This window comes from Lepidochelys olivacea (assembly GCF_965140295.1).
Source record: "Lepidochelys olivacea isolate rLepOli2 genome assembly, chromosome: 20".
In the NCBI taxonomy this organism is placed as follows: Eukaryota; Metazoa; Chordata; order Testudines; family Cheloniidae; genus Lepidochelys; species Lepidochelys olivacea.
In genome coordinates this window covers 10,582,059-10,652,383 of record NC_140430.1, presented here as the reverse complement: position 1 = coordinate 10,652,383, position 70,325 = coordinate 10,582,059, and the positions used below count along the sequence as shown (strand labels likewise).

The following is a 70,325-nucleotide window of genomic DNA, read 5'->3' as shown; positions in this document are numbered from 1 at the left end:
CAGCTGTCTCTAAGGCATGGGCCATGCCCCTTGTGTGCTCCTTTCTCCCCAGTATCACACTTGTGACAGAGTGCTCCCAAGCAGGGCACAGCTGGGCACCTGGGAACAGAGCTGAGCCTCCCCTGAGCACAGCCAAGGTCACTGACTCTCAGGAGAACTGGTGGCTTTCTTAAAGTCCCAGCTCCTGGAGTCATGTGAATTTGTGAGAATTCCAGTTTTTGCTTAGCCAATGAAGTCAGTGTCTAGTGCTCATGGCTGGGGAGCACAGTCCAGCAGCTCCATGGAGGGATAAATAAAGAACCCAAACTGATCAGTTTTGTAATCCCATGATTTTGGGGGCCTCACTTCTGAGCTCTGAAGCTGGTGACGCTTCATAGATGGTGGGCTCTGTGTGCCTATTAGCTCCAAAGTACGCCAGCAACAACCAGCACAGAGATGTCCCCTGAAGTAGCTGCCACTGTTAATGAGGGGAGCTGCAAGGCTTATCTGAGCCACTGGGTGGGAAAGGGTGGGTTGTGGGGTGGGATGCTGGGTGGGGCAGGGCAGGCTGGAGAGAGTGAGGTGGAAAGTGGGGAAGATTGACTGGGCGGGGGGAGGGAAGGCTGGCTGAGGGTGGCAGGGAAGGCTTGTGGGGAAGGGGGTGGGGCGGTGGCAGCAGCAGGTGCTGGAAGGAGGGTGGCAGGCACTGGGTGGGAAGTTGAGGGGGTGTTGGTTGCGGGAGGCTGGGTTGGGGGAAGCAGGTGCTGGGTGGGAAAAATTGGGGGGCTGGGACATGGGGGGCATGGGCGGTGGGCTAGAAGGGGCAAAGGCTAGGCTGGGATTGGCAGATGCTGGGCAGGGAAGGCTGGGCTGGTGGGGTGGGGAAGGCCACGGGCACTTTGCTTGGCCTTTCCACACAGCATCTGTCTGTCCAGCCCTCTTATCAGGGCGTGGCCTCGCTTGCTGATCAGTCTTCAGAGGCTGCTGCTGCAGTGCAAAGGCAATCCAGAGCTGGATTAACCTGACTGCTTCTGCGCCATGCCTCAGTGGGCACCCTGCACGAGAGCTGGCAGAGGGACCCTTGCGTCCTGAGCAAAGCTCCCTGCCAAGGGGTTCTCCCAGGCAGCCTTTCCTTCTGTGCCAGAGCTTTGGGGTGAGAGGAGATGGCTGCCCTGGCAGGAATCTGGGGCCCATTGATCCAACACCCTTTGTCCCTTGGGTGGCTGTTAACAGCATCCCGGGCTCGTCTGTGAGCCTGTGTGGGATAGAGGGCGGCTGCTCTTCATTGATCCCTCGTTATCTGTAGCCTCTCCCTGGCCGATAAGGGGGCTACAGGGTGAGGGCAGGGCGGGGCCTGAAGCCTGAGCTTTGGCAACCTGCCACCGACTGCCATGCCGGTGTTACGGTAACACCAGGACTCTGATTTGAACTCTGCTTCATGCTGTCACCTTGGGCCTGGAGCTTCGCCACCTGGCGTTCGCCTGAAGGGGGCGAGTGGTTTTCTTCTAATGGTTGAGCCAGCTCAGCAGCCTGTAACTAGACTCCTAATAGAATCAAAATTATAGTGGAAAGAGGAGGAAGTGCAATTAGCATGTAAAGCCCTCACAAGAGGGGGGGGGGGGGCATGCCACCAAATATTAATACCCATCCCCAGCCTCTCTCCCTTCACAGCGTTTTGGAACCCATGTCCCTTGCCTTGTGAGTGCTACTTAGTTGATGGCGAGTCCCTCCATCATAACAAAAGGCCAAGTACAGTTCCCCTGTCCTTGATTCCCATAATCAGGGTAATAACAATTTATTCTTCCTGCCCCAAATAACAGAGGCAATGGGGATCCCACAGCAGCCAAAGTGACCATTTGGGCAGCTATAGCCTCATTCTAGGCGGGGTGGGTGTGCCTATGCAAATGAGATTGGCCCCTGAAGTTCTTTTCCACAACTTGCCACACCTCACCACCAGATGTCAGGGTGGAGCTCATCCCGATTCTGCTTACAAGAGGAAAGTGATCAGGAACAGTCAGCATGGATTCACCAAGCGCAAGTCATGCCTGGCTAATCTAATTGCTTTCTATGATGAGATAACTGGCTCTGTGGATGAGGGGAAAGCAGTGGATGTGTTATTCCTTGACTTTAGCAAAGCTTTTGACATGGTCTCCCACAATATTCTTGCCAGCAAGTTAAAGAAGTATGGGCTGGATGAACGGACTATAAGGTGGATAGAAAGCTGGCTAGACTGTCGGGCTCAATGGGTGGTGATCAATGGCTCCATGTCTAGTTGGCAGCCAGTATCAAGTGGAGTGCCCCAAGGGTCGGTCTTGGGTCCGGTTTTGTTCAGTATCTTAATTAATGATCTGGAGGATGGCGTGGATTGTACCCTCAGCAAGTTTGCAGATGACACTAAACTGGGAGGAGAAGTAGATAGGTTGGAGGGTAGGGATAGGATAAAGAGGGACCTAGACAAGTTGGAGGATTGTGCCAAAAGAAATCTGATGAGGTTCAACAAGGACAAGTGCAGAGTCCTGCACTTCGGAGGGAAGAATCCCATGCACCGCTGCAGACTAGGGACAGAAAGGCTCGGCCGCAGTTCTGCAGAAAAGGACCTAGGGGTTACAGTGGACGAGAAGCTGGATATGAGTCAACAGTGTGCCCTTGCTGCCAAGAAGGCCAATGGCATTTTGGGATGTATAAGTAGGGGCATTGCCAGCAGATCGAGGGACGTGATCGTTCCCCTCTACTCGACATTGGTGAGGCCTCATCTGGACTACTGTGTCCAGTTTTGGGCCCCACACTACAAGAAGGATGTGAAAAAATTAGAAAACGTCCAGCGGAGGGCAACAAGAATGATTAGGGGACTGGAACACGTGACTTATGAGGAGAGGCTGAGGGAACTGGGATTGTTTAGTCTGTGAAGGGAAGAAGGAGGGGGGGATTTGATAGCTGCTTTCAACTACCTGAAAGGGGGTTCCAAAGAGGATGGCTCTAGACTGTTCTCAGTGGTAGCTGATGACAGAACAAGGAGTAATGGTCTCCAGTTGCAGTGGGGGAGGTTTAGGTTGGATATTAAGAAAAACTTTTTCACTAGGAGGGTGGTGAAGCCCTGGAATGGGTTACCTAGGGAGGTGGTGGAATCTCCTTCCTTAGAGGTTTTTAAGGTCAGACTTGACAAAGCCCTGGCTGGGATGATTTAATTGGGGATTGGTCCTGCTTTGAGCAGGGGGTTGGACTAAATGACCTCCTGAGGTCCCTTCCAACCCCGATATTCTATGATAAGTCTCTGCCTGCGCTAGAGCTTCAGTCTTTGCAGTTAATGTAACCCTTCTGAAACAGGAGGGAAGTTACTCAATGTTCCAGCTGAGGCCACGTCTATATTGGGAGCATTTTGCCAGTACAGGTAAACTAGTGTGGACATAGAAGAGCACTACTGTCCCCCACTGAATGAAGAACCTTTACCCTTAGAAAAGAGCAAGAATACAAAGAGGACGAACCCACTGCTCAGGCTTGCTCTGCATGGCTTTTCTATCACTGTAGCGATGTTGGCTAGGGGTGTGATTCCTAACCAATACCATCATACCAGTACCATCATCTTAACTCCTGGAGGCAGTTATACCAGTATAAGTGTGCTTATACCTGTACAACTAATATACACTAGCACTGGAGAGCTTAAAATAAGATACTAGACTGAGAGGACAAAAGAAAGGAGCAGATTCTCCTCTTAAATATACAGCATTCTCGCCCAGGATAGAAGACTGCGAAGAGGGACTTGCAGACAGATGTACACTGAATAGAGTTATTAGCAAGATGAAAAAAGATGGCTTAGCAGCTCTCCTGCTCTGATTGCAAAGTAAAGAATTAACTGCAACATCAGATCACTTCTGCTTTGGCCAGCCAGAAGGCATCCATATAACACTGGCTGCATTTGCTCCAGGGCCTGAAGTGGGAAGTAAATAGTCTGGTCCCATGAGTAAACTGTTGGAAGAGAATAGGATCCCATCACTGAGCTAGGTATTCTGAAGAACCTGTTTCACCTTTCTTCAGGGTAAATGCACTGATCTGAAGGGCATGACTAAATATGAACTGGATGCTTTTACTAAGTGGTAAATGGATGAGCGATATAAATATGAAATAAAGACGGCTTCTTCCAGCCTAATAGCAAGTGAAGGCATCCTTCTAGCAAAAGGCAGCACAGCATACCGAGCTCATCATGCATAAGCATTTCCAAAAATATGATTTCCCAAGTGCATTAGAGACCTTAACATCCCATCCTACCTTCAGAGTAACAGCCATGTTAGTCTGTATTCGCAAAAAGAAAAGGAGGACTTGTGGCACCTTAGAGATTAACCAATTTATTTGAGCATAAGCTTCCGTGAGCTACAGCTCACTTCATCGGATGCATCCTACCTTCCTGCACTTTATCAGATGATAGGGAAACCAACAGGCCCTGATTCGATGATACTTATCATAGGGACATTGTCTTAACCTCTCTGGATCCAAAGCATCAACTGGAAGAGAAGGAATAAAAAGACAAAAGAAAACATTCTGTAAAACAAGATCTAAGTTCATCATCAACACAATTAACAAGAGTGGAAGCATACTAGGTACTGGAGCTGCCCTCTAACGGGGTTAAGCCATCAATTTTTAATAGCCGAGATAAAAATGCTAAACTGCTAAGTTGGCACTCATTGTGTGTACCCAACCAAATTCACTTCGGATTTTGGGTGAGTGGAATATTCCAATTAAAAATGAGGAAAGCGCAATCAGTAGTGCAGAGTGGCCGGTACATATTAATGACTATACTTATGCAGAACAGTGAGCTGGAAATAAACATTACTATAAAAACCCTTGAAGCTACCAAATTAACTAGTTGTACAGCAGTGACATGCTAAGGATTGGCAGAAGCACGGCATTCTGAAGTAAATCCTTTTGCATTTACCTTCATACTCCAAGGCCATCTCTGTTGGATTTAGAAAAACATCAAACTAAAACAAACATGTCTGGAGTTAAGGATGCAATTTGCACTACAGTGCACTTGGCCCTGTAAAGTGCAGAGGTTGGCAGGTGCTTAAGAGCCCAAGACTCTCTGAACATAGTGAGGGCCTAAGTCACAGGCACTTTTTGAAAATGTTTCCTCCTAGTCCATACTATGACCCAGAGACAGGCACGAGTCACCTTAATCACTTAACAGTTACACAGAAGGGACAAGGTAGGGGAGGACCAACTTCTGATGGTGAGACACACAAGCTTTCAAGCATACATAGACCTCTTCTTCAGGATTCAGTTTGTGTCTGTGCAGCAGTTTTCTTGCCATCACAAATGTGTCTCCCCTCACACCTTCCATGCTATTTATCCGCGTTTGTATCAATGTACAGAGGGCATGCAGAGAAGGAACATGGGCCAATGGACTGTGGGAGGTTTTCTAGATAGCTGGAAGTAAGGAGGACGGGCCAGATTGATTACATAAATCAGTATTTTTCAACCTTTTTGGTACCAGGGACCAGCTTAGAATCATTGAATATCAGGGTTGGAAGGGACCTCAGGAGGTCATCTAGTCCAACCCCCTGCTCAGAGCAAGACCAACACCAACTAAATCATCCAAGCCAAGGCTCTGTCAAGCCGGGCCTTAAAAACCTCTAAGGATGGAGTTTCCACCATCTCCCTAGGGAACCCATTCCAGTGTTTCACCACCCTCCTAGTGAAATAGTGTTTCCTAATATCCAACCTAGACCTCCCCCATTGCAACTTGAGACCATTGCTTCTTGTTCTGTCATCTGCCAACACTTTGAACAGCCTAGCTCCATCCTCTTTGGAACCCCCTTTCAGGTAGTTAAAGGCTGCTATCAGATTCCCCCTCTGGCAATGCTGGCAATGCTCCTACTAATACAGCCCAATATACCATTGGCCTTCTTGGCAACAAGGGTACACTGCTGACTCATATCCAGCTTCTCATCCACTGTCATCCCCAGGTCCTTTTCTGCAGAACTGCTGCTTAGCCAGTCGGTCCCCTGTCTGTAGCAGTGCATGGGATTTCCTTCCTTCCTTCCTTAGTGCAGAACTCTGCACTTGTCCTTGTTGAACCTTATCAGATTTCTCTTGGCCCAATCCTCCAATTTGTCTAGGTCACTCTGGACCCTTCCCTACCCTCCAGTGTATCTACTTCTCCCCCCAGTTTAGTGTCACCTGCAAACTTGCTGAGGGTGCAATTAATCCCATCATCCAGATCACTAATAAAGATGTTGAACAAAACCAGCCCCAGGATTGACCCCTGGGGCACTCTTCTTCATACCAGCTGCCAACTAGACTTGGAGCCATTGGTCACTACCCGTTGAGCCCAACAATCTAGCCAGCTTTCTATCCACCTTATAGTCCATTCGTCCAATCCATACTACTTTAACTTGCTGGCAAGAATACTGTGGGAGACCGTACCAAAAGCTTTGCTAAAGTCAAGATATATCACATGCACTGCTTTCCCCATATCCACAGAGCCAGTTATCTCATCCTGGAAGGCAATCAGGCTGGTCAGGCATGACTTGCCCTTGGTGAATCCAAAACTTGCAGCCTTTCTAAACAGTGTCGGGGAGATCTGAGGGACAGGCCATTGAGAAAGACTGACATAGGTACTTAGGACAAATGGCTACTTGTGACGAAGTGGAAAGTGTCTTAGTGTTTGTATGAATACTGTGCACGCCTCAGTTTTCCCATTGTGTTGCACAAGTATCTAGGTGGTGGGATAAGGGTGTGTGACCTTTGCAGATACCCCGAGAGGGAAGGTGCAAGTGCCTTCTAGCTCCCTGGGCCCAGACAATAGATATATCTTGGCAACTGATTGCCGGGGCCCATCCTCTGCAAGAGCCAGTGGGAGGAATTGGAGAACAAAGAGAGGTGGAGGCCAGGTGACCGGTTTGCTTGGGGAACAGCATACAGGATGGAGGAGGGGCAACTGGGTGTGACTGAAGGTGGGCTGCTGGAAGCTGGTCAGACTCCTGGTTTGGGACTCAGGAGGAGAACCCGTGGCTCTGGGTCTCCTCAAAATGAACTTTGCTGTAACTTCCTGCTTTCTGTGCTAACAAGATTCTGCTCTATGCTGTGTTCCAGACAACTAATAAACCCTTCTGTTTTACACCGCTGGCTGAGAGTCACTCCTGACTGCTGAAGTCGGGGGTGCATGGTCCCTTTGGAGGGCGTGTAAGGTTTCCCCAGGTGTCCTATTCAGGTGGCTCACTGCAGGGAGCTTATGGCGTGAGACAGGGATGCTGAATGCTCCGAGGTCAGACCAAGGAGGAGCTGAAGCCCAGGAGCTTGTCCTAGTGAGAGTGTGCCCCGAGGGGTAGTCACACTGCAAGAGGGTCCTGGTCCAGGGGCTAGTCTTCACCAGACTCACTGCAGCTGCGCTAATGTAGGGCAGTAGTGTAAACGCACTATGAAGACCAGACAGCGCTTTCCTGTCAGCATAATTACTCCACCTCAGCGAAAGGTGGAAGCATGACAGAATGAGTGTGTGTCCCACTGACTTAGCGCCAGTGCGGACAGCTCAGTGGGGTGGCTTTTTCATGTCCGTGACTGACATAAGTTACATCAACTTAAGCGGAAGCGTAGACAAGCCCTGAACTTCATTCACTGGTTCCAGAGCACCAAGCCCGTGCATCCATGAACTACTAAGGGGGGAAAAAGTCCCCAATGCCTCAAACCAACACCATACACCTGGCTATGCCTCTGGAGAGGGCAGCACCCTTACCTGACCATGGTACTAATTAGGGCTGTCGATTAATCACAGTTAACTCACGCCATTAACTCAAAAAAAAATTATTAAAAAAATGAATCGCACAGTTACATTTCAATTGGTATTCTATTGTGTATTACACATTTTCGGATGTTTTCTACATTTTCAAATATATTGATTTCAGTTACAACACAGAATACAAAAGGTACAGTGCTCACTCTATTCTATTTATTGCAAATATTTGCACTGTAAAAATGATAAACAAAAGAAATCGTATTTTTCAATTCACCTCATACAAGTACTGAAGTGCAATTTCTTTATCGTGAAAGTGCAACTTACAAATGTAGATTTTTTTGTTACATAACTGCACCCAAAAACAAACCAATGTAAAACTTTAGACCTTACAAGTCTACTCACTCCTACTTCTTGTTCAGTCAATCACTGAGAGAAACATGTCTGTTGACATTTACGGGAGATATGCTGCCCACTTCTTATTCACAATGTCTTCTGAAAGTGAGAACAGGCATTTGTATGGCACTTTTGTAGCCAGCATTGCAAGGTATTTACATGCCAGAGATGCTGAACATTCGTATGCCCCTTCATGCCTCGGCCACCGTTCCAGAGGACGTGCTTCCATGCGGATGACACTTGTTAAAAATATAATGTGTGTGACTGAACTCCTTGGGGGAGAGCGGTGCGCCCCCTGCGCTGTTTCACCGCACGCCGCCACAGATTTCCTGGTATAGCAGTCGCGGATGATGACCCAGCACAGGTTGCTCATTTTAAGAACACTTGCCCTGCAGATCTGACCAAACGCAAAGAAGGTACCAATCTGAGATTTCTAAAGATAGCTCCAGTACTCGACTCAAGGTTTAAGAATCTGAAGTGCCTTCCAAAATCTGAGAGGGTCGAGGTGTGGAGCATGCTTTCAGAAGTCTGAAAAGAGCAATACTCCAATGTGGAAACTACAGATCCAAGCCACCAAAAGAGAAAATCAACCTTCTGCTGGTGGCATCTAACTCAGATGATGAAAGTGAACATGTGTTAGGCCACACTGCTTTGGATTGTTATTGAGCAGAACTCATCATCAGCATGGACACATTCTCTCCTGCAAATGTAAACAAACTTGTTTGTCTTAGCAATTGGCTGAGCAAGAAGTAAGACTGAGTGTACTTGTAGGCTCTAAAGTTTTACATCGTTTTGTTTGAGAATGCAATTTTTTTGTACATAATTCTACATTTGATAGTTCTACTTTCGTGATAAAGAGATTGCACTATATTACTTGTATTAGGTGAAGTGAAAAACACTATTTCTTTTGTCTTTTTGTACAGTATAAATATTTGTCATAAAAAAGAAATATAAGTGAGCACTGTACACTTTGTATTCTGTGTTGTAAATGAAATAAATATATTTGAAAATGTAGAAAACATCCACAAATATTTAAATGGTATTCTATTATTTTTAAGTGCGTGATTACATTTTTTAATTGCTTGACAGCCCTAGTACTAACAGGATATTAATCATGTTGCGTCTGTAGCAAAACGCATTTTGGAGCCAGCCACTGGTAATAAAGTCAGTTATGAATTATGGCAAGGACAGGGCCTTAATAAGAACAGTCACTTCACTGGGATGATCCCCAGGAAACTGATTTAGGCTCTGGCTGCACAAGACATGACTGTAGCTTTGTAACCAGTTTGTACCGCACACAGCAAATTTGATCTGCTAGTTGGATCATCCATTTCTCCAGACCACAGACATGCTGCAGCTGGGGGACATAGTCCACTAGGTCAATGTGGGAACCCACAAACCATGATGCACACACTGTGGAGGACTGCAAAATGGCAACTTCCTGGAGGTCTTCATGCCTTGAACATGACTGATAAGAAGGCTGCGGCTTGGCCGGATTGCATACACTAAATAAATAAAACAAACCACACACAGCTGAGTTACGCCCCCACTCCAGCCTTCCTGGCTCACAAAGGTTGGGGCATGATGTAGAGTATCTGCACCCAATACACTGCCTAGAAGCATTTGTCTCAGTACACCCAGTCCCCAACCCAACATATTACCCAGCCAGTCTCACACCCACCTTGCAAAACCTAGGTATTGTTTCTTGCTGTGATATTGACCCACATCATCCTTTATTGCCTCTAACGTTTGTGTGGTTTTGAATTGCAAGACCACCACTGCACCTGGTTTTGGGTCCCAGAATGAAAGAAGTTGTGAACTGCTGCTCTAATACACAGAAGCATATATTCACCAAACTTAATGCCTATAGCGGAAAGTTACTCCACTCCCTCCTTTAACCAAGTTTAAGATACTTTCATACTTTCAAAGATCTAAGCGGTCTCTCACTGTATCTTTGCAGGAACCATGAATAGAAACAGAGAATTGTAGGACTGGAAGGGACCTCGAGAGGTCATCTAGTCCAGTTCTCTGCATGAATATTAGAAGCCAGCAAAGAAACACTTACCATAGTTGCCTTCTAAATCCAGTTTACTGATGCTGAAAGAACTGAAGGTTTGTTGGAGGACCCTTTGAGCCAGTTTCTGAGTGTCACTCTCCTCCTAAAAATATCAACCCTACAGACGAAAAATGAGGAGATTCGCAGATTTCTAAGGCCCGAAGAGACAATTATGATAATCTAGGAGTGGTTTTTAACCTGTCACCTGCAGACCTCTGGGGGTCCACAGACTATGTCTAGGATTTCCAAAGGGGTCCTGCACCTCCATTCAAAAATTTTTAGGAATCCTCAAATGAAGAAAAATTGAAAACTACTGATCTAGGCTGATCTTCTGTAGAACACAAGGCATAGGACTGCCATGAATTAATTCCCATTTGATCTAGAGCAGATCTTTTTGAAATCAAAATTGGATGTCTTTCTAAAATTTGATGGAGAACCTACAACAGTTGGTAATTTTTCCAGTGGTTAGTTATCCTCACTGTTAAAAATAAACCTGATTTCCATTCTGCATTTTTCTAGCTTCAACTTCCAGGCACTGGAAATAACATTAAAGTCATTTCAATTTATCCATCACAGCTATTAAGTGTCAAAGATCAACTGCACTACAGCAAGTGGTAGACTTTACAGCTACGCTGTGCAGGCATAGGATACAAGCTTATTCTTGGGGGCCCACGTATAATGTAGGGTACCGGGAAACATGTACTTGTGGCACCTTAGAGACTAACCAATTTATTTGAGCATAAGCAGAATTAATATCATATTGCCTCTATATAAATCCACACTACATTCATATCTTGAATACTGTGTGCAGATGTGGTCGCCCCATCTCAAAAAGATATATTGGAAATGGAAAAGATACAGAAAGGGGCAACAAAAATTATTACGGGTATGGAACAGCTTCCTTATAAGAAGAGAGAAGACTGGGACTTTTCAGCTTGGAAAAGAGATGACTAAGGGGGTGAAAGTAAATACGGAAGTGTTATTTCTGCTTCTCATAACACAAGAACTAGAGGTCATCAAACAAAATTAATAGGCAACAGGTTTAAAACAAACAAAAGGAAGTATTTCTTCACACAATGCACAGTCAACCTGTGGAACTCCTTGCCAGAGGAAGTTGTGAAAGCCAAGACTATAACAGGGTTTAAAAAAGAACTAGATAAGTTCATGAATTAGTCAGGATGAGCAGGGATGCAAACCAAGCTCTGAAGTGTACCTAGCCTCTGTTTGCCAGAAGCTGGGAATGGGCCAACACTAGGTAAGGAGGAATTCTAGGCTACCCTGAGCTGTATGGTTCTGACACTATCTGACCCCCCTGCTGGATCCCAAGGCCATAGAGCCCTTCAGCCAAATGGATGGTATTGAGATGGGGGACGATGACCTGTTCAAACAGGCTTAGCTGCTGAAGTTTGAACTGACCCCCGAGGCGAACAGGAAACGATTCCGGGGTGTACGCAAGACCCCAGGTGTCACTTACAAGGAGGTCACCAATCTGCTGGGGGAATATCTCCGTAGGTGGGGGAAGGGCACAGGGGCCACTACCGCAGAGGAGGTGTGTAACCTGGTGGGGTTGGGGCAGCTGTATGACATCTGCCCTCCAGACCTTAAGATGTGGTTAGTGGACCGGAAGCCTAAAGATCTGGGCAGTGCAGGGGCACTAGTGGATGAGTTTGTGAACAGCAGATAGGGGTCAGGAGGGAGATCCACATCAGGGACTCAGAAGGGGAGTCACACAGAAACCTCCCCAGGGTGGGACTCCAGGAAGCCCAACTCACAGGTGCCCCTGAAGGCCGGGGCAGGCCGACCCCCCATGGGACTTGAGGGACCTGAAATGTAATTACTGTGGCCAAAAAGGACACAAGGTGGCTCAATGCCTGAAGATGGAGGAAATGGCAACCAAGCAGAACCCGCGGGGTGTCAACTGGGCGGAAGCCCACCGAGAGAGGGCACCGCGGGTCCAGGGGGACGCAGTCGATAAGGCTATGCTGGGGTCGGGGATCACACTGAAGCATGAGGGTAGGGCTTGACAGTGCTGGGCCAGAGCCTCTGTCCCAAGGTGGGGAAACTGAGGCACCGCCAACCAGGGCTGTCCCCTCAAACCCAGCAGCCGAATTCCAGATGGAGCTGCAGGAGGATCACTCCTTAGAGAAGCGGAGGGCCCTTGCTGGCCACAATGGTGCAGGACCCCAGGGGGAGGACTGCCGGGAGAGATTCCTGTGGGAGAAGGGATTCCTGTCCCGGGAATGGGCTGGTTCAGGGCCAACTGAACCTTGGAAAGCCAGGAGGCAATTGGTGGTCCTCCCCCAGAGGTACCACCACAGACTGTTGTACTTGGCCCACAATATTCCCCTTTCAGGGCATCTGGCGCACCAGGCAGAGGCTGCTGCAGAACTTTCAGTGGCCCGGGGCCTTTGACGCCGTCCAACAGAATTGCAGGGCCTGGGACTCCTGCCAGAGGGTGGGGAAGGCCCAGGAGAAGTGTAAAGCAGCTCTGAGACCTCTGCCCATCGTAGAGGAGCCTTTCCAGAGGGTGGCCATGGACATAGTGGGGCCCCTCAGCAGGGCAGCCCGGTCGGGGAAGAAATACATTCTGGTGGGGGTAGATTTCTCTCTGCGCTACCCCGAGGCAGTGGCCATGTCCTCTATGGAGGCAGACACCGTGGCAGACGCGCTGCTCACCATTTTCAGCAGAGTGGGTTCCCCCAGGAGGTCCTTACAGACCAGAGGTCCAACTTCATGTCAACCCTGCTCCAGTGCTTGTGGGAGAAGTGTGGGGTCTGACACACCTGGGCCTCGGCGTCGGCGTCAGTCCAACAGGCTGGGGGAGAGGTTCAATGGGACTCTAAAGATGAGGCTGAAAACCTTTATGGACCAGCACCCACAGGACTGGGAGAAGTATTTACCCCACCTCCTGCTCACATACAGGGAAGTGCCCCAGGAATCCACAGGGTTTTCCCCTTTCGGAAATAGGAGGAGGGTGAGGGGACCCCTCGACTTGATGAGGGACGAGTGCGGGGGGAAGGCCTCCCCCGATGGAGTATGTTCTGACCTGTCTGGAAAAGCTCGCGGAGCTCATGGGCTTGGCCAGGGGAAACCTAGCCAGGGCACAGGGGAAGCAGAAGGTCTGGTACAACCGCTCAGCACGTGCCTGCTTCTAGGCTACCAGGGACCAGGGGATGCTTCTCATCCCCATGAGGAAGCACAAGCTGCAAGATGCCTGGGACGGCCCCTTCAAGGTCATCAGACAGGTAAATGAAGTGAAATATGTCGTGGAACTGTCCAACCGGGCACACCGCCACTGGGTGCACCATGTCAACATGATGAAGCCACACTGGGCCAGGGAGAAGTTGGGGCTGGCTGGGTGTGGGCAGTGGGAGGAGAAGGGAGAGGATCCCCTGGTGGGACTCCTCCCTGAGGTGGGGGCTGACCCCTCGCTGGAATCAATTCTCCTCTCAGACCAGCTAACCCCTGCCCAGCAGGCAGAGATCAGAGAGGTGCTGCCTTCACACCGGCAGCTGTTCTCCAGCCGGCCCGGGCTCACTATCCTGGCTGTTCACCAGGTGGAAACAGGAGCCAATCTTTCCATCAGGTGTTCCCCATTCAGGGTCACTAGGAAAACAGCCCAGGACCTGGAGAGAGAGGTTGGAGACATGCTGGCTTTAGGGGTGATCCAGCCGTCCTCCAGGCCCTGGGCCTCTCCCATGGTGCTGGTTCCCAAGAAGGACGGGTCGATCCGGTTCTGTGTGGATATGGGAAGTTCAGTGCCATCACCATGTCCAATGCCTACCACCGATAAAATCCTAGACAAGTTGGGGGGGGTGCTGATTTGACGAAGTGGGACTGTTCTTAATGTTTCCTCTGAATAGTGTGGGGGTGCCTCAATTTCCCCTTTGCAGTTCTTAAGTATCTAGGTGGTGGGAGAAGGGTGTCTGATCACTGCAGAGCCCTAGAGGGCAGGTGTGTGCAGGAGTCTGGACACAGAGAATGGCCGACACCCTGTTTCCTGGCCACTGAGGGCCTGGGCCCTTCCCCCCTGCAAGGTGAGAGCTAAAGGGTTGGAGAACAAGGGAATCAGGTGACCTCCTGGCCCGGGAAAGGAACAAAGCCCAGAGGAGGAGGGGCTGGAGAGAGTTTCAGTATGGGGCTGGCTGGGACATGGAGTGAAGGGCAGACGTGGTTGTCTGGCTCACTGCCCCCCAAAATGGACCCAGCTGAGGAGTCCTGTTCTCTGCACCTACCAGCTCTGTTTTAGACCATGTTCCTGTCGTTTAATAAACCTCTGTTTTACTGGCTGGCTGAGAGTCACATCTGACTGCGAAGTTGGGGTGCAGGACCCTCTGGCTTCCCCAGGAGCCCTGCCAGAGCAGACTCGCTGTGGGAAGCGCACGGAGGGGCAGAGGATGCTGAATGCTCTGAGGTCAGACCCAGGAAGCTGTGTGAGCTGTGTGTCCTGCAGACAGTCTGCTCACAGACAGGAGACTTCCCCAGAGTCCTGACTGGCTTCATGGGGAGCAGTTCCAGAGCATCGCCTGTGGACTCCATGACAGCTATCAAATCCCCCCTCCCTCTTCTCTTCTGCAGACAAAATAACCACAGTTCCCTCAGCCTCTCCCCATAAGTCACGTGCCCCAGCTCCCTACTCATTTTCATTGCCCTCCGCTGGACTCTCTCCAATTTGTCCGCATCCTTTCTGTAGTGGGGGCCCAAAACTGGACGCAATACTCCAGATGAGGCCCTCACCAGTGCTGAATAGAGGGGAATAATCACTTCCCTCGATCTATGGGCAATGCTCCTACTAATGCAGCCCAATATGCTGTTAGCCTTTTTGGCAACACGGGCACACTGCTGACTCACCTCCAGCTTCTCATCTGCTGTAACCCCAGGTCCTTTTCTGCACGTCCTTTTCACCAGTTCCTGATCCACCTTTCAATTCTCAGATTAAAGCCCATCTTCTCCAATTGAACTAATAATTTCCCAATTGTATCAAATGCCTCACTGACATCCAGGTAGATTAGATCATTGGTTCTCAAACTGGGGGTCACCACCCGCTTAAGTGGGGGGGTCACGAGCCCTGACCCCAGCGTGCGGCTGTAAGTTGCGAGCCCCGACCCCTGCACCAGGCTGGCAGCCCTGACCCCTGTGTGGAGCTGTGGGGCTACAAGCCCCAACCCGGGCACACGGCTGTGGGTCCCGACCCCTGTGCTAGGCTGTGAGCCCTGACCCCAACCCCTGGGCCGGGCTGTGAGCCCCGACCCCAACAGGGAATCGTGGTTGCGAGCCCCGACTCCAACCCCCACACAGGGCTGCAAGCCCAGACCCCAACCCTGGCCAGGAGCGGGGCTGTGATCCCTGAGTCCGACTGCCACATGGGGTTGCAAGTGCTGACCCCAACCAGGAGTGGGGCTGTGAGCCCTGAGCTGGGGCCTCCAGGACGCTGTGAGCCCCACCCCTGTAATGGGGTTTCAGGCGCAGCCCGGCCATGCTGAGGGTTATCAGCCGGGAGCACACACAGGGTTGTCAGCCCCGAGCCCCGCCACCCGCTGTGTTTTAGTCTTAATTTAAAAGCAGTGAGTAAAGGTAAATTCATTTTAAGCAATAGGGTTTAAATTTAGTATTTAACATAGTGTTAAATATCAGAAATGTGTTTTTAATTTTTAAGGGGGGGTCGCACTCAGAGGTTTGGTGTTCGAAAGGGGTCACCAATACAAAAAGTTTGAGAACCACTGGATTAGATCTACTGCATTTCCTTTGTGTAAAACCTCAGTTATCTTCACAGAGAAACAGATCAGGTTGGCCTGGCAGGACCTACCGATTGTAAAACCAGGTGGTATTTTATCCCAGTTACCGTTCACCTCTTTGTCCTTCATTACTTTCTCACTCAAAATTTGTCCCAAGACCCTGCAGACAGTTGAGGTCAAATTAAAAGGCCTGTAGATACCTGGACCACGTTTTTTTCCATTTCTTAAAAATAGGAAGTATATTAGCAATTCTCCACTCCCCCGCCCCGAGTTTACAGAGCCATCAGAAATCCTTGCTATTGGGCTTGCAATTCCATGTGCCAGTCCCCTTACTCTGCATGGATGGAGCTTATGGGGTGCTAGGGGCTGCAGTGAGTGGGGTGGGAGGACCCAGTAGGGGGCACTTGCCCCTTCTAGTCTGTGCCGGCCCCAGCATAGTGCTCAATTTGTGCTATTTTGGGGGTTGTAAATCTAAGTTTCTGAGCGCTTGTCACTAAGGAGCCCATGTGCAGTGCAGCCTGGTCATAGAATCATAGAATATCAGGATTGGAAGCGACCTCAGGAGGTCATCTAGTCCAACCCCCTGCTCAAAGCAGGGCCAATCCCCAATTTTTGCCCCAGATCCCTAAATGGCCCCCTCAAGGATTGAACTCACAACCCTGGGTTTAGCAGGCCAATGCTCAAACCACTGAGCTATCCCTCCCCCAAGGCTCCCTGGCCCAGCTCCCCACGCTCTGTGCAGTGCAGTGCAACTAGGTGTGGGATTCTTCACTTGCCCTAATCTACTGTGCTGTGTGGCTGTTAAAGAGCTGCTCCGTCCCACCCCAGAGGTGGCTGCATCTCAGTGCTGGGCAAAGGATCCCTGTATAAATAGCCCCTGCACCCCACCCCAGAGGTGGCTACATCTCAACCCCAGGGATGAACTGAGTGACTGGAATACAAGTGACTCTAGTCCTGGGAGTGACCAGGGCTGCTGGGCCTCTTGCCAGGGAGCTGGGCAAGGCCTCACCAGAGATTGGGGCCCTGGGGTGGTGCAAGGCCGGGGCCGAGATTCTTCTGGCCGTGGGAGCCCAGTGACTCAGTCAGTGCCCCGCTCCCAGCCAGTCCTCCCCATTCACCGAGCCCTTTGTGCCAGCCATGTCGCTCTGAGTCGCACTAGGTGCCACTCGATAGGTCACCTACAATCACACGGTTTCTTTTCGGTGCCTCGACTGGGCAGCGGGTAAGGAGCGGTGGATAACGGATTCTCCAGGCCAGGACTACAGACCTGCTCCCCCGCTGTGACAGGGATGCCCCACTGGTCCCATCTCTGCCCCAAGAGCCTCCCCCCGCAGTCCCTGCCAGAGAAGGGATTGCCCCACTGCCAGTGCCCAGCAGGCCTATGTGTGACATGAGTTTGGGGGTCTCAACTCCGTCCCTAGGGGGATGGGTCCATGCTCTGACGGGCATTAGTTGACAGCCAAGGACTGGCCAAGAGTGCCCTCCCCGCCTTCTCAGGCAGGGCAAGGGGTGGAGTACAGAGTGATCTGCTGTGGGGCCCAGGCCCTCAGTCTCTGGGGCTGGCAGCACTGCCCCAGCGATGAACCTCCCCCAGGGGCAGGGAGCAGCTGCCGGGTCCAAAGCATCCCAGCAAACACTGGCCATTCGGCACCAGCCAGGGGAAGGTCTCGCACCCAGGCCATTCTGGATCAGAAGCGTGTGTGGGGAGATGGGAGCTGAACACGGACCCCTCTCCAAACTCCCAGCAGCCCCCAGAGCCTCATCCCTGTGATCCCTCTAATGCCATGGGCACAAGGACCCTCAGCCAGCATCCCCATAGGGCCCAACAGTGGGGAACCCAGCCCCTTACCTGGCTGGCACCTCCCATGGCCTCGACGCTGGCCCCAGTTCAGCCCAGTTCCCCCACTCTGCAGGGCACTGGAGAAGCCTCCACTGGCAGCTTTGCCGCTGGCGCTCTGTGGCAGCTCCTGCCGAGGCCCCAGGGCCCAGGCCGGGCAGCGCTGCCCTCCCAGGGGGCTCGTTAGCCAGGGCCATGCAGAAGCCTGGGACCCAAAAGCCAACCATGGCTCCCCAGCCGGGAGCGGGTTTCCTTGACACCTGGGTTCCCCAGGGGGCCAGATCCTAAAGAGCAGGAGGGGAAGATGCAGAAAGAGGAGAGCTGTGCACGGGGCCATGGAGCGGGGGGAAGGGACAGAGAGACGTTTAAACCAGAGGGGCGGAGGGCGCGCCCCATCTTCCTCAGAGCCCTGGGCTGGCCTGTGCCCCCTGGCCCCAGGGGTGGGGGCTGGAAAGTGACTTGCCTTGCCCCAGAGTGCCAAGGCCACTGGCTGTACCGGAGAGGCAGTACGGCTGCAGGAAACGCCCCCCCCCCCGCCCTCGAGCCGGGCTCCGTGGGTCCAGGATTCAGGCCTGGGGAGCTTTGGGCCTTGTGGAGGGGACTCCAGCACTGGGGAAAGGGCCAGCTCGACTGCCCCAGAGCCCAAGGCTTGCGTCACACCCCCATCTCCCACGCCAACGGCCCTGCCCTGAAGGGACCCATCTAGGGGCAGAACGGAGCTCAGGCTCTGTAGCCCCAGCGTGCCGGTCCCACAGCCGGCAGGCAACGCGGGTGCTGTCCCAAGAGGAACTGGACTGAGCCCCTCTCCACAGCCACCCCCACTGTCAGACACTGCTCCCCGGGGACAGATTCGAACCCGTGCCCCAGAGAGGAGAGACGCCCCCTACCCCGCCAGCCCAGAATATTATTATTCATCTTACATAGCACTGTCCAGCAAAACACTTCCCAAAGGAGGTCAGTGTCATCATCCCCACTGTACACATGGGGAAACTGAGGCAGAGGGCAGGGAAGAGATTTGCCCAAGGTCACCCAGTGGCAGAGCCAGACATCGACCCCACCAGTCCGCTGCATCCCAGTTCAGTGCTTTATCACTAGGCCACACTGCCTCCCTTGACTCTGTGGCCATAGCTCAGGAACGGCTTTCCCTCCACGCACTGCCAGGGGGAGCCATGAGATGTTTAGTATTGTCTGTCCCAAGTGTGGGGAGGCACGAGCCACCCCGGGTCCCACACAGGTGCCTCTGTCCAGATGGCAAGAAGGCCGAGCGGGCCCATCAGCTTTGGTGCCCCTCTTGCGCCCCAACACTCAGAAGTCACTAGTCAGGCCTCAAAATCATGAGATTTGCTTTAAAAATCACAAGATTTTAATATTTGTTTGCATTCTGGCATGGCTGTGTTTGGGAGGAGCGAGGTCTGGGGCTTCTCCGCCACGCCGAGGGTGGGCACTTTATCGAACGAAAGTGAAGTTTCTTCGTTACTGATCCCATTCCAACTCACCCACCCACCCACTGCTGGGCTCACCATGCAGTGATGGGCGTTGGCAACGCTGGCCATTTAAGGGTTAAAGTGTGACAGGGCGTTGGTCTACCTTGGCACTAGAAGGGCAGCAGGAAGAGCAGCAGCCCCACAATTGAGCTGCCTTGGAAATTTGGGGGGGTGCATGGAACCCTTATGTTTTCACCCCTTGCAAAAAATTTTCAAAAGCCCAAAATGAGCGTGTGTGTGTACGTGTGTGGGTTTTTTCATCCCCTCCCATCCACTTTCCAGTGGCAAATGAGAAAAGGACAAAGGGTAGAGAAATGGGGGAGGGAGGGATAATTTTTCGAAGGCTTTTTTTAAATTGCTCATCAAAAACCTGAAATGTTTAGAAAGAAGCAAATTTTTTCCACAACACTGTCAAGAAAAAGGTCAATTTACCAACAAAAAAGCTCAGGCTTTAGTTTAAAGAGGAGCAAAAGAAGCAGGGCTGAAATAGGTACAGAATATAATGAAAGGAGGGGGGTGCTCCCATTTGCCCCCCGCTTCACCTGCCCCAGTGTTGCAAGAGCAATGGGACGCTCTGTGAAAGCAAATGTCAAGGGAAGTTACATAATTAGCCAGGAGAACTCACTGCCACTATATGACACTGACATTGCGAGCCTGGCAGGATTCAGACAAGGATGGTGGGGGGTGGGGGAGCAATGGTGTCAGGACAGAATTTAGAAAACAGGGCACAAGACCATTGCTGACTGTCAGGATGAGGGGGATATGCCCCCCTTTTCCCCCTCCCCCGACTGGTTATGTCATCATTAGCCACTAGGAGGGGGTTCTTGCACCTTCCTCTGAACTAGCTGGAGTGGCTGGCCCCATTGATCTAATTTGGGGAAGGAGGCAGCAGGGAGAGGGCGGGGTACTGGGCTAGATGGGTCCTGTGATGCTAGCAGACCAGGTGCCAGCTCATGCCCAGGCCCTTAGGCCTCACTGAACACTGACAAATGCGGAGCTTGACCCAGCCTGTGTGTTAGCCGTGTGACAACAGCTGCTGATCAGCGTGTGTGGAGTGTTTCGACTTGTGGAATTGCTTGCAGGATTGATCTCTCCCATAACCTCTGTAGCCCGTGGTATAAAGTTAGAATGAACGTTTGCATCATAAACCTCTGTAACTGCTCCACACCACTGAGTTTGCAAGGCAGCTTATGTCCACCTAACACTGCGTCTACACTAAAATTTGGCTCCCGCTGATGTAACTCACCTGCTTTGCCGACTTAATCACGCCACTTCCCCCAGCCAGCGTAGTTAGGTCAATGCAGTGTCAGTGTACATACTGCGTTGCTCACATCGACTGTCCCGCAATGCCCCACACTGACAGTATAATCGATACCACACACCACAGACACAAGGAGCCAGGTGTACACACACACAAGTGCTGTAACTACTGTGGCGGCTGCACGCAGGGCGATTTGATTTTGTAGTGTAGCCATGGCCTGTGTAACTCCCCCAACAGGGGAGAAGCATGAATTAGTGTAAAGTGTTGGGCCTGCCCATCGAAACCAAAAGAGCCATTGCGAAACATCTTACTGATTGCCTCTGTTGTTAGATATTTCACTGCGTGTGTGTGTTCTCCCTGTGTGCTGCCCCAGCTCTGCGCAGACAGCCAGCACAGCAGACCTTGAGTGAACCGCCCAATGACCACAGGATCCGTTAAGGGACGAAGGCACCCCGCCAGGTTTATTGTTGACAAGGCATGGTAATAGCACCTGGAAGACTCTACGAGGATACTAAGACATGTATGCCTGTGACAACGGATGCAGCTCAGTGAATGGCGGGACTTTCCCTTTCCCCCTTGGCTGGACTAATACATTCTCTCAGAGATACCCTGATACAAACAAGCTGCCTCTGACTTAGATACTGCCCTCTGACCTGACTAGTTATTGTCCACTTTTTTGTACATGTTGGTTTGATTAAAACATTTTTATTTATTAAGTTGCTATTTGACCTTATCTTTTAGGAGGGCTCAGTGTGTTCCAGTTATCCTTGGGGAATGTTTTTGCGCCATTCTTTATATTGTGGTTTTCGTACCAAGCTTCTGGAATGGGTTTGTCTGAGTCCTTTGTGCCAAGCACGGTCCAGGACTGCACGTTTCTACATGATCAGCGCTGGGCTCACCAGACCCTGGAAATGTGCCAGCGGGCAGGGACTGACGTTCGCTCACAGCCTGACTTTTGTTTTCTATTAGCAAAGTTTGCCCATACTTTAGCTTAGGCCTTGTACCAGGCCTTTAATACAAGGGCTCCTATTTTAGGCTGTCTTCCTACTGCAGCCCCCACGCCCTTGAAGGGGAACCAGGTGCTGACACTCGTTCCATCAGTTTGAGCTCTGGGAACAAGGAATAAAATGCCTGGCCAGAAGGAGCTGTAGCACTGCCGAGCTTGGCACCTGGGGAGGGCAAGATTTCGAAGCGTAAGCAAGGGATCCCCAAGCAGCTCAGCTGGGGTTATCCCGGAAAGAGAAACAGATCTTGGAGGTGACAGCAGCTTCTATTGCCTTTTGGAACCTAACCCTGGGCCTGTCTATCACTGAGGCCGGCTTGCTAGACCGGGGTGCCTCAGGGGACTGTCTGCGGCTGTTGCAGGGCTGGAGGAATTCACAGCCAGTACCTGGTTGCTGTAAGCTCTTTTGAGAACACCCAGCCAGTTTCGGGGCTGCCCTGAGGTTGGCACCCATGTTGTGAGCTGCTCCACAGCACATGAACTTAGGGTGACCAGATGTCCCAATTTTATAGGCACAGTCCCGATATTTGGATCTTTTTCTTATATAGGCTCCTATTACCTCCCACCCCGTTCCAATTTTTCACACTTGCTGTCTGGTCACCCTAATTCCACTGGGCAGAGCCAGCGTAGCAGGGAGAGGGGATACTGGGCTGGATGGGCCCTGTAGGAATCAGCCAGGCTGAGTTTCCTGCAGGGCAGAGGGAGGTGAGTGGGCCTCGTTAGATGCAGCCTGGGGGGGCTGGCTGTGGTGAGGGGGGTCTCGGGCTTTGGGGGGGTTCTCTCCAACAGGCTGTCTCTGTAACTGATGCTGATCACACTACGCTGCCCCCTTCTTAAAGCCCAGCCCAGCAGCTGGAGTCCACCCAGTAATTAGGAAATGAGATTTAATTTCAGGCAATGAAATGCCATGAAAGTGGCGGGTGAGCCAGCTTTGGGCTGTGCGGTAAGATGATAAGCAGCATCACACGGGCTGGTTGCATAATTGTGAACTTGGCTCAGGCCGGTTGCCTTCCCTGCCTCCCGCCCAGCCCCGGAGGTTGGGGGCCGATTCTGGGGAGGGCTGGGGGACGAGATACTGAGTCCCTGCCCAGGAGAAGGGGTGTGCGCTGGGCATCATTCTGGGATCGCTCAGCCCCCAGCATGGCCAGGGGGCACTGGGCTGCAGTCCACACCCACAAGGGATGGGCAGGTTGGGGGCAGGGCTGGCTCAGCCTGGGTTTGGTGAACTCCGATCTGTAGACAATATTTGCTCTAGGGCCCAGTGGATGCACCAGTGCTGCCTACAGGGGGCACTGCCACTGCATGGGGGTATCACCCACCCGCACCTCCTGCCTCCCACTGCCCCACCCCAAATCACCCCCTGGCCCCCCGACCCATGCAGTGTATGCAGCTTGCAGTTACTGTAAACCTCTCCCCCTCCCTGCTACCCCCACTGCCTCCCCCCAGCCCTGCTGTAAGCCCCCCAGTCATCCCGCTCTGCCCCAAACACTCTCCCTCCAGCAGGGTCTGCATGCAGGTCTCTGCAGGCTGAGCCTGTCTGCCGGACCCACCCTCCTGCCTAGCACCGACCAGGACCATGGCCGGCTGTCTCATGCCTGCACCCCCCTCATGCTTCTGGGGGCAGGCTGAGGGGTACAGCGTGTGTGGCTGGGGTCCCCCTTGCTCAAGGTGCAGGCTGGGGGTGCACACAGAGCCCCGGTGGCAGCCCAGCTGTAAGGGCAGCCATAGGGGGAGCTGGCGAGCCCACAGTTGGGCAGGTGTCTCTGCTGGAGCGTTTTCATTCCAGGCCCCCAATCTGCCACCCACCTGCCTGGCAGCTGCGCAGCAATTATCCAAATGGCTGTTAATTGGAGCTGACAATTCCCCACGGGTATCAGGGGTGGAAAGCTCCGCAGCTGAGCAGATTGGGGCTGGGCCCGAGCAGCAGATCCGAGGTGCCAGGGTCTCTCACCCCGTCCACAGCAGGCACGCAGGGCTGGCAGGGCTCGTTTGCCCAGCAGGGAGACAGGAGCTGGCCCAGGGGGAGGGGAAACGGGGCCTGCTGGGCTCTACGGGACTGACCTGTGCCGGGGCATGTTCCCAGCAGGCTGCGTCTGCCATTATTAGCAGGAGTATGAGGGGAGAGAAGGATGGGCAGAGCAGGGGGGGCTGGGAGGCAGGACTCCTGGGTTCTGTGCTGAGCTCTGGGAGGGGAGCAGGGTCCAAGGGTTAGATCAGTGGCTGGGAGGCAGGACTCCTGGGTTCCATGCGAGTCACTCCTGCTCTTGGTGCCCTTTATTGAGGTTTCATGTCATTTTTCTCTCTCTGCCTGTCTCCTACCCAGGGGATCCCCTACCTGGGCTGGGAAGCAGTCGCCTGCCCTCCCCACCCTTTCCGTGAACCAGCCAGGGGCACTGGGCTTGAAGGGGTGCTAGCCTGACATGGCCAAGGCTAGGCCCAGCTGATCACAAACAGGGCATGCCCAGCCAGGCCATCCCTGCGCCAAACCTGGCTCAGCCCAGGTCCCAACCCCTGGCTGCATGGCCAAGTCAGTGCCCTCCAGACCCCCGCTTCCTCCCTCCCTCTCACACAACTGCCTGCAATAGCCGTGCTGCTCTCCCCCCCACTGGCCTGGCTGGGACCCTGCAGGTCAGGGCGGGAGGGGTCACAGGCAACCAGAGCAGTGACTCTGCGCATCACGAAAATCTCCCAGGACCTGGGTAAGGCGGGTTTGGTCCTTAGCACAGCACAGCTCCCAGGCTTGGAGCCTCCCTCCCACCTCATGGGGTGCACGACCATGTGCGGCTGGCTGAGTGCCCCCTGGGCACCAAGGGAGCAGGGGATGGGCTGGGAGAGGGCAGTAGGGGCCACACCTGCGAGCAGGATGAGAGGAGATGTTAGACAACCCCCAACCCTCATGAGTGATGGGTCTGATCCCCCACTACGGTCACGCCTGGTCTAGGCCCTGATCCCCCATACTCCTCCGGGTCCTGGGGCAGGTCCTTGACCTGGCACTGGTCGCTCACTGTTTCCAGCTGGTGGGGGGTGGGGTTGCTGATGGCGCTAACCCCCATGCCCAGTGACTACAGAGGCAGGACGAGGCTCCGAGCTGAGCCAGGGGAGCAGGGTGCAGGAAGGGTAGGAGAATGGGGCTCTTTCACAGCCCCTCCTTGTCTCCTTTCTCCCTCCAATGAGGGGGGGGGTTGGGGACACTGCCACTGCACCCCCAGCTGTTGGCACAGACTAGAGGGTGCCAGAGGGGAGGCCTGGCTTGGCCTGTGGGACAAGCCTACAGCAGCTGCTCACACAATAGGGGCAGCGGGACATGGGGCACGGCTGGGTGAGCCAGCACTGCACCAGCAGGGGGCAACCACAGGCCAGAGCAGAGCCCCAGGCCCTGGTCCAAACACTCCAGCCACTGCCCCACCCTCCTCCCGGCGGCCGGGAGGGGAGGGAGGAGGCAGGGGTGGCCAGGTGACTCAGAGCCAGGGACCTGCAGCAGGGCTGGAGGGGGAGCTGGGGAGATCCCACTCTCTGGCGCCCTGGGCCCACAGCCACCCACCCCACCCCGTCCGTGAACAGCAGCAGAGACCTCGGCCAGCCTTTGGCAATGCACTTCATTGGCCCAGGCACATGCCCAGCAGGGCAGTAGCCGGGGGCGGGGGCAGGGCCAGCACTGACTTTGTGATAATGGGAGGGGGGGGGGCGGGCCTCAGAGCTGCGAACAAACTCACTCTCCCCCTGCGCCCCCCACCCCCCCGGAGGACACTCCCGGTAAAGGAGGTCACTGCCTTTATCTGGGATCACTCCTGCCAGCGCTTGGCCCAGCACAGACCTGCTGGCAGGCAAGAGGGAGAGGATCTCTAGGGCCCGTGGGATTCAGGGGGTGAGGCTTGGCTCAGGGCTTGATCAGACCCAAGGGGGCTGGAGCTGGCTGCCTCAGATGGAGCTGGGGCTCCAGGTGCCCAGGAAAAGGCAGTGGGGAGGTGTCTGCCTCTGGGCAGGGGCATTTGATCCAGGCCCATCAGGTGGCGAGCCCGCTCTGCCCTGCTGCTAGGGTGACCAGACAGCAAGTGTGAAAAACTGGGACAAGGGGTGGGGGGTAATAAGAGCCTAGATAAGAAAGCTCCGAATATCAGGACTGTCCCTATAAAATCGGGACATCTGGTCACCCTACCTGCCGCTGACCAACCCTGGACACGCCTCCTACGCAGTCCTGGCTCCACCCCCACTTACTTGGGCACTTTGACTGCAACTCCTGCTAGGACCCCTCCCCCCTTCGGGAGCCGAGGTCCTCACTGGCCAAGAGGCCAGGATGCCAGGCTGTGATGGGAGGGGTGCAGGGAGCCAGGGCTGGGCCAGCACCCCAAGGCAGTGAATGGGGATGATAGGGGGGCAGAAGGGGGATTCTCTTTAACCCTTTGCAGACTGGACAGACACAGCCTGGGGCTCAGTGGCTGGATCACATCCCCCCCAAAGCCAGATGCTGGTAGCAGCCTCTGCATGCCCCACATCACTGGCAGAAGGGTGACAGGAGGGGGAGGGGGAGGTGCTGTGCTTTGGGTCAGAGGCAGGGGAGGTAGGAATGGCTGAAGCTGTAGATAATGGAGCCTGACTCTTCCCCTATCCCATCGGGGGGAGGGTAGCCATAGGGCACAGAGGGCGACAACCATAGACGCTGTGTCAGAGGGAGGGAGCCTGGCCTGACCCTGCCCTAACAGCCAAGCAGCCTGGGGGGCCCGTCCCCTCTCCCGTCCCTCCCCCAAGAACCGACACCGCTGCCAGGAGTAGGGGGGGGAAGTGCCTTGTTAAGAAGAGCAGGTTGAGCTGGGGAAAGCGATCTGTGGGGGGGCAGAGTCTCTGGGGGGAGGGGGCTCCTTCTAGGCCTCCCCAGGTGCCTCATGGTCGAGGGCTTGGACATCATCCAGGAAGCACTTGGGAGTCAGGATGTGACTGGAACCTGGGGGAGAGAGAGGTGGTTGGCAGCAGTGGGCACAGTGGGGCGGGCATGAGGCTAACAACACCATCTCCCCCATCCTTGCAGCTGGACCCTGCTCTAGTGCGGGGTGAGGCTGTCTCCTACCCCCCCATGGCCTGGCACTGCACCCCTAGTCCCGCTGTACCCTGCACGGCCAGGCAAGAATCCACGCGCTGACAGGGTTCCTCATCCTTGGGTCTTAGAGGGGTGTGTGCAGGGAGTGAGCCATATCCCTAGCGGTGTTACTGGGGGTGTCTGACTGGGCCCCCACACAAGGTCCCTGGGCAAGGAGAGACCTGGGGAGCCCAAGACCAGGAGATGAGGTGGCTAGATACAGGCCATGTGGGGCTGCTGGCAGTTGGGGAAAGCGCATCTGTTCCCATGCCCCTGGGTGCGGGAGGACAGAGGTCCCTGTGGGTGCTGGGCGTGCAGTTATAGGGTCTCCCCCTTCCAGGGGTTCCCGACTGTCCCTGACCTGGGCATTCCAGTCACCCTTCCCCCCAGGACTTGCCCCACTCACCGATCACCACCTCCCACTTGCCCTCGGTGGCCCGGGTCACTTCATAGGCGCAGCGCATCTCAGACATGGACACCCCACCCAGCACGTAGATGATGAGGCGTGGACCGGTCCGGTACTCAGCTGCTGGCTTGTTCTTGTGCCAATGCCCGAAGCGGGCGCTGGGGGGAGAGAGGGGCTGTGTGGATACCAGGGGCTTGCTGAGGGGATGCCAGGCGGAGGCGCAGGGCCTACCCCCCAGCCTCCTCCAGGCCCTGCCCAAGGGCGTGGGACAGGAGTCCCAAAGCAGGCAAGAGGAAGTAGGGGAGGGTGGTGTCTAGAGCTCAGCCAGTCCCTTTCCTCCATCCTGGGCCCTGGTGTGTTGAGGGACTGCTGGGGTGTGGGGGACATGGTAAGAGGGGTCCAGAGCTCCAGCTATTGGTCACCCCCCACCTCAGAGAGAGCAGGGTCCTCTCCACACACTCCCAGGCACAGAGGCTATAAGCCAGGAGGGGCGGGGGTGTCAGGGCTCTGCCCCCCACAGCCCAGCCAGGCTCAGCCTTACCTGACAGCAGCCTGGGAGCTGGTGGTCGGGACAGGGTCTGACACGAAGGGCCACAGCTTCTTGTCCAGTTTGTCCTCAATGATGTCCTGGCGGGGAGTTGAGGGAGGACAGATCAGCAGGGGCCAAGCAGCAGGAACCTCGGACCTGGTGGCCAAGCCAGGCCCCACTGGTGGGGAGGAGCTGGGAAGGCTCCTTACTGAATGATTGACAGTCCCTGGGGGGAGCAGCTTGGGGCCACCTTTCCAGGGTGGGGCATGGGGAGCCAGCAAAGAGCACGCTGACTCCTCCAGTGATGCCCCCCAACTCCCCACATCCCCCTCAGCTGCTCAGTGCCCTGCTGTGAACTCCTCACCCATCCACCGTTATGGGGAGGGCAGAGACCTCCTACAGCCGGATCCAGGGCCCCACACTTGGGTGGGGGGGAAGCAGGGGGTTGCCCTCAGTGCCCCTTCCCTGCTGCGGGCAGATCCAGGCTCTGCCTCTTGCTCCATGAGGTGTGTCCCAGGCACGCAGGGGGCCCAAGCAATGATACATCCTAATGCCACATAATAGGGGCGTTTACATTAGTCCGCTGCATTGACTTGTACAGGGAAGCTTAAGGCCTGCCAAGCTGCGGCTGGCGCAGAGGGGGGCACCCCTGATTGGATTAGGCATGGGACTGAGGTTACCACAACTACCTGTCCCAAAATCCCACAGAAGGAACCATCACAATGCTGGAACAGGGGCCTGGGAGCCTCCCACCTCTGATCTGCCAGGACAGGAGCTCGGGCAGGGGGGTTAATTCTTGGTCTGGAGGAGCCCCAAGCCAGTAGGTTGAAGGCAACTAAGTGTGCCCCCCACCCCCTTGAGGAGTGCCCCACAGGACAGGGTGATGAGGGGCTCAGCCCCCAGCAAAGGTGGGGGGAAGGAGTGACTATGTCACCTCTCACAAGCTAAGCAGGTTTGGGCCCAGGCAGTGCTTGGATAGGAGACCTCTAAGGAAAAGCCACTGGGTGCTGGGGGGTGCGAGTGAGTCGGCAGAGGGTGCTCTATGACCCCAGTGTGGCGCTAGGGGGTGCTGTACTGCAGGGAGTGAGTTGGGGGGGGGGGTCTGCAGGGGGCGTGACCAGTACTGTGCTGCAGGAGTTCATCCTTTAGATGAACGTCACACAGCTGCTCCTCACTGGAGGTTAGACCAAGGACCCTGCCAGCCATTCAGATTCCAGTGCCAGTCACGACAGTGTGCTGCCTGGATCCCCTGCACTTCCAGCCCCACACACTGATCATCTCCTGCCCTAGACTCTCATGCAGCGCTGCTGGGCCGTTGTTAATAGCTGCCTGCCACTCCTTAGGAAGAATTCAGCCCCGGTGAGGGACCGCTGTATAAACCGCCCGTGCCCCACCCCAGAGGTGGCAGCATCTCAGCACCGGGTAAGACAACTCCCCTGCACTCGTGTCTATGGTTGAAGACCCCTAAGGACAGCAGCAGGAGAGGACTCACTGATGAGCCCCTCTCATGGCTAGAGCCCTGCACAGATACAAAAAAGTGTGGATGTGCATCAGCCTGCGATCCACAAGCCGCCTTTTACCTGTATCCGCATCCACACCGGCAGCAGCTAGCGAGGGTGGGGAAGGGGTCTTGCAGGGAAGAGGCAGTGTGGAGGGGGCAGGGTCTCTAGGAGAAGGGGCAGCTTGGAGGGGGCGGAGTCTCGAGAAGGGGCAGTGTGGGGGCGGGATCTTGAGGAGAAGGGGCAGTGTGGAGGGGTGGGGGCTGGGGGGGAAGGGGTTTCTCATCACGTGCCGCTCCTGGGGGGTCACGAGTGTACACGGCAGCAGCAGAGCATGTTGCATCACAGTGGGGTGGAGGGGTGGGGTGCCGGGGCCTCACCCTCTCCAATCCCAAATCCTGCTGCTCAGGAGCTGGTGGGGACACTGGTGCTGCTCGAGCTGCTGGACAGGAAGCCGCGCGGTGGGGCGAGTGGGTGCCGGACAGCCCCAACTCCGACGTGTTGCCTAGCCACTGGCTGTGGGCCGGCGGCCCCGAGTGCCCTGCGTCCCCCGGGCTGCCTGAGCCAGATGCCGCGGGCCAGGCGCTGCTGGGGAGTACAGCCCTGCACGGTTGTATCTGCAGCCGATCCACTATCCGCAGAAATGGGGCACGGATATGCAGGGCTCTACATATGATTGACCCCAAACCGACCCCTCCCCCTTGGGCCCAGCCTGCCGGTTGCAACCCCACCCCCAAGGCCAGGAAGCAGATGGCCCGGTACCTCCATGATGTCCTTGAGCATGGGGGTCCAGCGGGAGAGCTGGTAGGTGGATTCCAGCCGCACCTTCCTCTCCGGTCGCAGCTGCCCGCTCTGGGGGAGGAAGGGAGAGGGGGTGAGAGGCAGCAGGGAGGAGGTGCGGGGTGGGAACGGGGGCAGACAGGGAGAGCGCGGCCTACCTGAGTCGCTCCAGCCGGGCTGGCAGGGGAGAGGCAGAGAAAAGAACAGAATGGATCACTGAGCGAGAGAGAGAGAGAGAGAGACAGACAGACAGACACAGACAGAAAAACAGACAGAGGAGTGAAGAGAGACTGACGGGAGAACAGAGCTGCTTCCCCCCATTTGCCACATGGCCACCCCACACAGTGGTCACCAGCTCCAGCTCCCTGGCGATCTGAGGTCCTGATCCCCAGAGTCCTCTGCAGGGGCAAAAGAAGTCACCCCAGATGGGGAGTAACTCGGGGGTCACCCTCATATGGGGAGGGCGTCACCCCACTGTATAGGGACAGAGGCCACCTCTGTGCTGGGAGTAGGTCACTGCCATAGGGGGGCACCTCCAGGATGGCCTGGGCTCCCCTGTGCAGCACAGATCTGCCCCCTGGCATGAGTACAGCTGCTGGCCCCAGTCCCTTACCCCAGGCGTGAGAGAAATGCCCAGGAGCTGTATGTTGTGGATGATGTCTCTCTGCTGCTGGATGTTGGCATGCTGGATCAGCTTGGTGAGGTTCTCCTCGCTCACACCTGCACGGGGACAGACAGGTCAGCCCTAGCACCCCTGGGACGCACCCACAGCCCAGGCACACGAGTCCGTGGCCCCAGGAGTCCTAGTTCCCCGATCAGATCCTGAGATCCTGCTCTTCCCACCCCTCTCACAGCTGGGGGTAAACCCAGGAGTCCTGGCTCCCAGCACCATCCGCGCTAACCCACTGGACCCCACGCAGTTAATGATCGAATTTTGGTTCTTGCTGCTCTTCCCTCCACAGGTTCCCTCGGGCGCTGGCGGAGGGGTCTCTCTAACTCCCCCTGACAGTGCAGTGGGCTCTCCCTCCTGCGGCCAGTCAGGTGCAACACGCTCCCTCCCCCTCCTGCCCCCCCAAACCATTTACTGCTGCTTAGTGCAGACGGGGAGGCCTGGCAACTCCACAGCACCCCCTGGCCAGGAAACTGGGCAGCCGGGCAGCCAGAGGAGCCACATGAGGGCACACTGGCCTGAGCAATGGGCCCAGGGGCAGTGCCTGAGCAGGGTTACAGGAAGGGCCTCGGAGCAGGGCCCTGCCCCACCGAGCCAGCATGGGGCAGGAACGGATGGGGGAAGAGGGACTGTGCCAAGTGTCAGGGAGGTTCCCCAGGCCCTGGTGAGCTGGGGGAAGGGGCTGGATGCAGCAAGAAGCAGGGAGCTGGTACAGGGATGACACAAGGGGCGGGCAGGGGACTGGTCGCAGGACGCTCAGAGACAGAACATGGTATCTGAGCAGCCTGCAGGAGGAGAGAGATGTCCCTCCTCCCTGCAGAGAATGGGCCGGGGGGCTGCTCCGGGTGTGTTTCTCCATCCCCCCTCCCCGCAGAGAACAGGCTGGGGGGCCGCTCTGGGTGTGTGTCTCCATTTCCCCTCCCTGCAGAGAACGGGCTTGGAGGAGCATGGAGGGCGGACACTGCTCGGAAGGCAGCAGCAGGGAGCAAAGGCCGCCAGGTCTGAGCCCAGGGGGCAGTGCGGAGCGTGGGCACAGCGCACTGGCAGGCTCGCAGGCACCAAGAGGTGGGCAGAGGGGAGACAGGGCCGTAGAGTCAAGCTGGACACAGGCCCTGGGAAGTGGCTGGCCGGGAGGTGCCCTATATGGCTGGGGGACGTGCCAGTCTGAGCATTGCTATTCCCCCCCAGCCCCACAGGCCTGGGCCCTGCCTCCAGGAGCACCCCCCTGCAGCAGCAGGCCCCCCAGTGCTCCCCCTGCAGGCCTGTGGCGTTACCATTCTTCAGGAAGATGTAGAGCAGGATGATGCGGATCTTGTCGTAGGCCTGCACGCTGGGGTCCAGCAGGACGGGCACGATGATCTTCATGGGGTCCTTAATCTTCTCCCCGTCCACGTCCGTTCCCATGGCCAGGTCCTATGGGGGGAGAGGGCGCACACACAAGGCCCAGGTCAGGCCACTCTGCTTCCTCCCGCCCCCGCAGCAGGATGGGAGCAACGGGCCCCCAGGGAGTAACCCGAGCCGCATGTCCCCCTTCTGCACCCCCGGTGCTGCATGGGGGGGCTGACCCTGGCTCCATCGAGCCTGCGGGTCTGAGACCCCTCTCTCCAAGCTGAGTCCATGAGCCAGACTCTGCCCCCCAGCCAGGCTCTGCCCACAGACCCACCTGCTCCACGCTGCACAGCTTCTCCACCGTCCCTTTGAAGTGCCGCATGCAGTGCTCAGCCAGGTTCAGGTGCGTGGAGTACTGTGGGGAGAGACCAGGGCATGGGGGGAGTTTACTGCATCACCGACTGGTCCAGAGCACCCACACCCCCCCAGTCCCCAAGGAGAACCCCTCAGCTAGAGGAGCAACCCCAATAGGCTGTATAAGCAGAGTATATAGGGATTGTTTTGCCCAGCACTGACGTGCAGCCACATCTGGGGTGGGGTGGAGTGGGGCAGCTGGAGGGACAAGTCAGCAGCTGTCATCAGGCAGTAAGGCAGTCCCATCACTGGGGCAGGGCTCCTGCCTAGACCTGCACAGAGCCCCCCAGAGTGCCCTGCCCCCCAGGAGAGTCCCTACTGTCCCTCACCAGCCCCACAGAACACCCTGCACCCCCATCAGCCCCACTGAATGCCCTGCCCCCGCCCACTAAAAGCCCCAGCCCCGTTACCTTGTTCAGCTCCTTCTGATACTGGGGCATCTTCTTCAGGATCTGGGACAGGTCCTTGATGTTGGCCTGGAGGGAGGTGGTGGTGAGATCCTGGCCCCTCCCAGTGCACGGAGCTCCCTGCAGGGCAGAGGCCTCACCTGGGGACAGCCGCAGCAGCCCAGCCACGTGTGCCAGGGCGGGTCACTCAGGCCACATGTGGCTGCAGCTTGGGTTAGACCTGCCCTTCCCAGGCCAGCTGGAACGAGATGGGAGCCCTGCAACCCGAGCGCCCCTCAAGGTGCAAAGTGACAGCGGGCTGGGGAGATGCCAACGTTGGCTCCCTGCAGCTCGCCCTGCGCGGACCCGATCCTGCTGTCTGACCCTGCCCCATGGGCCTCTGCCTTCCCCCACTGTGGGGAGCTCCAGAGCTCTGGCTGGGGGGCAGGGGGCTCCACATACACCTCTTAGCCCTTTACAGGCAAACCCCCCCCACCAACCCCTCCTGGGGCAGCAGGGCAGCCTCCCCTCCCCATCAGTGGCAGTGGGATGGGTCCCCCCCTCCCTCCTGCCTGAACTCCCCAATCGCTCCCCCCAGCCTCCTCCGCACCTTGTCCGTGGTCAGCCTCTTGCTCTCACAGAAGGTGCGCAGCAGCTCCGTCACCTTCCTGCAGCAGGGAGAGGGGTCAGGCCAGAGCCAGGCACTGCCTTGGAGGTAGGGGGTACCCTGTCCTATGCTACAGGGGATGGAGCCCCCTCCCCACGGGCACCAGGGTTCTCTGCCTCGAGAGCCTCAGATGGGGCATGGGGTGGTGCCTCTTCCCAAGTTATAGAATCATAGAATATCAGGGTTGGAAGGGACCCCAGAAGGTCATCTAGTCCAACCCCCTGCTCGAAGCAGGACCAATTCCCAGTTAAATCATCCCAGCCAGGGCTTTGTCAAGCCTGACCTTAAAAACCTCTAAGGAAGGAGATTATCCCAAGGCAGACAGTTCAGTGCACCTCTGGGGGCTCCCGGCGCCCTGCTGGGGGGGGCCTGGGGGCAGTGGCAGCCCCAGCAGGTCTGTGAGGGACTCACTCAAGGGGGCTGTGAGGTGCATGGGGAGACCCCGGGATCAGGGGAAGACAGCGTCCAGGGGGATCCCCGAGAGGAGATGTGGACAGTGGCTCTGGAAGGGAGCACCCAGGGGTCCTTTGGGCAGAGGGGCTGAGTCCAGGGGCTCTCAGCAGCCAGAGAGGAGTATGTCTGAGGGACAAGCTCCAGCACTGGGTGGGAGGGGGAGGGGGAGTCCTGGCACTGAGCAGGAGAGGGGTGTGTTGCGGGGGGGTGTCCCTGCACGGGGTGAGAGAGGAGTGTATCCAAGGGGGAGTGGTGTGTCCGAGGGAGCCCCAGGGTGGGGAGGGGTGTGTCTGAAGGGGAGGACAGGGAAGTCCCAGCACTGGAAAAGAGGGGGAGGGGTGTAGCAACGGGGTAGAGGGTCCTGGCACTGAGTAGGAGAGGTGTGTCCAAGGGGGGAGGTCCTGGCAGCGGGTGGGGAGGGCTGTGCCAAAGTGGGGATAGAAGGTCCCACCAGTGGGCAGGGAGGGGAGAGGTGTGCCGAAAGGGGGGAGGGTGCGTAGCGGGTCCCGGCACTAGGCAGGGCATGGAGGGGCATGTCCAAAGGTCCCGGCCCTGGGTGGGGGACAGAGGGGTGTGTCCATGGGCAGTGCCGAGCGCGCTCACTTGGAGACGTCAGCGATGTGCATGTGGCGTAGCTGCACCCAGAGTTCGTCGTCTTCGTCCAGCAGCGCCACTTTCTCCCGCGAGTCGCTGATGCCCGTCGTCTCGTACCTGCAGGGGGAAGATGGGGTCAGGCTGCGGCACCCCTCCCCCCAGTGTGGGGGCTGCGGAGCAGTGCGGGTGCCTGGGCCACATCCCCCCCAGCCCGCCTGAGGAGGGGTGCGGGGCGCCCCCTGCTGGCAGCCAGGCCCTACTTGTAGGTGTCTTTCTCGATGCTGAGCAGGTCGTAGGCCATGGCCTGGTAGGTGAGCTCGTGCAGCAGCGGGGACACCAGGTCGAAGCTTCGGTCCACGATCAGCAGCTGAGAACGGGCTTTGTCGGGGCCCTGGGGCAAAGGAGAGAGAAACCCGTCACCCCCTGCTCTGGCGGAGGGTTCCTGGCCTGGCTTACACGGCACAATCCAATGGGCCCTGGTGGCTTGAAACATTACCACCTGCCCTCTCTGTGGCCAGCCCCCAACCCCGGGGGAAGCCAAGAGACACCCCCCAAGCTAGCTGGGACGTGCCCTGGGGTCCTGCCCTGACTGGTGGGGAGAGCTCCCCACCCAGCTGCGCTGCAACGCCCCCTTGTGCAAATAGCAATGCCCCCCTCCCCCAAGCACACTCTCTGCTCGTGCCTCTCCACCAACGGGAGCATGCCCCTTACAAGGCAGCCCCCTCACTGCCCCCTATGCTGCATGGGTGCATGGGGACGGTGGGGGGGGGGGGGGGAACTACACCAGAAGAGCCTGGCTAGTCTATCATGAACCAACACCAGGCCCAGAGACTCTTTGATACAAGGTCCCAGAGGGGGACGACAGGACATTATCCCTATGCCCCACCTTGCATCTGAGCTGGGACCCCATATGAAGCTCTAGCTCCCCAGTCCCAGCCTGTGTGGCCCCCCAGCATCCAGTGGGACAGAGACCACTCAAATGGACAGCATCTCAGACCCACAACATGGGGGGGCTGGCCCAGCCCCCGCTTCCTGCCTGATCAGCATGCACTGCCCTCTTTGCGCAGCAGGTGGCGATAGGAGACCAGCCCTGCGCTCTCATGGCAGACGGCTCTGAAACCGGCTCCAGCAGCCCCAGTGGAACCCAAGCCCACCCAGGAGCACCTCGGCAAGGGGGGGGCTGCGTCTGCTCTTCGCTGGGTAGCACAGACAGTCGGGGGTGGGTGGGTGGGGTGGGGACGTACAGCCCCTGATGCTACCCCAACTGTCCCACCTCAGTACGTGGCCCGATTTTCAGCCACGCTCGGGAGCAGAACGTCGGACCGGCCACCACCCACCCGTCTGGCAGGTCTCCACAGCCTCTGGGTAAATGGCTTGAGGCTGACGGGGGAGCGCCTCTCTTGGAGGAGTATCTGGCCCCCACCACTGTAGCACTATCATTGCTGCATCCTGCCCCCCCATGCACATGGGGCTGGACAGGGCTGTCACCCCATTGCAGAGGGGGACGGAGGCCCAGAGGGGCTGGGTGACTCACCCAAGGTCACACAGGGAGTCTGTGGCAGAGCAGGGACATGAACCCAGAGCTGGCGCCATCATTCCTCCCCGGCCCTACCCAGCCTGGATGGGTTGCTATGCCCAGCCCCCACCCCCACCCTTCTGGGACTGCAGGCTGGGTGGCTTTGGAGACCTGACTGCTAGAAGCCATGCTACAAGAGACCCTGGGGTTCTTTCTGCGCCAGCTGGCAAGGCAGGGGCACATTGGACTGGCCAGCCGGGATTGTGCTGCATGGAGCCAGCATTGCATTGAGAGCAGGGGCTTGAGTCAGCACTCCCAGCCCTGCAGTGGGCGTGCTGTCTGGATTCTATTGAAGGGGGCTGGGCAGACAGGACTCCTGGCTCCTATTCCTGCCTCTGCCACCTACTCCTGGCACGCTGCTCCATGCCTCAGTTTCCCCCCTGTAACATGGGGATAGTGCTTACACCTGTGACAGGGAGGCTTGGCAAGAGCCTCAGGAATATCCCTGGGGGGACTCACGGGAGTAACAGCAGCAGGGTGTGCACAGAGCAGGACTTTGATCTTTGCTAATCGCAGGTGGGGAGGGCAGACGGGGGCTGGAGGCTGGAGCTCCAGTGGTTAACAAGCATGCTGTCAATCCCTTCCCTGTGTAGATGGTTTGGGCAGCCAGGTGTGTGCCAGGCTCCACTCAAAACTACAGCAGCTGCACTGCTTCAGTGGCTATGCCTTTCCCATACCCCCGAGCCACGCAGTTGCACGGACCCAATTCCTCATGTAGACCAGGCCTCGGCCTGATCTTGGTCAGTTCTCAGGCGAGAGCTCCCAGCTTCCCCCACTTATCCCCCAGCTCAAACCTTCCCAACCCTGTGTTCTCGAGCTGGGGGCCCTGCTCCAATTCCCTGCTGGGAGCATCCAGCCAGGAGCCATTGGAGCCGCCACGGTCTTTCTGGCCCCCAGGCTGATGTGGGTTGGAATCTCTTCATTTCACCAAGACAGGGAGGTGACACACCCCACCCCCGGCATGACTCTTACCTTCCCCTCCACCCCTGCCAGAGAAGCCATGAAATATATAGAGAAATGGAGGCACGCATCAGATTCATAAAAGATATTACAAACATTCCCAGTTGGTCACAGGTGCACAGTCTCCCAGCAGCTCGGCAAAAGCTCGAGGCAAGAGCAGAGGCAACAGGATGGAGAGATCTGGGCAAGCCTTGGATTTTACATCACTTTGCTTCTCCTAGGGGGGCAGGAGCTACTGTGTTTCCCATGTGAGAATCCAGGGAAGGGCGTGTTTGCAGCTCCCTTCTGCTGGGGGTGGGACAGGGATGGCAGGAGCTGGGGGAAGCCTAAGGTGAGGGCTGACTATGGCTAAGGCTTGGGAGAGCTGGGTTCTATTTTTGCTCTGACAGACTCCCTGTGTGCCTCAGTTTCCCCATCTGTAACACAGGCCAACCTGCCTCCCCTGGGAGGCTGAATTCATGGTGATGGGTGTAGGAGCACACACAGACAGGAGTGTCCAGGTGTGGAAGAAGCCCTGTGTGCAAAGCTTAGTTCTGTGATTGAACTGCCCTGTTTATAAACAAAGAGACTGTGCTGGGCACACACTTCCCTGTTTGGTGCCTCAGTTTCCCCATCTGTACCGAGAGGATAATGACACTGGCCTTTGTAGAGCACTTTGAGATGTGCTCATGGCCAGCATTAGAGAAGGGCTGGGGCCGTTAGTCCAGCCACACAGGGAATGCTATTGTTCTGCCAGCCCCTCAGGATCTCCAACGGAGGTCTAGATCCCCACCCTTCCCCCTGCCAGGATCTCCAAGGACGTTCTAAATCACTCCTCCTTCCTTCTACTTCTCATGCGCTCCCCCCACCCCCAGGGGTGTGGCCGGCACAGCTTGCTCACCTCGCCCATGCTGGGGTTGTCTGCCTTGAATGCGTTGAGTTTGGCCAGCACAGCGTGTGCCAGGTGGAAGTTATCTTCATGGCCCCTGCAGCAAAGACCAACCCTAAGGGTGAGAAACAGCCTCTCCTGCAGGGGCACCTGCACTTCCATTAAGGGATGACCAGGTACCCCCTCCCTCTGGGCACACACACTTCCAATAGGGTATAGCTAGGTACCTCCCCATGGCACACTCACTTCCTATAGGGGATAGCTAGGTACCCCTTCTCACTTTCTGTAGGGGATGGCCAGGTAACCCCTCCCCTTGGGCACACTCACCTCCTGTAGCAGATGGCCAGGTACCCTTCCCTCCCCCTGGGCACACTCACTTCCTGTAGCGGATGGCTGGATACTCCTTCAGGGTTTCACACAATGTGGCAATCTGCTCTGCCAGCATCTCCATCTGCTTGTTCTTGTCCAAGGAGCGGAAGGGGCTGAAGCAGTTGTGGAAGGTCTGGGGCCCGTCCAGGGAGTACACCTGCAGGTTTGGGGGTGAGGCAGAGATCAGACCCTGGCACCTTGCGTTCCCCCCACACTCCAGCTAACTTACCCCATAACCTCCAGGGCCTGGGGTGCCAGGGAGGGACCATGGGCAGCGAAAAGCAGCCTTCACCCCAGATATGCTCTTCCTGGCCTGACTGCCCTCGAATGATGGCACAGCTCTGACCCTCCTCCCCATGGCACTAGCCCTGCCAGGCATGCCATCCCCCATAGTAGTGCCCTTCACTTGCTCAGTGGTCAAGACTGGGCTGGTGCCACCTGCTGGCAGCCAGGCCAGCTGTGCCTCACACCACGCCCTTAAGATGGGCAATTGACCAGGCCAGCCTGGCGGAGCCGTAGCAAGCCCCCAGTGAGGGAAAGATCCTTTTGCCAGTGCCACTCCTGTTGTAGTAGAGGGATAGCGGCCCAGAGATTCATGCACCAGCCTGGGATGAAGATGCCCCAGTTTCAGGTCCTTACGTGGCTGCAGACTCCCGGGTGCCCTCAGGGGTGTGTCTCTGCCCTGGAGAAGTCAATGTTGTGGAAGGGGGCTTGGCCACACTTCTAGTCTGGCGAAAGCCCCAGCATAGCCACGGGCAAACCCGGCATCAAGGCACGTCTGCCGCTGTCGCTTATTTCACTAGCCGAACAGAACGAGCCACTGGGGCAAATGTGCTTGGACACCAATAAAACAGTATCGGCCCACAAAGGGTTTGCTGGCGCAACGGGACGGGTGAGCCAGCAAAGCCTCCTGACGGACACTCAGCTTATACCAGCCAAAGCTTCTCTTGGCACAGCTGGCACTGGTACCCCAGATGAAATCAGCTAGAGTGGCGAAAGGACTGCTTTGCCAGCGTAACGGCATCTACCCGGGGCTCTGCCAGCATCAGTTGCAGGGGGGATTTTTTCTCTCATGTCCCCGTAACAAACCCATACCAACAAAGCTTTTGTGTGTAGACCAGGCTCATGTCTCTCTGTGCCTCAGTTTCCCCATCAATGCAATGGGGCTGACAACACAGCCCTGCCCCTCAGGAGCGTGAGGGGGGAAATCCACTGATGACACAAGGAGGGGATGGGGTGGTTGGGCAAAGGGCAGGCGTGTGGAGTATCGGCCTGTGTCTTGCAGGCCTGGTATAAACCATCAGTAAGAGCTGGTAAAGCCAAAGAGGCAGGACCCTCCTCCCCCATACATCTACCATCCCCACCAGGTGCAAGCCAGCGATTCCATGTCTCACAGGGTGTGAGCAGCCAGCTAGTCCCTGCTGCCCTGTGCTGGCGTCAAAACCGGGGCCCTAGAAGGGAAAGGTCCCCCCCCCCGCCCCGGAGCCACGTGGAACACTAAGGATGGGGTGTTGTACGTCACCATCCACCCCGGTGGCCTGCTCCTCCAAAACCCAGCCACCCCTCACCTGGCTCTCGTAGGGCAGGAAGGCCATGTTGATCTCCTTGAGGGTTTTGATGGCCTTGATGATCCGTGACTTGCTCAGCTCGTTGAACAGAGGCTCAGGACAGGCTGCGAGTGACAGGCACAGGGCTCAGTACCCCCGGCACAGCGCCAGCCCCCACGGACGGGGCCAGACCAGGCACAGCAGGGGCAGTAGTGCTGCACACCTGTGGGGAACCTGGGCAAGCCAGCAGGGCCACACAGGAGTCAACGATGAGTCCAGCCCCCCCGAACCAGAGTCATGCTGGGTTCTTGCCTTCTGCAGCATCAGCAGCGAGGGGGAGCCACAATCTCTCCGACACAGCCCCTCCTGTCTCACACCCTGTCCTCAGCGCCCCCGCAGGGCTGAGTAACTGGAGTCTACAACTCAGGATGATGCACAAGGAGGAACGAGGACTTGGGATCCCCCTGCCGCTGTAATGGGGAGAAGCAGATCTGACCCTGACACACTGGGTATTCTGGTGCTGTCCCATCCCCGCACCCGAGTTGGGACTGATGGAGCAATGCATGCTGGGAATGGTAGCCAGAGGCCGCCTTTCTGGGCGCACGCTGCAGGTGTCTGTGAGCCGTGCTGGCTGGAGGCAGGCCCGTGGGGGAGAAGTGGGGGAAGGAATAGGTGGGGTCGTTCGGTCTGGCCTGCTGGGGCTGCAACCCCCTGCAGGAGGGCAGAGCGAAATCAGGGGGCTGCACACTGGCCTGCCGGCAGAGAGACACCCCCACCCCCAGGCGCCAGTGAACCGCTGGCCAGGCTCCCAGCTTGGGGATCCCCCGACCCCTGATACTCACTGTCGATGAAGAAGACGTGAGCTGCCTTGTAGGTGAAGGTGGGGGTGCCCTGGAAGTCACCGATCAGAGCCTGCACCGACTGCAAAGGGGGAAGAGGGGGGATGTCAGCATCAGTCGAGGCCCCTCCCTGCTGCCCGAAGGTCCCATCCCATCCCCAGCACCTGGGGACTCAGGACCCAGCACGATGCCATCGGGAGGTGGGCTGGTTTTCACCCCCCTGGCTCTGGGCTCCCTCCCTGCCTGGAGCAGGGCATGTGCCCATGTGCCCGGGACATCCTTAGGGCCCAGTCATATCTCTCGCTGCCACAGAAGTGTCCGTGCCCGGCCACAGATGGGGCCTGGCATTGCCTTGCTGCTGAACTAAGTGGGCTCTGAGCAGTGCCCAGGGAACAGCCGGCCGAGCAGCAATCCCAGGCAGCTGCCATCAGGGCCCCCTCCCTCCCCTGGCGCCATGCTGGGCACCTGCAGCTTCGCCACGCCAGCTAGCTTGGCAGGGTATTTGGAACCTGTTTAGACCCCTCGACCAGCCATTGTGACAGGTGAGAACCTGGCTGCCCTGTCCCAAGCCCCAGGCCCCAGCTCGCAGTCCTCTCCTACAGCACTCCCTCCGCGGGCAGCCCCTGCGGGTTCTGGGCTTCACCCTGCTCTGCCAGCGCCCCCTGCCCCTGGTCTCCCTCCACTCGCCTCGCTGCTGCAGATGCAGGAGCCTCCTCCCCAACAGCCCCTGCTCCCTGAGCCTCTGCCTCATAGAGTCTCCTTCGCTTTGAGTCTCAGCTGAGGTCGCCTCTCTCCGCCTGCTGCACCTGCCCATCCAACCCCCACAGGATTGCACTGCGGAGAGGTCTGGGGGACAGTCTGTGCCTCACGTGGCAAAGAACATGAAGCCCAGCTCCGGGGAAGCAGCCTCCTGGGGAGCCCCTACTGGCCCCATTCCCATCCTGACGTTGTGCTGCGCATCCCCCTGGACAGCGCCACCTCCAGGCAGCACTAGGAGCTGTCCCCGGGGTCTCCCCTGCTCCCCATCCAGCTGCCCCAGGCCCGAGCTCCTACCTTCTCCACTGGGCTGAGCAGGTAGATGGCCTCCAGGCTGGGGATTGGCTCCCGGCGCTTGTTAATATCTTCCACAACTAGGAGAGAGCAGACACTGGGCGCGGGTCAGTGTGTCCTAGCCACCCACCCCAGCTGCTCTCCACTGGGATGGGTGGAGGGGAAGCCAAGGGGCACAGTGATGTTCGCTGGCAGCAGGCCAGGGCGTTCCACAGGCTACAATGCAGCAGCTGCTTTGATGTGGGGCCGTGGGCTGCGATGCTGCCACAGTACGGAGCAGCGAGGGAACGTCCCTCTGTACTGTGCTGGGGGCACCCCGCTAGAGTGCTGGCTCAGCTCTGTGCCCCTCAACCCCAGGGCTCCTCCACCCTAGAGCAGGGAGCCAGCATTCCCCCTCCCCAGCCAGGACCCTGCCCACAGCATGGGGGAGGAGCAGTGAGGAGTTAACGGGAGTTTGAGAAAAGCGGTGAAGAGGCTCCACGGGCTGAAAGTGCCGGGCTAAGGGAACTAGACCTGGCTGGGAAGGTACCAATAGCAAGGAGGGCATCTAGGAGGCTGCAAAGGAGGGAAACTAGATGCAAACGTGAATGTAGACAAGTCAACTCCCCGAGTGCGAAGTGTATGCAAGGGGAGGGGAGCCCTGGTAGGGGGAGCAGATGGGAGGGAAGGGCCACTCACTCGTGATGCCTTCAGCCAGGATGTCGGACATCTTGCAGCACGACGAGAGGATGCGCATGCTAGGGTGGTCCATAATCAGCACCTGGGGCAGTGAGAGGGGAGCGCACCACTTCAGATGAGCTAGTCACTGCCCTGAGCACAGCCGCCCACCATCATCATCCGCGGCACAGCCAAGGGAGCAGAGCGACTGCTAACGGCAGAGCTGACGGCTCCCGGCCCAGCCCTTCTACAGCAGAGAAGCAGGGCCGGTACCAAACCTGCACTTTGCTGAGCTGACCGTGCTAAGGACTGCGTGAGGAGCTACAGGGAGAGCGGCTCCGAGCAGAGTGGCTGGTACGAGATGTAGGAGACAAACCTGGGACACCCGGCCATTCAGAATGGTTCCATCCTCCTAGACTGGAGGAGATCAGCCTCTTCGCCCAGGTGACAGGGTGAGTGCAAGAGGCAGGGACAGAACCCAGGAGTCCTAGCTCCCAGTCTCCTGCTCTGATCCACCAGATACCTGCTCCCCTGCCCTCGGGCAGAACAGGATCAGGGCACGGAGAAATGGAACCAGGGGAGTCTCCATGTTCCCCTCGGAAAGCCCTGTAGGCCATTGGCCCAACATCTCCACCACCTTCCTGCCATGCCAAATGACCCTACTGCTCCACACAGCCCAGCATCCCACTGCACCAGATCTGGCCACTGGGCAAGCTAGTTCCCTGTGCTCCCCCTGCTGTACCGGCCTCGCCCCGTGCTCCACACACCCCAGCCGAGTCCATGCCAGGGGCTCAATAACCTGCCTGCCCAATGGTGCATACTGCCCCCATGCTCCTCCTCCTCCCACCCAGGCTAGCTTGCTGGGCCAAGTGGTCTGATCCGGTGTAAGGAGGGGGAAAGGGGAGGCAGGAAGTTACTGGGCTCACTGGGCCCAGTGGTCTGATCCAGGGTGTGTGTTTGGGGAGATATGGGGCTAGCTGGACAAGCTGGGTCTGATCCAGCGCGGTGGGAAGGCAGACATACCCAAGCCTAGCTGGGGACGGATGATGGGCTAGACAGAGCAGGGATCTGATCCAGCCTGGAAAAACTCAGGTGTGAATCTCAAGAGACTGGAGGGGGAGGAGCACGATATATGGATACAGCATATCCCCAGGGCAGCAGAATCGGCCTGCTTACCTTCCATTCTCCTTCCTTCTTCACGCTGCGAATGACGCCGCTGAGGATCTCTGCGAGGAAAAGAGACGGGGATTAGTGGTGGGCTCGGACAGGATGGCTGTGCCCTGAGCCAGGACCCACTGGCTGGTGGAAGGACCCCTTCGGGAAGTGGCTCAGAGGCTGCTTTCAGGCCAGATAGTGTTGTGCTCCTAGCAGAGCCCCCAGTCAGCGATCGTGGTGGGGTGACAGGCTAGATAGGCCATGGGTCTGATCCCCCTTCCTTTCTGCCAGGCTGGATACGAGCGCAGCTGAACTAAGGATCTGGCCCCGTGCAGCAAGAGAACAGATCCTGCCTAGCACCTCTCGACTGGAGGGGATCCAGGGACCCTCTACTGCATGTGGGGAACAGCAACATGACAAAGACTTCAAATCCTGAGTCCTGCACATAGAACCCCTCCAAGGCATGCCCCGCTCAGGGAACTGCCGGCCTGTCTCCTGGGCACCTTCCACGGCCAAGCGAAGCAATTAGATAGTCAGCTCTTCGGGCCAAGCACCATCTTTTTGTTGAGCTCAGCACAATGGTACCCTGACCCATGACTGGCGCTCCTGGGTGCTACCGTAATACACCTAATAAATCATGTACAGCACCTAGCACAATGGGGTCCTGGCCCACGACTGGTGCTCCTGGGCACTACCATAATACACCTAATGAATAATGTACAACGCCTTGCAAAATGGGGCCTTGGTCCATGACTGGGGCTCCTGGGTGCTACCATAATACATCTGTTTGTTTTACCCCTACGAAGCACCTGATTCTGGCTGGCCCCGTAGGGCAATAGCCCCGAGACCCTGACCTGTGCTCTCACTCTCACTCCCACTCCCGGTAGCTGGTGTGCGTGAGTGCACTGCCCAACACGCTATGTTTCCCCCATAACTCAAGCAATGCCTCTCCCTACCCCACCTCTAGCCCATCAGTACTTGGCTGCTCGGCCCTAATGAGGCTCCAGGGGCTATTCTGCACCAGGACGCGCTGGCCTCCCTGCTGCTTTCCTGCAGTTCCTTTACACCTGCGGCATGCGGACGCCCCGTTCACTGGGGCACGTGGGGCTCGAGTGCATGGTAAGGGGCTGGCAGCACAGACTGGATCCAGACATGGCGAAGGCAGACACGAACCTGCTTTCTCCACGCATTTCGACCCTGAACTGCAGCTACACCCCCCCCCCACGCCAGCCCTGGGCTGCCCCCACCAGCTGTGCCAGTGCCCCTCACTACTGACTGGAGCCCTTGCTATCCCAGCCCTGGGTTCCCACCCACTCCCAGCTCCGCCAGTGCCCCTCACTCCTGTCCACAGCCCCCTGCTATGCCAGCCCTGGTCTGTCCCCCCCAGCTCTGCCTCACTCCTGACCTGCAGCTATTCCAGTCCTGGGATCCCTGCCTCATGGCTCTGCAGATGCCCCTCACTCCTGACTGCAGCCCCCTGCTATCCCAGCCCTTTGCTCCACCCCCCCCCCCATTCCCAGCTCCACCAGTGCCCCTCACTCCTGACCCGCAGCCCTCACAGCGGGTCAGGGTCATGCCAGAAGACAATGACTAACACATAGCAACTAACACAGCAGAGTCCAGCATGCACAAGGCAGCGGAGGCCATGCTCATCAAGTGTAAGCCCAAAGGAGCTGCAGCCACCCCTGGCCTGGGCTTCCGGCCTGTCCCACTTGAGGAGACGAGAGGACTGGGTTTGCTCTTCTATGGCAGAGGCAGCCTTGGCACTGGAGCCACCAGCGCTCGCAGGGCTGGCCTGGGGCTGTGGCTATAGAGCTGCACCCGTCCCGGGAACAAATTATCTTTTGCAGCACAACCCATGTTTGTATCGGCAAGTCATTTCCTGCGTGGGGGTGACTCGTGGCTGGGCAGAGCAGAGATAAAGGCAGCAGGCAACTGCCTATGGCCATGGTTTCCAGAGTCATGGGAAGCTAAGATCTAACAAGCTGCCCCCTGGCCCTGCAACCATGCAGACCTCTGGGGAAGGTCCCAGGGAGGGGGCAGATGGCTCAGCCCTGTAAGCCCAGGCACTGATCAGCAACCAGTTGCTGCAGCACAGAGGTGGTGGGAGATCGGTCACAGAACAGACCCAGACCAACAGTGGGGGCAGCACCACTAGGCAGAGGAGAGGGGCCAGCAGTTGCATGCTCCATGGACAGGTTCATGGATGCTACTGGAGTGTCCCAGAGCTGCAACCTCTTCCCCCACCACACACACACCTGGGATGGCAGGGGCCATGCTCAGTGATCCAGTGGGATCCAGAGGGACTTCCTGGAACCCTGATGCAACCTAGCAGGAGCCAGAGACCGGTGGGCCCATTCCCTTCCCTGAGTTTTCAGCTCAGCCTGAATCCCTCAACACAAGGTTGGAGAACAGGGAAGGGGGGAGGGTTCGCTCAGAGAATGTCTCACCCAGCCCCTGGGAAAGAGGTAGAACCCATTTTTCCATATAGGGAAACTGAGGCAGGGGGTGGGTGGGGACTCACTGAGGTCACACAACGATGCAGTATATCCATTTTGGCCATATTCAGGCACCCGATGAGATCATTTGCTGCCCCCTCACCATGCTCCCCAGATCTCCAGGGAGCTCCCAAGAGAAGGTGCTGTCAGCAGAACAGAACAGAACTCACTAATCATTACTAGTCTAGATTGATTGATTGATGACCAGTCCTGCCCCGAGTCAGCCAGGCCCCCACCGCCTGCTGGAAGCGGACGCACTCTCTGACACCCCGAGATAGGCATGGGACTGGCACAATTCTCGCCACAGCCCGGAGGGGACACATGAAAACAGGGACTTAACCACAAGTTCCAGGGTAACATCCGCCCTGCCAAAAGTCACCTCCACAATGCACAGAGATCAGCATCTAATTCCCTTGGGCCCCCCCTCTCGTGAGAGAAGCCCCTGAATACACACAATCATTGGCTATCCCCCCACATCTCTTTCTACAGCCACTAAGATCTCAGCGTGTACTCTCTGCCTGGGCAAAATGCAGTCACCTCTGGGAAGGAGAGCAGCCGCCAGCTAGCTGTGCAGGAAGGAGAGGGTTTGGAAGAGCACACTGGTGCTGGTCTCCAGAGTGTCACCCCGAGGCTGTCGGCTGAACGGGTTCATTCTTGGCGAGTCCCTGGGGCACCTGGCACTTGGGGCATGCCAAGTGCCGGTGCCAAGGCCAGCCCACGCGTCATGCCACGCAGATGCTGTGTACAGAAGAGCGAAGCTGCTAATGCACTAATGGCCTTGGCACAGGACTGGGCCGGGGATTAGCGACCAGCCCCGCTGCTTCTTCCAGCCGCCCCGTCATCTGTCAGGAACACCCTGGCTCACCGGATTTTGGCTCGCCTAGGCCTGTACTTGCTGCCAAGGATCTGGTGCCTCAGCCCCACCAAAGCCTGACTCCCTGGATCTCTTGCTGAGAGCCACTGAACTGCCCCCACCAATGCATTCACTCAGGCCAGCCAAGAGCCATGTGCAGGGAAACCTCCTAGGCACTGCCACCCCTGCCTGGGTTCAGACTCCTCTCCACAACTCTCTGCCTCCCGTCCCACCGCTCTGGGCCAGCCAGGCCCCCAGCTCACAGAGACCAGCATGACCAGGAGGGGCACGCATCTTGAAAGCACTTTGTGACTACAGAGCCCAAGTCATTCAGGAGCCTCAGGCCACGGGCTTTAGGCGCCTAGATCACTTGTGGAATTTTGCAGATTTGTAACCAGGAATCAGGAACATCGCTGTTATGGACACAGAGTTCCTTGCCACCGACAGCGTCTCCTGGATTAGACGCTACCCTGACACCCCGTCCATTCTGCATGGACGCCAGAAGTCCCAGAGTACCATAGGCCCCACCCCCACTCTGGCCCTGCCCCAAATGCCCCACCCATGCCTCGCCTCTTCCCGCCCCACTCCACCCTTCCCCAAGGTCCTCACCCGCCGCTGCTCACTGCCCTCCCCCAAGCCTCTCCCCCAGCCGCCAAACAGCTGATTGGCAGCGCTGCTGAGCACCCACTGTATTTTTTTGCATGGGTGCTCCAGCCCCAGAGCACCCACAGCGTGGGCACCTATGCAGAGTACCAGTACCAATCAGCCTGAATCTCCCCTCCTCTCCTCCAGGCTGTTGCTGTCCACCCCAGAGGTTGGGGGTTAAGCGAGTCAAGGTCCAGGGCTCGGTCCTTCTCTCCAAGGCACTCCCTTGCCCAGGATGCCTACCAGAGCCTAAAGCCCCGAGATGGGGACCATGGTCGACAGCACAGCTTGTCAGGCCCCAGGGCGCTTTCTGCCATGAGGGTGAAGCTGTGCAAGAGACAGAGCTTCCCTAGGGGCTAGTCCCAGACAGTGGAACTACCCGCCACATGAACTAGAGACCATCCCAAACCTCCCCATTTCCTGCTCCAAGTGCCAGGTGCCCTTCTCTGATATAAACACGGAGCAGTGTGGACAGTTAAACAACCCTCCACAGCACACACAATTCTCCTCGGAAGGAGAGCGATGAAAGAATGAACCTCACAAGATGGAGGTTAGTCACAGAGCTTGGTGAACGACTGGGAGGTGCTGAAATACTGCAAAGATGAGAACAGAACATGCCACATGACCCCCTCTCCACTGTGGACTGACCTGAGCCCTAGCAAACTCAGCTCCTAGCAGATGGAATGACTGGCTCTGCACAGCCCAGCTCATAGAATGTTCTAGGGCGACGGGAAAACACTAAGGAGACAAAGCAGCAGGAGGAAATCGCCAATGAGAAGGAGCAACAGGGTTCATATCAGATCCAGAACTTTCCACTTAGACCCAGCAGGCCGCAAAGCAGCCTCCAGAGGGATGAACACCAGCCTGGGAGTCCGGACTCCTGGGTTCTGTTCAGTCCCAGCTCTCTTAGGTATCTACATGGCCCTCATTGCTCTGGGATCAAACACAGGGGCTGTTGCTGCCCAAGGCCGAGATGGAAATGGAACCTGAGCATCAGGACATGGGACCAAGCCCTGTACACATGCCTAGGGAGCAACCACTTGCTGGCCCCATGGCACCCACCGGGGACTTTTCTGCTATCCTGTGGCCTTTACAAACACCACCACGTGTCAGTCGGGGGCGGGAGCAAAGTAGCATCACGCAGCTAATGACGGGAATTCTCGCTATCATATCTGACCTGGGTCATTCTGCACAGGACCCCTCTGCCCTCACAGCGTGGACAGGATCAGCTAAAGAGTGTCTCCTACCAGGCAGCTATTAGTAGCCCCCAAGTCCCCACTTCAGATGGAGGGTCCCGTTACACACAAGGAGACAGTGCCTCCCCAAACAGCCAAAGGGCAGGAGAGGAAACTAAGGCACAGAGCGAGGAAGGGGCTTGCCCAGGGTCACATGGCAGGTTGGTGGCAAAGCTGGGAATAGAACCCAGGTGTCCTGAGCACCACCCGGTTGGAACACAGGGTGGACCCAGCAATCAGCGCAGGCAGAGCTACCAAATGACAGCATCTCCTCGTGCTAGCACAGGCTGGCTCCAGGGAGCAACTCTAATGGGAGGAACAATTTGACCCAGCCTGGTAAGGGGCTCAAGTTCAAATTGTACCTTCATCGTCTCTACACCAGCCACCTTTGTTCCTTCCAGGGGCCTTCTGGGAAATCACCCGAGCAGCGTGTGCAAGAGGGTCCCCTGCGCCGAGCAAGCAAGCAGGCATCCCATCCACATTGTCCGGAGCGGCCACGTCAATAACGGGGGAAAACAACATCCTGCTGCTCGAACTCCAGAGCACCGTTCTCTCAGCTCCAGCCTTAATCCTCAGGCTGACCAGGCTCTGCGGGAAGGGAAGCCAGGGCTTGGGTCCCTTGGCAGCACTCAGGAGAGAGCAGCTGTCCTCTGATCGTATGCATCAGCCCTCTCAATAGCCTTGCTCCACTCCGGAAGGTGAGTTAAAGGAGCACAGGCAGCTGGCTCGCCACGCAGGTGGCACATCATTTCTAGATCCAAGAGCTGTTTCCGTGGGAGACTCGCTGAACTAACTGCAACGTTCTGCACCCCTCTTGTCCCCGGAGCCATCAGCCTCCCTAAACTGCTGCTCTTCTGTGAGCGTCCCCCACACCAGCCCGGCCAAGGCATGATCGCACTGGAGATGGGACGTGGTCACAGGGCCTTTGTGAGCCCTGTCATGAGCTGCGTGATGCAGGCTCTGCCTGCCCTGCTGAAGGCATCCGAAAGGGAGCACCGATGGCGGGAGTACGAGCGTAGCCTGCAGCTGCATTTCTCCTGCTCAGGGCAGGTCTGCGCAGCTCTGTGGTGAAGTGCCAGTGGCCAACCTGCGCTAAAACCTGCTCCAGTGGGACGTTTTCAGGAAATCGCCAGTACCGCGTGGCCTAGTGGATACGGTGCTTGGCTGGGACTTGGGAGACCCGGATTTTAGACCCAGCTCGTGTGTTCGCCAGCTGGGTGACCCTGTGCACCCCCCCCTCATGCCTCAGCTTCCCTCATCTGTAAAATGGGGATAATGATATGGTCTCTGATCATCATCACAGCCAGGGCCTGATCAATGTCTAAGGCAGAGCCTGAAAACCCCCTTCTCCAGCAGAGGAGGGGACACTTTCCCCAGAAAACCTGGGGCCTGAGCCATGAATTTCTGTAGCCTTGCAGGTTGTGCTCTCACGGTGATAAAGATGTCCCATCCCAAACACCGATCCTGAGGCAGAGCCATTTTCCTGAGCCTGCAGAGACAGTTCTTAACACCTCCACAGCTGCTCAGGGCTTTGCTACGCTGCTGCTGGATTCCAGTTTCACCAATGCTATTAGGCAGCCTGTGGGAATCAGGGAGACCATCGCAGACCCAGTCAGTTTCATACCCCTACACCCGGGGCTGTTTGCAGGGGAGGACAGACACAGCAGAGCTCTCTGAACATTCGCTCTGCGTCCCAGAGGCTCAAACATATCAGCCGCTGATCTGCCAGGCGTCCGCATAAATCCTAGCACCCTCCCTCTTCCAGGGCAGCAGTGGGGCTGGGATTCCCTCTAGGGCACTGTCCCCAGGCCCCACCCTCCCGCTAGTGATGCTATCCGCGGTTCCCATCAAAGCAAGGCCAGGGGAATGGGAGTTTACAAAGGTTCCCAAACGCTAGGCAGCTTGGAGGAGAGAGGCCCAGAACTATCCCTCGGTTCTCACTCACGGCTCAGGATGTTGTGCACAAGGGGCTGGCAGGCACTACTTTCCCCTCCTCCCTGCACCTGCCGGCGCCGCGACAGGTACAATTGAACCATTTCCACCTCCAGTAACTAGCCCCAGCTAATAGCTCTCTTCCGGCTGCTGGAGTGCAGCTCCCTTTGTCCTTTGAGCAGGCCCTTTTCAGCTCTCATTCTGACTGCAATGTATATAATGATCTCCCCAGCTTTGTTCTGATCCCTCTCGCACAGCCCAGCAAGCCGGTAAACAGCCATGAGCATCAGCCATTAGTGATAGCACAGGCCAGCTCCACTCCATATCCTCATGCACCTTTGTTCTATTCAGGCTCTTATCCCACCCTCATCACCACAGCACCTGCATGAGCTGCGACTAACAATGGTCACGTGTCGTTCATCCTCTCCCTCCCTCCCCAGGGGAGAACTGGGTGTTCCCAGGAGGGTTTTGTTTTGATAGGGTTCTGCTCCGTGTTTATATTGGAGAAGGCCAATCAGAGAAGGATGCCTGGCATTTGAAGCAGGAGGTAGGGAGGTTTGGGACAGTCCCTAGTTCATGTGGCAGGCAGTTCCCCAGTCTGGGACCAGCCCCTGAGGAAGTTCCTGTTAGGGGCTTATTCCTTCACCGGCTTACTTCCCTGGTCCTTCTCGCATGAACAGAGAGCAACAATACCTGAAGTCCAAAGGTGCAAACAATTCGATGTTTATTGGGGTGAACTTCCAGCAAGCATGATTCCAGTTTCCTTCCTTAGTTGTCCCCCTTCCCAGCTCTGACACCACAGAGCCTTGCCTGTGTCCCTGTTCCCATTCCGCACCCCCCTTAACAAAACATGATTCCCCAACCCCATTCCCTGTTCCCACTTCCCCCCCACAAACCCACCCACTTCCTGATTGACTGCAGACTATATAGTAGAACTTGAGTTCTGCTTAGCTATACCTTAACCAATCATTTTCCTGAAATTTAACTAACCAATCCTAACCTATTGTAATATGATTATGTAACCAATTATATCCCACCACCTTAATTAGTTTACACCCAGCAAAAATTAATTATACAGCAGACAGAAACAATCACAGAACCAGACAGAGATTATACAGACAAACAATAACGAAGTGGGAACTATGACGACAAAACAATACAAAAGTGAGGATTTCACATCCCAGCTATTGATAAGTGAGTTCTTGCCAGACAGGATGCTATCAAACTAAGTTTCCTTTTACATCTTCTAGGCCCTTCCCTTTCTCTGGAGGTGATAGGACAGGATTGTATTCTTAACAGCCCAACAGCACCTTATTTCAATGTGACTAGTTTAGAATGTGAGGATGTGACCATTCAATTTCCAGCTTATGGATGCCTCTGCTGCTTAGCCAAAGGCCTTATACAGTCACACAGTGATTTTGATTCTCTCTTTTATACCTCTATAACTAGCTAAGTGATAAGAATATCCCTAAATTCTTAGAGTATAGGCCTTTACAGACAGGCCTAAATATCTATATCCTAACAGTTCCATCTCCTGCACAGACCAGCTTCACCCTGGTGGTAAGCAGTGCCATTTGGTTAGCTCTCCTCTGCCATTTTGCCAAGAGCCCCCTTGTACCTGGATCCCAGAAAACTGCCTGTGGCATTCCCATAGTGGCCACACCAAAGCTAGCTAGCTGCAGACAGAAAGAACTTGCCCCCTCTTACTCTGCAACGTGCTGCCTCTGTACACACAGAACTGGCCTCCTGCCACCGCATCACGCTGGTAGCATGTTATCATCATCATGTTCCTATTACGCCTCTAGCATTTAGGGCAGTGACCAAGCTCCTCCACTCCTGTCTGTTTCTGGCAAGTCTTTCAATGGTTCCCCAGCTAAGCCCCAGGTTTTTCAGCTCTGCTTCCATATCTCTTTGCCATATTTTTTTGGGCGAACTCGTTTCACTTAGAATCATAGAATCATAGAATATCAGGGTTGGAAGGGACCTCAGGAGGTCATCTAGTCCAACCCCCTGCTCAAAGCAGGACCAATCCCCAATTTTTGCCCCAGTTCCCTAAATGGCCCCCTCAAGGATTGAACTCACAACCCTGGGTGTAGCAGGCTAGGTCATATCTGTCTTATTGAGATGGATTTTCAGTCCAATTTGCTGGCTGAATGCGTTGAGTGGAGTTGTTTTTTCTTGTATATGGTGTTGGGTATGTGATAGGAGAGCGACATCATCTGCGAAGTCCAGGTCTTCAAGAGTGTCCATTTAATGCCTCTTGGCATGTCTTCTGTTGTACGCCGCATTACCCAGACGATGGCAATGACACACCTCTGACGTACTCCTGTTTTGACTTCAAAACTGAGGTCACTGATCAACACTGCATATAAAGTTGAAATAGAAGCTTTTAAGGACCTTGATTATACGGAAAGGAAGTCCATGTGTCCGCAGAATGCACCATAGGCTGTGTGACATTGTGCTCCATGTGTTTTATAGAAGTATGCTTATGAGTGTGAATATGATGTAACTGGAATATGTTTTATGCAAAAGGTCTCTTGTAAGGTATCATAACAAAGGTTATAACCTACTGTATATATTCCTCCTATTTGTATGCATAGATCATTCTTGTATCTGAAGCTAGAAATATGAAATATAATTCTGAGGTCCTATTGTAATTATGCAAAGTGTGGGCCATTAATGGTGGTTTAGAATCTTGATGGCTCCCACCGACTAGGACAACTGGTTGTAAATGGTTTATTTACCGGCAAACCTTCCTGTGTACCTGTGAACCAACCCAGGAAGAATGTAGACGAGGGGTCTTACAGTGACATGTCACCATGTCACATGCTACTGGAATCCATCTTAATCCTTGTACTTTTCCATTGATGAGGCGGGGGTGGGGACAAGCTTAGACAAAAGATTCCTGCCTTGTGCCAAAGCTATAAAAACGGGGTGGAGCAGGACAAAGGGGGTGCCAGTCATGAGAAAACCCCTGCTTACCACCTGCGATGTCTGCCGGATCTAACAAAGACTGTACCAGGGGAAGTAACTGGGTCCAGACTAGGAAGGAGTCTGGATCTGTAAAAGCGGCAAAGAGTCCTGTGGCACCTTATAGACTAACAGACGTATTGGAGCATAAGCTTTTCATGGATGAATACCCACCCACGAAAAGCTTATGCTCCAATACGTCAGTTAGTCTATAAGGTGCCACAGAACTCTTTGCCGCTTTTACAGATCCAGACTAACACGGCTACCCCTCTGATACTAGTCTGGGAAAGAAGCTTATTGGAACATCTCTGAGGGCGAGATACAATAAGAAACTGATTGCAGGTAGTATTAGGCTTAGACTTGTGTTACTTTGCTTTGAGATTTACTTCATTGTGGCTATTACTTGAAACCAATTAAATCCTATTTTTTATACTTAATAAAATCACTTTTGTTTATTAATAAACCCAGAGTAAGTGATTAATACCTGGGGGAGCAAACAGCTGTGCATCTCTCTCTATCAGTGATATAGAAGGCAAACAATTTACAAATTTACCCTGTATAAGCTTTATACAGAGCAAAACAGATTTATTTGGGGTTTGGATCCCATTGGGAGCTGGGTGTCTGGGTCCTGAAGACAGGTAAGCTGCTGAGCTGTTTTTAGTTACAGTCCACAGCTTTGGGGGCGGGGCCCAGACCCTGGGTCTGTGTTATAGCAGGCTAGTGTGTCTGGCTCAACAAGGCAGGGTTCTGGAGTCCCAAGCGGTCACAGAAAACGGGCTCAGAGGTAATTTCTGCACATCAGGTGACAGTCCCAAGGGAATCTCTGTGACTGAACCCGTCACAGGCTGGTCCTGTGAAGGCTATCAAAAGCCTTCTCAAAGTCTATGAAATTTATGTAGAGTTGCTGTTGCCATTCTAAGCACGGTTCTGTTAATGTTTCATATAGTGAAGATCTGGTCTGTGCATCTACACCCTTTCTCAAAACCAACTTGCTCTTTTCTGAGAACTCTAACAACAGCCCCGATATACACGGACTATGATCTTATACAATACTTTGCTTGGCACAGATAAAAGTGTGATACCACGACAGTTATTACAGTCACTGAGAGTATGATGAGACAACTGGCTCTGTGGATATGGGGAAAGCGGTGAATGTGATATATCTTGACTTTAGCAAAACTTTTGATACCGTCTCTCCCACAGTGTTCTTGCCAGCAGGTTAAAGAAGTATGGGCTGGATGAATGGACTATAAGGTGGACAGAAAGCTGGCTAAATTGTCGGGCTCAATGGGTAGTGATCAATGGCTCCATGTCTAGTTGGCAGCCAGTATCAAGCGGAGTGCCCCAGGGGTAGGTCTTGGGGCTTGTTTTGTTCAACATCTTCATTAATGATCTGGACGACGGGATGAATCGCACCCTCAGCAAGTTCGCAGATGACACTAAAATGGAGGGAGAGATGGATATGCTGGAGGGTAGGGAAAGGGTCCAGAATAAACTAGACAAATTGGAGGATTGGGCCAAAAGAAATCTAATGAGGTTCAACAAGGACAAGTGCAGAGTCCTGCACTTAGGACGGAAGAATCCCATGCACCACTACAGACTGGGGACCGACTGGCTAAGCAGCAGTTCTACAGAAAAGGACCTGGGGATTACAGTGGATGAGAAGCTGGATACGAGTCAGCAGTGTGCCCTTGTTGCTAAGAAGGCATATTGGGATGTATGAGTAGGGGCACTGCCAGCAGATCGAGGGACATGATTGTTCCCCACTATTCAACATTGGTGAGGCCTCATCTGGAGTACTGTGTCCAGTTTTAGTCCCCCCCCCCCCCACACACACACACACACACTACAGGAGGGATGTTAAAAAAATGGAGCGTGTCCAGTGGAGGGCAACAAAAAAGGATTAGGGGGCTGGGGCACATGACTTACGAGGAGAGGCTGAGAGAACTGGGCTTATTTAGTTTGCAGAAGGGGGGGGGGATTTGATAGCAGCCTTCAACTACCTGAAGGGGGGTTCCAAAGAAGATGGAGTTTGGCTTTTCTCAGTGGTGGCAGATGACAGAACAAGGAATAATGGTCTCAAGCTGCAGTGGGGGAGGTCTAGGTTGGATATTAGGAAACACTATTTCACTAGGAGGGTGGAGGAAATGCGTTACCAAGGGAGGTGATGCAATCTCCATCCTTAGAGGTTTTTAAGGTCAAGCTTGACAAAGCCCTGGCTGGGATGATTTAGGTGGTGTTGGTCCTGATTTGAGCGGGGGATTGGACTAGATGACCTCCAAGGTTTTTTTCCAACCCTAATAGTCTGTGTTTCTATTATTCCTTTCTTTGGTATCTTCATTATAACCACATTGGTTCACTCATCTGGCACTTTTTCCCTTTCCCAGACTGATGTAAATTGAGGGGCCTGGATAGATGCTGCTAATTTAGGATTTACCTTGAACAATTCTCCATTCAAGTTATCCTTGCCAGGAGCCTGCCCATTTTTTAAGGATTTGATGGCTTGAGCAGCCTCCCAGTCGATGCAATGGGGGGAGAGAACCTAGCTAGCTTGGAGATGGAGCAATATCAGTTTCAGAAGAAGACTGTATGATGGGGCAGCCTGCAATAGCCAGGACTGGACTCCTGGAGCCAGGCGGCTCCTGCCTCTCTGATGTTCCTGTGTAATTCGCAAAGGGGGAACCTGTCTGGGGTTCTGCTGAAAATGGATTTCTCAGAGCGGCTGTCGCAAAGGGGAGAAGGGGAATTGAGTGAGTCTGGAGAGCTCTTTCCACCCAGGCCCAGGGCTTGGAGGAGCTGGGTTCAGTCTGTTTGTATCATGTCATGATGCAGGATTTGATCTGAGCTCAGATGCTGCCAGTCAGGCTCTGTCTTCAGCTCCAGACGCTCCAGGGAAAGGCAGCCTGGGACTAGCATGCAGTGAATACAGTGCTACAGTCTGGGCTGAGAGGAGGTCAGGTTTCTCTGCCTGCTGCCATGCAGAAAGGCAGCAGTGTGCCATGGGGCCATGGCATCTGGGGGGGGTGGGGCACCTGGTAAAGCTGGGGATGTGCTGCTACCACCAGATAGCAGGAGAAATGGGCTGACCTCCATGTTAGACGGAGCAGGCTGCAGCCTGGCCTCTCCAGGGCCTGGTGGAAGCTCAGCCGGTTTACTCCTGGCCAGGTTATCTCCATTAGTTCTTGGGCCAACATGGTCCATCAGCTTCACTAGCTCTGCCTGTCCCTGGCATCCCCCCACTTAATGCCTCCATCCTTAGAGGTTTTTAAGGCCCGGCTTGACAAAGCCTTGGCTTGGATGATTTAGTTGGTGTTGGTCTTGCTTTGAGCAGGGGATTGGACTAGATGACCTCCTGAGGTCCCTTCCAACCCTGATATTCTATGATTCTAAGCTCTCCCAGCAGATATCAGGGTGATTGAAGTCTCCCATGAGAACCAGGGCCTGTGATCCAGTAACTTCCGTGAGTTGCCGGAGGAAAGCCTCATCCACCTCATCCCCCTGGTCCGGTGGTCTATAGCAGACTCCCACCACGATATCACCCTTGTTGCTCACGCTTCTAAACTTAATCCAGAGACTCTCAGGTTTTTCTGCAGTTTCATACCGGAGCTCTGAGCAGTCATATTGCTCCCTTACATACAATGCAACTCCCCCACCTTTTCTGCCCTGCCTGTCCTTCCTGAACAGTTTATATCCATCCATGACAGTACTCCAGTCATGTGAGTTATCCCACCAAGTCTCTGTTATTCTAATCACATCATAATTCCTTGACTGTGCCAGGACTTCCAGTTCTCCCTGCTTGTTCCCCAGGCTTCTTGTATTTGTGTATAGGCACTTGAGATAACTTGCTGTTTGTCCTGCTCTCTTAGTATGAAGCAGGAGCCCTCCCCTCTCACGCTCTCCTGCTCGTGTCTCCTTCCAGTATCCCACATCCCCACTTACCTCAGGGCTTTGGTCTCCTTCTCCTGGTGAACATAGTTTAAAGCCCTTCTCACTAGGTTAGCCAGCCTGCTTGCAAAGATGGTCTTCCCTCTCTTTGTTAGGTGGAGCCCATCTCTGCCCAGCACTCCTCCTTCTTGGAACACCATCCCATGGTCAAAGAATCCAAAGCCTTCTCTCCTACACCACCTGCGTAGCCATTTGTTGACTTCCACATCGTCCTCTGTCAGCAGCTGGCTACAAATGTTCTTCCTTGTGCAGATACCCAGCCCGTGCTCCCGACTCCAGGGTCTAGTGCTGCTAGGAATCCCGCAGGCTCGCTGCTTGCTAGCCACAGGAACATCTTTTGTAATTTGTTCTGTATCTACCTGCCATTCATGCCTCCTTTATTCTCAGCATAACAAGGTGGACCTTGCATGTCAATAGGGATGGGACAGCACTGATGCCTTTGATATACTGTGATCTCAGTGCCATGGAATGGAAACAGGCCACACACCTGACCCTGCCCCGGTTGGGGATTTGGTTTTGTGCCTCCAGACTCCTCTAACACTCCCAGTTCTGCACTCTCTAGCCATGTTTAAGTTCACCCCAAACCATCTCCCGTTGCAGAGAAGAGCAGCAGGGATGGGAAAGGATGAGCCAGAGTGTGCCAGCACAGTCACTGATCCTAGGCCTGGAGGCGCCGATTACATCCTGCATCACAACGCGATACTACTGAAGGGCAGGCAGGGCTATGCCAAACCCAACCCCCGGCCTGGATGGAACATTCTCTCCAAAACTCTCCCTCCATTCCCCTCCTTCCCTTTGCAACCTAGTTCTGATAATAGCTGCTGGAAGCAAACACAGCAGAGTTTGCAAGTTATGGAATTTTCCAAAGGGAACAGACAACTGAAAAAACAAAGATTTTCCCCAGCTCTACAAGAACTGCCGAGCCTCCCCCCAACAGAGAGAATATAAAGTTACAGCCCATTCTCGTTATTCAAGAACCTAAGCTATGTGGACTACTTTGTCTGCTTTTTCTCCAGCTGAATTCTGCATTTCTTAGCAGCAGTTTTCACTGATATACTTAATGTTAATGCTTCTGACTAAACCCTTCTTTCTTCTACAGTAACGTAGTTAGAGCAAAACCTAGAAGGACATAACAGCTAACTGCAAATTATCCTATCAGACAGGCTGGATTTTAAGGTTCTACGTACAATGGGTTAACAGAAGTTATAAGCATGTTAGACATGAGTAGCACTTGTCAGATGGCTAAGTGCACCAGTGAAAGGTGTTACCCATCCAGTAGACTCTGTAATTGATTACCCATTCATTCAAATATCTTATTTATAACCCTTTCAAAATGGATTCCTAAAACAAAGTGTGACCCATTTCTCCTTAACCCGTTATAAACAAGAAGCAAATTGTACCATGCTTAATTGTTACACTGCACAAGATCAACATTACAGAGACCCTACATTTGAAGCCCACAGCATCCCATCATTTACTCTTTGCTTATTTCAACTGGTCAGGGGTTCAGTAAATGCTCTGTACGACATTTTGGGAAGATAAAGTTTTAGGCCTGATTTATCCTTGGGATTCAGCCACTGGTGACTAGCAACAGGTGCAAAGACCAAGTACAGGCAGTGTGGTCAAGGGGAGAAAGCACAGGATGGGACTCAGGAGACACAGGTTCTATTCCTGGCTCTGTCACTAGCCTGCTGGGTGACCCTGGGCAGGTCACGTCCCCCTCTTTGTGCCTCAGTTTCCCTATTAGTAACAGGCAGATAATGATACTAATCTCCTCTGCAAAGCGCTTTGACCTCTACTCACAAAAAACACTAGACGAGAGCTAGGGATCGTGAGTACTGTAGTGCCTGGGGACCCACCAAGAACTGGTGCTGTGCTAGGCACTGTACAAAGACAGTAGTAGACAGTCCCTGCTCCAGAGAGCTGACAGCCTAAGGAGACAAGACAGCTGGTGAAGGGAAAAGGGGGTAACATACAAAAGTAGCCAAGAAAAGTTGTATGGGAGCAAACTGTGCTATACCGGTGTTTCCAGCAGTGCAAATTACAGCTTTCCTCCTCATTTCTGAGACTTATACCAGGACCACTACACCGGCTCCTAGCTGCTGAACTGAATCCCAACCACAGACAAGGCCTTAGTGACATGACACCTCTCTACATCAACATAGGGCACATAATCTCAGCTATCCGTCTCTACTGAGAAGCAAGGAGAGGTCGCTGGATTTCATGCCGGTGATAAAGCACGCAAGACAGCAAAGTTCTGCCTTCAAGCATTCCCCAGATGGCTGTTTAACTGGAGAATCTGGTGCTGATCTTACTGGATCTTTACAGAGGAAAGACAAGGTGACCGCAGTGCAAAGCCTTTGGAAAGAGGCCTGCACAGCTATGTCAGAATCAACTCTTCGGAAGAGATCTGGCAGCTGGAGCTGCCTTGCGTGGTATACCTACTACATACATTACAGTAGCACCTAGCCCAGGAGCCGCAGAGCTGGCTCAGGCCCTCATTGTGCTAGGCGCTGGACGCAGAACAAGAGAGACAATCCCTGCCTCACACAGCTTCCAATATAACACAAATCCTAACTTCACCTGGTGGTTTCTCTGCATAGCCTGCCCAGCCTAGCTCTCATCTCTATCCACCTCCCTCACAGAGGTGTCAGATGAACCAATGAGTTGTTCAGGCATCTGTTGCATGATCGACTATGGGATAAGTGCTAGCCTATAACTTCTTGCCAGTTTCTCCTCTTTCCCCCTAAGTGGTGCTTTAAACCAGGTCAAAGCCTGCAAAAAGCACCAGATGTCTCCCTCTACCTGTGTCTGGAGCCCTGGGGAGCTTCCCCAGTCCAAAGCCAAGCAGGACACGGTTTGCAGGAGAGCTTAAGGAGACGACATAAGGAGGACAGATCTTTATCCCTCCTGTATCCTGGATGTTATGTCAATGGGAAACCACACCTGGCTGATCCATCATGGACAGGCACTACCAAGTGGAAGTGAAAGCAACAAGAACCAGCACTTGTAAAGGATCCTGCATATGGAAAACGCTACACAGACTGAGGCAGCAGCTGATCAAATCTCCACCATCTCCCCTTCAGCAATGGGGAAATTGGCAGAGTTTAGTGTGCCTGTGTGCAGCCTTGAGCAATGCAAAACACAGAGCCTATGGCTCACTTGCCTCTTGGCCTGGCGCAACGGAGACGTTAATAATAATTATAAATGTGGCTACATTTCTTTATGAACTAAGTAAAATGCAGCCACTTCTGGGGATCAGCACAACCACCTCCACACAGCACACCAGGACAAAACCTCACAAAGAGCAGCAGGACATTTAACATCCACACAGAGCAGACAGGATTTAGGCAGCTGCAAGAGAAGAAAGATGGCCCAGCGGTGTCGATTTGAGGGTGCAAGCTTTGGATCTGAGAGACCATGGATTCAATTCCTTGCTCTGCCACCGACTCCGTGTGTGACCCTGAGCAAGTTGCTGCATGTTTCTGTGCCTCAATTGCCCCTCTGCACAAAGGAGATAATAACTAGGGGATGGTGAGGCAAATATACTAAAGAGTGAGAGATGCCCAGATACCACAGCATGGGGGCCAACCACCAATCTAAGACACAGAGGTCTGGACCAAGGAACACAACAGTGCACAGAAGCGGATTTCAGTTCCTGGATCCTGCCTAACTATTGCTGAGATCCCTCCAGCTCAGCAGCTTGACCCGTCACTGGGGCGGGTCAGAGTTTAAGAAGCTGACTTAAAGTGCATCCGATGAAGTGAGCTGTCGCGCACGAAAGCTTACGCTCCAATGAATGTGTTAGTCTCTAAGGTGCCACAAGTCCTCCTTTTTGTTTTGACTTAAGGTGAGCTGCGAAGCAGGAAGTGCCCCTCCAGGCGCAGGGGCGCTCCTGGGCACTGCTAGAGGATCTGGGGCAACTCGGCTTTGGGCTGGGGTGGCTTTCACCCAATACTTGGTTGGGTGTCGTTGGGGGGCTCCCGGATCATCCTTGGGGGGGGGAGGTAGGGGGAAACCACAAACGGCCCTGGGGCCCTCACACACACAGGGCATCAGGCAGCATTGGCCACTAGGGAGCCCTGCCCTCTGCCAGAGGCTGAGCGGCCGGGCTGGGGGCCGGGGCCGGAGACGCAGCCGGGGTGCCGGGGAGATGCGAGGGCGGGAGTCGCCCCGATGGAAAGAGGAGGAGACGCCGCCGCCCCCCCAGCCCAAGGGAAGGGGCGGCCCTGGGGGGTGGGGCAGACCCCCTCCTCCCCGCCCCAGGGCCCTGCTCCCCCCCAGACCCACACCCGACCGGGCCCTGCCCCCCGCGGCCGCGCACTCACTGTCGCCCACCACCGCCTTCAGCCCTGCCGGGGCCATCTCCGCTTCCTGCTGCTCGGGCCGCCGCCGCTTCCGGCTCCGCGCGGGGGCAGGGGCAAGGAGCTCGCCCCGCCCGTGCCCCGCCCCCCGAGCGTGGGGACACGCCCCCCCCAGCGTGGGGGTGGAAGTGGGACTCAACTGCGCGGGGGGCGGGGCTCGAGTCAGGACTCCTGGGTTCTGCCCCGGCTGCTCCTGCCCCTGGGCGCGCCCTGGCCTCTCCCTGGCCTGCTCTGGGGAGTGTCTGTGGGGCTGGGCGAGGGCCCCTAGTGACGCTGAAATCAGTCACTGGTGGACGGGCCCGGCCCCCCCAGTGTCACGGATGGACGGGCCCAGCCCCCCCAGTGACTGATTTCAGTATAAAGCAACTGGGGTGCTGGCGGGTCGATGTCTGCAAGGCTGAAGACGGCCGAACGCCGCAGCCCCCCACTTCTGGCGCTGCGAGGGCTGGGCCTGGGCACCAAGGGGCGGGCGCCCAGTGACAGGGCCACGCAGGTCCCCACTGAACCCCCACCTGGTCACGTGGGGCGCAGAGGGAGGCGGGGGCCTCGGGCAGGGTTAAAGCGAGGACTGGGTTGGGGTAGTGGGGCCTCAGCCTACTCCAGTCAGGGCCCCCCAGTGAGCTGCAAGTCCCCCCTCCAACCAGCATCTCCCCCTCAGCAGTGTCCCTCGCCCCCCACCTCCACCCACCCCCCTCAACAGGGCCCCTTGCCCCCCAACTCCACCCAGCCTCCCCTCCCCCTGCCAGGCGATTTGCCCCCCACCTCCAACCAGCTTCCCCACTCCCTCAGCTGGGCCCCTTGCCCCCCACCTCCAACGAACCTCCCCTCTCCCGCTGCCAGGCCTCTGGCCCCCCACCTCCAGCCAGCCTCCCCTCGCACCCTCGCTGGTCCCCTTGCCCCATCACCCGGGTCCCTCACCCCCACCACTCTAACCAGCAGACCTTTCCTAGGTCTCTTACACCCCCCCCCCCGCCCCTTTTTGGCCAACTCTCACTGCCCTCGCCAGGCCCCTCGTCCCCAACTCCAACTAGCTCCCCACCCCCAGGCTGCTCACCCTCTAACTCCAGCCCCCAAGCCAGGGCCCTTGCTCGCCTCACTCTGATCCGAGCTCTATGGATTCTGGTCACATCCACTGTGTGGGAGCCTCCCGTAATGAGGCTCCAGGCACCTGGGCCATCATTTCTAATCCGAGAAAATCCCAGGAGAATTGAAACCATCAATCATTTCAACCAGAACTTCACCAACCAGGCCCCTCCAGCTGGCCCAGCACTTCCCCTGGTGCGGGACTCGTCCTCACCCTTCCCTCCCTCCCCAATAGCCTAGTGAACAGCTGCAAAGGGCACTAGCAATGCACTGCCCAGTGCCTTGCTGGGCATCATGGCTACTGGGAGCTGGCAGCTACATGGCAGCCCCTGATGCAACTCTACCGGGGTTGGGGCAAATCCTACATGGACCTCTACCCTGGGCTGGCCTAAGGCTGCTCTGGCTTGGTGCATGTGTCCCCCTAGTGGCCAATTTAAGGATAACAACCTGCTACTGATTCCAGCCAAGGGATCTCCTCCTTTGGCTCAAGAGAGAGGCCTGGGTCTCAGCAGCTGAAGGCCGTAGGTTTGATCCACACGTGGCTCAGTTGTTAGTCTTGCCCCTTGCTGCTGCTCATTAGCAGCAGGAGAGGGGATGCTTCTGGAGCTAAGGTCACTCCCAGCCTCATTAACTCCTGGTCACCTTTCCCTGTAGGCACCCAATCCCGATGACCAGAGTCCGCAGCTCACCTTCCGCGGCCACAGGGTGTGCCCTTGAGGCTGGCTGTCCAGCTGCCCTGAGCGAGCTCTGCCTGAGTAAGGGCCTCCACCAGCACTGGCTATCACAGCACGGACTGTACGTCTAAGTCCCACTGAGCCACCTCCAGCCACCAGCTGGCACCCAGTGGCTACAGAATTTCTCCATTAAGGCCCCATGAGCCAAGCAAAGCTGCACACTGCAAAGTATCTCTGTCCAATTACACATCACCTCCACACAACGTACAAAGCTGTGAGTCTGGATTCCAGGATTCTATCACCAGCTTCTGGAAAGGAGTGGGGTCTAATGGTTAGAGCAGGGAGCTGGGTGTCAGGACTCCTGGGTTCTATCCGGAGCTGTGGGTGCAGTGGGAGGCCTAGTGGGTTAGAGATGTGGCTCTCAACCTTTCCAGACTACTGTACCCCAGTACAGTATTACTGACAAATTGCTTTCTCTCATTTTTACCATATAATTATAAAATAAATCAATTGGAATATGACTATTGTACTTTCATTTCAGTGTATGGTAAATAGAGCAGTATAAACAAGTCATTGTCTGTATGAAATTTTAGTTTGTCCTGACTTTGCTAATGCTTTTTATGTCTCCTGTTGGTGTACCCCCTGGAAGACCTCTGCGTACCCCCAAAGACACACGTAACCCTAGTTGAGAACCACTAGGTTAGACAAACTGGGTGGGGGGGTCTAGGAATCAGGACTCCTGGGTTTTATCCTGACTGCAAGTGGAGTGGGGGTCTAACGGTTAGAGCAGAGAGCTGGCAGTTAGGATTCCTGAGTTTTATTCCAGGCTATGCAATTGATGCATTCTGTGATATGGTTCATTCTGCCTTGTCCGCTTGTGACATGTGGAGCACAGAGGCTTGCCTCAGCCCTTCCTTTCCTGCTGGGTGGTGCAGTAATTAATGGCCGTAGAGCCTGGGCTGCAAAATCCTGGAGCAAAGCGTCCTGGAGAAGGAATTTGTTCCCCAGGCTTGACTGCCTCCCTGCCCCATCCCTCCCTTAGTCAATCAGAACAAATGCCCTCATGGCAGGAGCTGTTGTCTGGTTACCTGCAGTGCAGACCCAATCTATTGTGTCCTGGCTGCTGTTCAGCTCAGGTTAACAGCATGGTCTGTTTCTGTGAACTCCCCCAGAGCTTTTGAATGGAAGTGGAGAGTCTTCTTCACATCCTGCTCTAAACTGTGAGTAGTGTCGCTCTGTGGCTGTTCAACAGCTGCTGCGCTCCACCCCAGAGGTATCTGCATTTCAGTGCTGGGTGAGCAATCCCTGAGCAGTGTTGCTGTGTGTTGTTATGCAGCTGTTGTGCTCCACCCCAGAAGTGGCTGTAATTCAGCGCAGGGTGAATGAAAGCCCATGTCTCATTTTGCAAAGCATGGGTTCTCCAAGCAAGGGTGCTGTCTGTCCCATGTTCCTGCTCAATAGACTCTGGATTCTTAGCATCAGCGGAGCTACATTTTGAGCCGTGGTGGAACCAGGAGGCAGCTGGGTCATTGGTGGTTCCACCTTCAGTTATACCTATTGGCTTGAAAAGGCACCACACGAATATCTAATGGCTGCCGAAGGGGACGGTTGCCCCCCGGCCCGCTATTAGCTCTGCCACTGATTCTTTTTAAACGTTCATTGTGCTGCTTCCAGCAGCCACTTTGACTTCATTTTGTTTTACAGACCCAAGCAAAATGCAACCGGCAACCGCTTCATGCTGGCCTGGCTAGAAGCAGATCCGTGTAATTGAACAGACTCATCCAATTACTGAGCCTTCCCACAGCCAGGTGCTGCCCTCACGATACATGAAACCTAGAGAACCTGTTCAGCTCCCAGTAGATGCAGCCTAGAGCCAAATGCAGGCCAGGCAAGGTGGCCTCACCCACGGAGTTCAGATCCAGGGATTCAGTAGGGAGTAAATGGCCAGCACTGGATGCTTCAGGTTTTGGTGCCCACCGAGAGACGGTTGGGGGCTGATTTTCAATTACACACCTGCGGCTGGCCCAGGCCAGCTGACTCCAGCTCCCGGGCCTCGGGCTAAGGGGCTGTTTAACTGCGGTGTAGCCTTTGGGGCTCAGGCTGGAGCTTTGGCTCTAGGACCCTGCGAGGTGGGAGGTTCCCAGAGCTCGGGCTCCAGCCCAAGCCAGAACATCTGCACTGCAAGTAAACAGCTGCTCAGCTCGAGCCCTGTGAGCCGGAGTCAGCTGGCCTGGGCCAGCTGTGGGCACGTAACTGCAGTGTAGACACACCCTAAGTGCCCACGAGCCCCGCTGGGAGCTGCGGGTGTTTAGCACCTCTGAAATCTAGGCCCCAGGTGTCTCAACGTGGGCACCCAACCTTAGGAGCCGTTCAAAATCTTATTGCCAGTGTCCGTATGGTCATGAGGAGGCAGGGGATCTGCAGTCCTCTGCTTTCCCCTGCTGGCTACAGTCAGAATAGCTCAGACTCTGGGCTTTATCCCCCACTGATGCTGGTGAAATCAAGTGGCCGATGGGAAAGCCTATGAGGCCCCAGACTTGGGGGCGGGGAAGGTGGTTCCACCTTGCACTCAGGAGCAACCCTGCAATAACAAACCAGTGTATGCAGCTCCCTGCTCTACTGAGCAACCCTATAATGACGAGTGTATGCAGTCCCCAGCACTCCTGTGTGACCCTACAATAACAAACCAGCATACCTAGCCCCACATTGACAGGAACAGAGCAGTATATTCTGCCTTGTACTCTAGGGCAACGTTTCTCAAATGAGGCCACCAGAGGCTTTTCGTGAGGCCTTGACAGCCTCCTAGGCAGTGATGGGCTGGGGGGGGAGCAGGGGGAAGTCTCCGCCCTGCCCCCTTTTTCCTTGTTGCTCCTGGACGCACCGCCCTGCACCGCCTCTGGAGAGAGGTGGGGCACAACGCTGCAGGAGCCAGCTGAGTTCTTAACCCGGGAGGGTTGGGCGGCAGGATCCAGTGGCGGGACTTCAGGGACCTGGCAATGTGGCCCAGGGCTCTGACCACAGGGCAGCAGGTACTGAACCATCCCCCTGGCTCTGGCCATGCAACCCTGGCGTCCAGCTGCAGGGCTTCAGCCTCCTGCCCCTGGTTCCACCTGGGTGGCAGTAGGCGCTGGCTCCTGGCTCTAGTCCCAGGCTCCGACCACGCAGTGGCAGGCGCTGGCCACAGGCACTGACCCCCAGCCTCAGCCACAGGGCAGCGGGCTCCAAGCACAGGGCTTTGGGCACCAACCTCTGGCTCTGGTGCTGACCCCTGGCTCCGGCCAAGGAGCTTAAGTCAGCCTCTGGCCCCCAGTTCCAGCTGTGTGGTGGCAGGCACTGGCCCTGGGCTCCAGCCATGTGGCCCCAGCCCCTGGTGCTGATCCCCTTCCCCACCTGCATAGCAGCAGGTGCCGACCTACAGCTCTGTCCCCAGGGTCCCACCATGCAGTGGTGGGAGCTGGCTCCAGATGCTGACCCCTGGTCCTGGCTGTATAGCAGCGAGTGTTAGCTTAAGCCATGCAGAGGCAGGCGCTGACTCCTGGCTCCAGCCCTGCACCCCTGGGCTCCAGCATCCAGCTCCAGGCTCTGGCCATGCAGCAGGAGTCACTGGCCCCAGGCACTGACCCACAGCTCCGGCTGCATGGCAGCAGGCTGCAATCCCTGGCTCCAGGTTCTAGCCAGGGGCACTGAGTTCCCCTGGTCCTGGCCGCATGGCAGTAGACATCAGGCCCTGGCTCTGGCTATGAGACAGTGAAGCTCATCACACAACCCCATTGCCCTGGGCCCCCGCTGCCTTCCACAGCCCTTTGGCCATACCCCCTCACCCCGCCAGGACACAGCTGCCTTCCTTGCTTCGCATCCATTCCCCCAGCCCCTGCTGCTTCCCCAGGCCTTGCATCCATCCCACCATTGCCTCTGGCCCCTGCTGCCTTCCCTTTGCCTCCGCCCTCCCCCCCCCCCCCCCCGACCGCCCCCATCCAGGGCTTAATGGGTCCTGGGGCTTGCTGAGAAAAGTGATATTAACAAACATGCAAGTGTCACTTTTCACAGCAGACTTACTAGCTATCTATGGAAAGTGATGCCTGTAGGTTTGTTAATATCACTTATCACTTTCCATAGCCTCCCAGGTAGCTACTAAGTGTGCTGTGATATTAACAAATATACAAATATCACTTTTCACTTAAGCCCTGGATTGGTGGGGGGAGGGAGGGGAAGGGGAGGCAGCATTATTTTTGTTATTGAGTCTGCCAAAAAACCCTACAAATATAAATCACACTGATTTGGATGTGAATCTGTGCACATTTAATTGTTTTTCCTAAAGTTAATTAAGTATTTTAGGAAAAAGTGTCAGAGCAGGCACCAGTGAGAGTTGGTGGCCACACTCTGAGGCCACCAAAAACGTTTATTGTGAGAACCCCTCTAGGGCAACAACAAAGCAGCAAACACAGCACCAGCCCTGTGGCCTCAACCCAGTCAACCCCCCTCCCTGCCCAATGTACACAGGGCACCTCAATAAGCCCTCTGGTCTAAAATGTAGAGGAGAGGGGCTCTCTGCCGCCATCTAGTGGTAAACTGGAGGAAGAGACAGAATGAGCTGGACCTTATTTGCATGTTTGTTGCCCACTGGGACCATTTTGGCCATTTGGTTTAACATTCATTTACGTTGTGGGCCCAGGGCTGATGAAAGGTGGGGCTCCTTGTTGTACGACAAGACTGCAGCAGAAGTGCATCAGCAAACCCTGAGTGAGGAGTCACCATAACCAGAGCCTTCGTCTTGCACAGTTGAGTAGAGCATGGGCACAAACCACCCAGATTCATTTTAAGGCGGGGGACGGGGGGGGGTGAGAGTGTGGTGACATGGATTCTGTGCATGGGTATTTTATCTGCTAATGGGCCCCCATCCCTGGTAGCTGTTTGCTGAAGCTGCTGAGAGCACTGACCGCGCTGAGTGACTCTGATAAGGGCCCCTTTCCCCAGTGCCACTGGCACTGTAATTGCTCTAGCTGGCTCTGTAGCTGGTGTACAGAGGTGGCATTGTGGCGATGGTGTTGTGGTTCGAGGCAACGCCCCCTGCCAGCACCAGCATAGCTGAAATCACTATCGCTGGGCCAGCCTGTGGGTCTCTGTGTGGGAGCAGGCAGGTTCCCCTGGCAGCTGGAAGGGGGCTGGCCCAGTGTTTTCCAGGGCTCTGGGATGGTGTAAAGCAGAATGGGGGTTAATTGGACATTAACCCCTGCAGGGAAGGGCACTGCCAAAGGCACTGCAGGGGTGGGTGGTTTAGTTTTTAGTTATAGACGTCCTTTGTATGGGGCAAATTGTGAGAGAGCCAAGGCCCCGCACGGTCCGCAGAGCAGGGGACGGGGAGGAGGAGGAGTGCACGTATTGAGATGAGTTGTGGTTGCTGCTTTCCCGGGTGCCAGCTCTGTCCCTGGCCCCCTTAATGAAGTTTTCAGTGTTTTTCACACGGACTCAGTGCTGTGGGTGAGGAACAATTGCTGACTGGGGGGCCCAGGGGAAATGTTCAGTTTTCCCAGGTCCCTGGGGGAGCCTGGCGTGTGTCAGTTTTAACACGGTCCCCTGGCTGGTTGACCCTGGCTCTTAGCAGAAACAGTGCCAAGTCTGCACCAACCAGTCCGTGGCTGCTCTGATGTGGGTGAAGTCTGTTTGCTGAGGGAGCGGGGCTGGGTGAGCAGCTGCCCTGGGGCTGGGGACAATGGAAGGATTGTGCCTTGCCAAGAGGGGCTGGGCGCGCCCAGCAGGAGCCCCGTCAGTGTCAATGAGATGTGTGAATTCAGCACTAGTGAAGGGGGGCCCTGGGGAACCTACCTTCCCCCTGCCCTCTGCCCCCCCACCCCACCCCAGCTCCATGCAGGAGCTTCCCCTGCACACACCCACTGCTCTCAGGAAGGACATTGTGGATTGGGTGAAGGGGGATCTGCTTATTGTGTCAATCCTGGCAGGCTTCTGCTCCTGGGATTTCCCCTGTGCCAAGGTTCAGGGCAGCTGTGCACTGGAGAGGATGGTAGTCAGTGCCCTGTGGTTCCATTCCCAGCTCTGTGTGAGGAGTGGGGATCTGTCACTGGTCCACAGGATCTGTGCTATGCCCCAGCTTTTAAACAATCCCTCAAAGGAATCCCTGCAGTGGGCCAGTCCCCCAAGGGGTCCTGCAGGCTCTTCCTCAAGCATAGGCCACGAATCCTCAATGCCTCTGCGACTGAGCCTCTGGGGCTGGAGTGAATCCAGCTGAGACAGACACCTGGTTAGACTCTTGTCCACTCCTCAGGCCCCAACGCACCTCGGCAAGGATTTGCAGTGACACAAGGAGCCTTTACAACCCGTCAGGTTTATTAGCTAGAACCCAGCCCAAGAAATCCCCAGGTTAGCTCAGAGAAGCAAAGGCCAAGACACCGTCCATCCCGGCCATGCCAGCTAGCCACCCAGCCAATCCACTTTTGGCCCTCTCTCTTTGTCAGTCCCAGGTGAGAGCTCTGCATCTCCTTAGCTCTTCCTTGCCAGGGCCAAATTCTCCCCTGGTGGTACTCCATTATATTTGTGGTGTTACAACAGCATAGGCTTTGGCTCTGAGGGTCTGGACAGCCTAGGGGTTCCCCCTCTGTGGGAATTTCCCGGGTATGTAAGGGAGCTGCTGGAAGGCAGGGCCACTCTAGGCTTGGCACCTCCTGCCACCCCTCAGTCCATTCTCCTCCTCCCCCAGGCCCATGCTGAGTTCACATGTTCTGCCTGCAGAGTGGTGTCAGTTGTTCTGGCTTTGGGGTCCCATTGTGTTTCTGGATCCTCCATTGATACGGTCAGTTTCAGCCAGTCCTTTAACGTCC

The 70,325-nt window shown here is 55.6% G+C and overlaps 1 protein-coding gene across 1 annotated transcript; it reads right to left on the bottom strand.

The window, feature by feature from the left end:
- Positions 1-23,733: 23,733 nt before the first annotated feature.
- LOC311510602 (syntaxin-binding protein 2-like) lies at positions 23,734-61,828 on the bottom strand. Its single transcript, XM_084610391.1, has 19 exons — positions 61,700-61,828; positions 43,315-43,364; positions 42,160-42,241; positions 41,485-41,561; positions 40,435-40,513; positions 39,614-39,717; positions 38,054-38,202; positions 37,689-37,773; positions 34,533-34,663; positions 34,282-34,389; positions 33,169-33,226; positions 32,583-32,648; positions 32,093-32,173; positions 31,704-31,842; positions 30,373-30,479; positions 29,742-29,831; positions 27,493-27,578; positions 26,952-27,109; positions 23,734-26,413 (listed from the first exon to the last, which is right to left on the bottom strand). The coding sequence occupies exons 1-19, from the start codon at positions 61,734-61,736 to the stop codon at positions 26,334-26,336; spliced, it is 1,767 nt and encodes a 588-aa protein (XP_084466517.1). The 5' UTR covers positions 61,737-61,828; the 3' UTR covers positions 23,734-26,333.
- Between the last annotated feature and the right edge of the window lie 8,497 nt (positions 61,829-70,325).

What these genes read in the sequence shown, in the direction of transcription:
- LOC311510602 (XM_084610391.1), bottom strand. Translation starts at nt 61,736, where the DNA reads ATGGCCCCGGCAGGGCTGAAGGCGGTGGTGGGCGACA. An exon ending in ATCAGAAGGAGCTGAACAAG is followed by an intron (nt 32,174 to 32,582) that starts GTAACGGGGCTG and finishes CTCTCCCCACAG; the next exon opens with TACTCCACGCACCTGAACCT. An exon ending in AGCTGTGCAGCGTGGAGCAG is followed by an intron (nt 31,843 to 32,092) that starts GTGGGTCTGTGG and finishes CTCCCCCCATAG; the next exon opens with GACCTGGCCATGGGAACGGA.